This window comes from Liolophura sinensis, chromosome 1 (assembly GCF_032854445.1).
Source record: "Liolophura sinensis isolate JHLJ2023 chromosome 1, CUHK_Ljap_v2, whole genome shotgun sequence".
Taxonomy (NCBI): Eukaryota; Metazoa; Mollusca; class Polyplacophora; order Chitonida; family Chitonidae; genus Liolophura; species Liolophura sinensis.
Window position 1 is genome coordinate 75,799,365 of NC_088295.1, and position 68,120 is coordinate 75,867,484.

Sequence of the window (68,120 nt, forward strand, 5' to 3'; positions counted from 1 at the left end):
CGAGAAACATTCTGCATCATGATCGTAATCATTTGTGTCAGGAAAATATGTTGTTGTTTTTTCTTTTTTTTTTTTTTTTTGGACAGGAAATCATTTTTACGAGGGAATTTTTGTTTTTACGTTCATAGTAAGCTTATTTGCTCACGGATAAATATTTCTGTTTCTGTTAAATTAAAGTAAAACTACATTTCCGTCTCTTTGACCTGTTGAGGTTAGTTAACAGGATGGGGGACTTTTAGCAAGATACCTGAGAGATATTATGAAATTCCGAAGAGATCATTTCTTTTATATCTCTCATGTCCCCTTTTCGCCGCGGTATATGTATGTCAGAGTTGCAAAATCCATAGGCTTGTTTATTAGTGCAATCAGTGCTGAACAAGGTTTATACAGGAGACGCAGACGTGCTGTATCTATGATTACCGATATAAAATAACGTGGCTGATATTGATGAAAACAATTCTCAGCTTCGGTGTATATATGGTGAATAAGGAGTCTTCCTCCAGCCTGTTATGGCGGAGTTTTTGGTAAGACTTTCGGCGACGCAAGAACACGGCTTTTTGAATTAGCCAGCGATGATCCCTGATGGTGGCTAGTTTTGACCTTTGGTACTCTTAGGTATGTGGTACGGGTGAAATTAGGCGGGATACTAGACCCCAACCGCAGCAGAATTGTATTTTACCTCACTGTCCACAACCTTTTTATTTCATTTATACCGAGTCCACCATGTGTATATGTTTGCAATCAATCGGATAACCTTAGGGAAACCACCGCCCTTAGTCATTTGGCTAAAAAATCTTCTAACGTAAAACATCATCCGAACGAGCGCAAGCTGGGATCTATATAACGAGACCTCAAGAGTCAATGATATGCCAGTAACGTGTGGATTGACGTGGGCTTCCCCCGGGCCCTGCTTAGTTTGAGAGGAAAAGTTTCCTGAAGGAACTACTTCCATCGTTTAAGTGAAAATATTGTTGAGCTCAGAGTAAAACCACCAATCAAATAAATAAAAAAACACTAAATCGTGGATCAAGGGCTAGTGGTCTAGGCAGAAGTTAGTATATGTAGTCTCAACGTTTACAGATCCATAAGTTGTGCGTAAAAAGGCAATACTTCCATGTTATGAGGCTATAAAGTTAATATTAGATCTATATAAGTTCGTTTTCTTCCTGTCACCCTCCAACAATGCTCGTCGGTGAGAGTATTTATTTATTTTGTTCGTTTTAGATGTCATACATTACATGTTTACATTACATATTTACATTACATATTTACACTACATGACGACAGTTATAGGTTATGTGAGTTATATTAACTTTGCACGTCTTTGTCTTTACTTTCATGAAATATATACATGGAAGTGTTTTCTCTTTCATAATGAGTAAATTGAACTCATAAATGTACAAGATAATGCACACAAAAAATATAAAGGTCTAGACTGATTATAGGTTATTTTGGCCGACGAGGTTTAAATTTACGCTGTATACTTTGCGGTCAGTCAGTCAAGTTCTACAGTCTCTATCATATTTGGTCAATTTGTGTCTTAATTCCACGAAAAGCGTAGGTAAAACATTTATCACCGTTGTAATTGCTTGCACTGAACATGATCAGCTTCTCCGTTTTTTGTGCGTATACAGATATAACCATGCGTCATAATGAAGTTAAGTACAACGTTAAACCCCGAGTATATATACATACATAACAGTTATATAGAAACTACACTTGTATACATCCCTATAGTAATGGGTTATGGTAATGCTTACAATGATTGGTTACGTCGACAGCTGGATGCTGAAAAAGCAACTAATGACCCGTATCACTGACAAGTGATTACAGAAAGGTAAATATGACATTTCGTGGCTGGACGAAAATCCATACGCATGCCCATACGACGCTTACTGAGCTGTAGTGTTTTTTGTTTTTTGTTGTTGTTTTTTTGTTAAATGTTATATACAGGCCTAATTGGCAAATGGCGAGAACAAATAACAAATGGTAATGCAATTGATCTCATTGTATGATGGCCGCTAGCACATTCTGCGTGTCCCGCAGACACGTGATTAGTTTGTAGATAGTAATAGCCATCATGATGACGTGATTGACATGATTGACGTTGCCGCCCGGATCCGATCGGTCAGTATTCTTCATGTCCGTCTTTCGGACACTACACCCTCTATTCAAGAATTCCGGACACTTTTCTCACCAGCAAGTGTAGTTATCAGAAGACGAGGTGAAAGGTTACTCCGGAAGGTGTAGGAAAGTAAATAACAATGGGTGATATTCCGACAACCACGCATGAAAGTAACCAGGAACTATAGTAAAGTTAAAAAAGAGAGCACTTTACATGGCGTACATAAGCTGTGAATGTCAAAAATGTGTAGTTTTGCGTTAAATTCAAGGCCATTTAAACAACATCGTCATCGCCGTGTCAGCACGAGTAAGTTTGTAGGCAAAAGTTTAAAACGGCAAATGCCTCTACCTCCCTGGTCTGGAATATGATTACATCTTTTTTCGACCAGTTAGCTGTTATTTTACATTTGGGATTTTTTTTTCCCAAATGTTGATGACTGGGTCATATGTAAATGCATTTAAATACGATGTACAGAATTCCCACCGACGTCTTTGTTCCGTACAAGCTGACCCGAGGCATAATAGCATGCAGTGACATCATGACATCTTGAACCAAGTCACTCTAAAGAGGTTTCATACAGAGTCTGTGTCAACAGACGTATTTCAGATTCAGTTTTTGTAAGGTTTATTTGTATCCTAATGGGATCGTAGGAGCATCCGTGGCTCGGTTAGCGCGCTAGCGCAGTGTAATAACCCAGGAGTCTCTTACCAATCTTAAACAAGCCTTAGGTGAGTGGGGCTCATGGTAATGAGGCAAAAAGTAATGTCAGACAACACAAAAACTTTGTGGCAGCCTTTGTTTCCATTTATACTCCATATGCATGCATTTGCACAACGTGAAAAGTATACACAACGTGATTCTAACGGACATCTGAAGCAATTTTACTGACTTACTTTACTAACTTGGATAGTTGCTGCTTTGTCCGGGCATTGATCTTGTTAGCTAAGTAAACATAATGCATCACTGTCTTTTCTTATTCACTTACGTAGCTCTTTTTGACAGGTTATATATACGAAGGGCGATTTCACAACTTCCCCACGTCTTGTTTGCAGAGTAAATACAGTTTCAGTATCTAAATCTCACAGACTATCAAACTGCACGTTATCACTGGTCTAATCATGACCAATAGTTTAATCAGATAGTTCCCCCCAATGATCCCATTCACATCAAAGTTTCACGGGAAAATAGCTCGTACTCAAATCCTGTCCTCTCTGTTTTTTGGTCTACACTAAATCCCCAATTCATCCAGTTCTGAAAATAATCTCCAAACCGGCATGGATACACTTTTTCTAATAAAATCCTGCCGTTGAAACTTGTGCAGCGACACTTTCAAACGGACGTCAGCCATGTTTGTTATTCGAACTTTATTTTTATTAACTCTCACTTACCGAAAGTTCGAATGGCAATTCTGGCGGACGTCTGCTTGATTTCTTGGATGTTCTATATCCAACTTCTGGTAATCTTCGTCTCTCTTGATCAGCTTTATAATTAAGAGAATAACAAATAAACTTAAATCAAAAGTATCATCTCTTTATTTGCAACATTATCATACATAAAAACTGCAGAGGTATGTATAGCCATTCTGAAGACGGGAATCGGTTATAATAGACTATTATAACAGTAGACTGCAAATACGAATAAACACACAACGCTATTGCTAACTGTATTTGTTTGCAAACCTACCATGCCAACAGCATGTTTTATCAAATCACAAAAATCCATTAAATACACTCCACACACAAGGTAACTAACAAACTCAAACTAGGCCTACATGAATCATACAACTGAATCAATAAGGCTTAAGCAGAATATTATGAGGCTTGTGGCAAATCTGGGTTTTGTCAAAGACATCATCCTTATATTCATTGCATAAGATGTTCAGTTTTCCTTAATAATGTATACTAGAACATCTGTCAAACTGTAGTAAATACATATATATAATTGATACATTTGTTACAAACTTCATGCCAAGTGAATGTACCAACCTTGCTGACAGATGATAATACTGACCAGGAAGCATGAGGAAATTATATTGATCTGACTGATTGGTGTTTAATGCCAGACTCAAGAATATTTCACTTATACGACGCCGGCCAGCATTATGGTAGGAGGAAACCGGGCAGACCCCGAGGGAAACTCACAACCATCAGTAGGTCAATGCAAGACCTTCTCACGTATGGCCGGACAGGAAGCTAGCATGAGATTGATGACACCATTGGTGAGAGACTTCTGGGTCATTACCCCGCGCTTGTAGGGTAACCACCTCGAGGTCCCTAAAATTATATTTAACAGCAGAACTCCTTTATAAGCAGTGTTAAATTATGCATGTTAAAAACATCAATAGAACGAAACACTTGCTGCCTTTGAATTAACACAATACATTCGCACTTATTAAGGTATAACTCATTGCCTAACAAAATAAACAGTTAGTAAAACAACGGTAAAGGGATCTAAGGTAACATAATATATACAATGATGCTTGGGACAAGAGTCTTTGCTAACCAGGTAGGTATATATACATGCTATCGGAGTCACGATTTTCTCCCATTGTCACAAGCCTAATACAGTGAAGTAATACAGATAACGGTTTGTCCAGTAATCATCACCGTCATTAGATTTCTACGCCCAAATGGCATTAAATGTTGTCCACAAAACCAAGTGAGCCGCAAAGAGACAAGTAGGCACTGTAGCCATGCCTCTGCGTGCAGCCTATATATATATATATATATACATTCCCTGTGTGTAAAAGTTCCTACTTACATGGGTATTCAGACACCAACCTTGATATTAGCTCCGACTTTTTCCATTGTTTTTATTTTCTATATTTGTAACTTTGTGATCACACACGTAATGTAAACATTGTCCTAAAGGCAATTAAGCAGTTACACAAGAAACACAAACACATAAAGACACCATTAGATATATACTGTACAAAGTTACCCGCCCAAGTTTTCCCACGGAAAGAAATAAACAACACAGAGTAAAATATAAAATAATATATTAATTTTTTACAGCTATGAATATTTGAACCTCGCTAAGGTTTTGCTAAACAGGGCTTCTCCAATAACGATTGACATCAGGGTGGCGATTGTGGTCAGAACAGGGCTGCCTGCAAACAAAAAGAAACACGGCCGTTATTCCAAGCAAAACTACAAGAATATAAGAACTCATTACAGTTAAAGACGCTATACCGTGGATTTTTGGCAAAAAGTCGATAAATACAGCTGAAATTGTGCAGGGCCGAAGTTTAAGAACTGGGACAAGTTCATCTATATAATAAATAGGTTATTGTGAAGTGTTTTGTACATTATGGAGTAATGTACATTACTCGACGCTTGCGGCGTCGCGGTTCATTACGGATTTCAACACAACATGGACACGTCAAATACCACTCCCTAATGTCAAAAAACACCTCAAAATAACCTAATAATATTACGACGGCCAGCATTATGGTAGGAGGAAAGCAGACAGAGCCCGGTGGAAACCGACCATGCATTCACAGGTTGCTGCCAGACCTTCCCACGTACGGCCGAAGAGGAAGCCTGCATAAGCTTCACCAACTGAACTTACAGCGACCACATTGGTGCGAGGCTCCTGGGTCATTGCGTCGCGCTGGCGAGCTGACCACCGTCTGTATAACGCCTATATAGATAGCTGACTCATGACTCATTTAATATAAAACGTTGATGTGGTTAAAACACTTCTTCCTTTCCAAAGAACAATGTTTACCGCATGCAAACTTTAGTCGGTAATGTTTAGTTTATTACTTTTATCGGTAAATCCGACTGAATGATATCAACACGGCGCAGATCAAAGGTTTTCTGCACCCAGCCGTGTGATAACAGCTCTAATATATATATAGTGTGAAATATGACTGGACCGTGAAGGAAATCCGATTTTTCACATTTATTTACACATATTTACACATTTACAATATTTTTATTCGCTCATATCATTTTCAAAGTTGACTACATGCTCCGATGACATTAAAATGTCACATAGGCCTATGCCGCCCCACCCTTTCCTCCAGAGTAGTAATGGTAGCATTTTAATCCACTGACGGTTATTTGATTACTTTCGTAAGACTGATTAGTAAGATTCAGAGAAAAGTATCGGGAAAAATGAAGCTCACTTATGATGAGATCACCTGGACTGGACAGCATCCGAAAGATTAAGAAAAAGATCAGCCACACATTTCTAATGAAGTCAATTTTCATGCTAGCTTTCAATGTGCACATTTTTTTCTTTTTGGTGAAAAGAAATGAGAGTTATCTCCCTTGAATCGTAGACCCTCCAACTAATATGAAAGAGTAGATTTTTTTTTTTTTTTTTTTTTTTTTTTTTTTTGATTGGTGTTTTACGCCGTACTCAAGAATATTTCACTTATACGACGGCGGCCAGCATTATGGTGGGTGGAAACCGGGCAGAGCCCGGCGGAAACCCACGACCATCCGCAGGTTGCTGGCAGACCTTCCCACGTACGGCCGGAGAGGAAGCCAGCATGAGCTGTTCTTGAACTCACAGCGACCGCATTGGTGAGAGGCTTCTGGGTCACTACGCTGCGCTAGCGCGCTAACCGACTGAGCCACGGAGGCCCCTGAAAGAGTAGAAAAATCCTGCCATAATACAGAAAGCTTAATTATATTGCTGCACAAAAGCCTATATATAACAATATACTAGTGATATTAAATACGGGAATAACATTTTGTTTACATACGAATACACCGTCCATTTCTTGTAGGGCTTTCACGGCAATACAGCCCATCTGTTCTCTGACGGTGTTATTATCAACATTAATTGGTCAAGCCATCAGGTATTTCACGAAAAGTGCAGAAACATTAACAAAAATAGGATCCTGTGACGTAGGAGCAGCTTTCGTCACTGCAATGCGTGCTTTCTGACATTATTTAGAAAATTTACATTGATAAAAAAAAAAGTTCTTGGTAAATAGTATGTGGTATACTGTTATACTTACCTTTAACAGTATAAGAATTTCCAGTTACCCCTGAAGCTGAAGAAAAATGAACAGCAAAATTATTACAGATTACATTCTGCAATTCAACACGGCCGTGCACTTCTGCGCAATATATTGTTCGCCAAAAAAAGAGGTAGAAATTCTTCATGTGCTTAATTTAAGTAAATACCCAATATTGGCTTAGCATTAAAACACCTTTGTAGAATGTATAATTACTTACAGGACAGCGTTTAAAACTGTAAAAAGGTTTTGTGAGCGCGAACGTGAGGGAAATTGCAGCGCGTATGAATAGAATCAGAAATACGAAAATGATGCAACAGGTTAACTGATACCCATTTATATACATGTAGAAAAAATGTCAGGATATAAATAATAAATAGAATACAGAATATTTATTACAGCATGTTTGTCAGGTACCAGCAAAAAGCAGTGGTTTACTCAGAACATTTCAGTTTTTTTAAATCAGTGCCAAACATCCTTGAATGCGGCGTTCACCTCCAATCAAATCAATAAATTTGGAAGTTTTATTTAGATCGACACTCTATGACAGCCTACCTGAGGTCGAGCTTGATGCTATTTTTAATTCCGCCGAGACAGTTTGTTGAATGACCTCATCAAACACCACACATCGGTATACCCCAGCGTACTTCCCACCTTCCCTGTCTTTGTTCAGATTCGTCAGATCAACCACCAGCTGACTCCTAGAAGCCTCTGACGTCACGGTGTATACGTCACTGTCAATGATGCTGGTCTCGCTGTCGCCATGGTACCACGTGAAAGTTATGTCGGATCCCGGATCAGCTGATACTCTAACTTGGAATGAGGCCCAGTGTCTGTCATCTGAAATGGTCTGATCAGTTGGTGATTCCCACAATCGTTGTGCCCACTGAAAGAGACGATTAAGTTCTTACTTTAGTATTCCATTTTATTTTAGTATATTCATTTTCTTACCCTGAAACATATGTTCAACTGTTTTCACTGCGACTTCATGGGTAGTGTCCGTCTGACAATGCTAATTATTGCGTGTACATGTAAGTCTGTGAAAACCATGATCATTTCCGGTTATGACTGCTGTCGTATTGCTTAATATTACAAGAAAAAAAAGTACTACTGTAACGAACAAAGGTAAAAATCAATGTACAACGTCATATACTTCGCCGAATACATGTACCGGTACGTATTCATTGGATACATTTGGTGCATTGTGAAATACACTAACCTGTAGTGTATACTAAGGTATTCGTCGCTGTAAACATATCCGCAGTAGGTTCATAAATTATACTGTATGACTTACAGTGTATTATATAACTTACAGTGTACATTGAGGTATCCTTCGCCGTAAACAAATCCGTACTGATTGGATACATTACACTGATATGTGATAATGTCGTTCAGTTTGGAGGCTTTATTTATCGTCAAAACATCCCCGTTCTCATTCAGGGAGTAGGTGGGTTTCACTGTAAACATATAACATTTACGTGTAAAACAAACAGATATGCAAAATACAAGGAGTGATTAAAATATTGCAGGTCAACTATTTAAAACTGTATCAGACAAAGTGTATGTTACAATGCACATGTATTTCGACATTCATAAAATACTTCATGTGATTCTCTGTTGTCCAGGCTTAAAACTGTTCTTACAACATGTATCTTTCCAAATACTGACGTTATCTTATGGCTTGTAAAGGGTTTCTCACACACATTTGAATTTCATTCCTGCTTTACCTAGACACATGTAATCATACATAGTAAAACACGCGTTCTCACACATGGTAAAACACACGTCCCATTAGATGGTTAACACGTTCTCATACATGGTAAAACATACGTTCTCATACACGGTAAAACGCATGTCCTCACATATGACAAAACACACGCTTTCATAGACGGTAAAAGGCATGTTCTCATACATGATAAAATATACTTTCTCGTACATGGTAAAACATACGCCCTCACACATGGTAAAACATACCCCTCATACATGGTAAAGTATACTTTCTTACGCATGGTAAACCACGTGTAAAACATACTTTCTCCTACATGGTAAAACACCATACGCGTTAAAACACGTGATCCCATACACGGTAAAACACACATTCCACACATGATAAAATATACGTTCTCATCCATGGTAAAACATACATTTTCATACACGGTTAAACATACGTTCTCATACATGGTAACACATTCGAATAAATACATGAATACTCAAATTTGGATTTCAGTATCAGCTCCAACATTGATACAGCAGTCCTAACCCATTATTCCTCAAGAATACTAACGGAATAAATTTATAACTTCGAGAGAAGGAAAAACATTATAGAGGATTTAGTCAGATGGCCTGAGCCCATACGTTCTAGGGGTTCTCCGTTGATGAACCATTCCGTGTTGACGGCAGCATCTTCAGGGAGGGGGTTTGTCACGCATGGCAGTTCCGCATCTTGGTCTTGGTACACTGACGTAGGTTTAGGGCCATTCAACCAGGTAGGTCTAACTGAAAATAGGGGAAGGAATTGGTAGCTTAAGTACCGTAACGTAACGGGCATCTCGCATGCGTGTTAAAGTAAAATAAGGCGAATAATGAGGTAGAACAATAAAATACTTTGGAACATACCCCAAGTATATATTACCCCCAACGAAGAGATGGATGAAATAATCTTGCTGTAGAAAAATCAACTAAACTATAACTTACACAGGTACGCTCTGAGTTAAATACTAGTTTAAAAACCTTCATTACAATTGCTTACAGGCCGATATTTGTTGTGAATTTCATTCGTATTCACTCACTGAATAGCACGTATGTTATTTTATATCGTATGAGTAAAACGCACGTGTCTTGTTCAGCATTATGGAAGCCATTGTGACGCCATCAACCAAGCACTGGTACTCTCCTTCTTCTTTTGTTGTGAACTTTGGAAGAAACAACCGTCGTCCGCGTAGCTGAGATATGAAGGTTGTGTTCTCAGTGGTGTTACCGTCAAATAACCAGGACACTGTCGGTGCTGGGCTGGAAGGGCGGAGGTATTACGATTTGAGATATTTCTTTATTTATTTGATTGGCGTTTCACACAGTACAGAAGAATACTTAACTTCTACGCATTGTCAGCAGTGTGATGGTAGGACACAACTAACCGCAGGTTGCGGTATTGCATACTTGCGTACACAAACAAAGACGCATGTACAGTTTTAAATTTGTATTTCCAACAGATTCACAAAGCATTACCATTTCTTCTCGCAAACCTGGCACAATCCGATCTTCTAAATCTACCTTCACTGATCAGAGAGCTCTATCAATCAAGTCACGTGACTGAAGTGATAGGAAGTATAAAGACACACAAATGTGTAAAGAACAAACAAATTATGATCAAGCATACAATGAACAAGATAGTCATAAACAGCCTGTAATATAACAGCCGGCAGGCCTTCCCAAGAACTATCCGAGAGCAAGCCACCATGAGCTGGACTTAAACTCACAGAGATCTCATCGGTGAGAGGCTCCTAGGTCATTGTGCTGCGCTAGTACGCTAACCACCAGGCCAGGAAAGACCCCGTAGTAGGATCTGAGATATCTCAGAAAAAACGAAGTGGAGAGTGCAACTAAAAATATTAAGCCACTGTACAGGAATCTGAGTAATACAAAAATATGTTTGAGAAATACACATGCATGTAAAGACGGTAAAACAAATTTGGCTGTTTGCGTTGCCTCACCCACCTCCGCTTTCCCCGTCTGATTAACACGCATATGTATCACCTTAACTGTTCAACTTCAGAGCCCCTTCCCCATCCCATGTGTGCCTCCCTGACCGTTTTCTGTCTGATCTACCTTTTCTGTCCCTTTGCATGGTGACTCTCTCAATACTTACTCTCCTGTTACCAAGCACTCAAGAGTAACGGAATCCCCCAAATCGGCAAACATCGGAGACGGGGAAGAGTACACCAGTTCGCTTGGTTTGGAGGTATACTCTGTGGGATCTGCAAGGTTAGAAAAGAAATAATTCAGTGGCACTTCCTCATAAGGCCGGATATGAACCTGGGTAATACAGGGTTTCCCGTGAAAATGATAGAAAATGATTTGGGACTGATGTCTGCCTGAAAAACTAACAGTAATCCCACAACGCATGGCACGCATTTCGTTGTTCAAATAGTCCCTAAGGCTTAGATATATGGTCAGATGAAATCAAAGCGCAACTGATAGACATATAACGACAACTTATAAACTGGCATGGTACACGATTTGGAAATTGTGTATTTAATTCATTCGCCAAGGAAATTCTTTGGCTATGGAATCTGGATAAGGCCATCATCGTATCAGGGTACCATTGTTCCATGGTCGTCGATGGCACGAAGCGATTGTGCCATCGCTTCGCATCATCGTGCGCATCGGCCTTAAGCGAAGCGATACTAGTTTCGCGCCCAATGTGTACACGCTTAAGGATAAAGGCTCACGATACGTTATAGCCATTTAAGTCACGACGAAACAGATATTTATATTTGGAATGAAAATAAGAAAAAAACGTTTATGAGTCAAAATTTAAAAGGACACAGGAGTGGTGTCCATTTCCAATACAAAATTGCAAAATTTTATCAGTAGCAAAAGTTGCAAAAGTATCAGTAGCGGGAACAGAAAATAAATGACACAATGGCTTTAAGCTTGTATGCACCACCAGAGCGCTCTTTTACGCATTCTGTCTAAAATGGTCATCAGTTTAAATTTTACCCTTGGAAATTTTTAATCTGATGTGTCCGAAATGTAGTCCACATAAATATATGTACACATCAACATCATTATCTGGTCCGCTTGTCGCATGATCAAACCACAGGTGACGCAAGCGTTGAACACTGCTAAATCATGAGTTGTTATATACTTACCACTGACAGGATTAACTTGTACTTGGATGCGTTTAACAGTTTCTACCCGACCTATCAAATGGTTAGCTTTGTTGCAGGTGAACACCCGAGAATCAACTGGAAGAACCCAGACGAAGTGAAGATCACCTACAAAACAAAAATATTTGCACTATCAATATGACAACAGGTTATTTTGTATTAGATGGCAAAGAGTAAATACAGGTTTGTGTTTCTGTCTGGCATACGCTATTCATTTATTTATTTATTTATTTATTTATTTATTTGATTGGTGTTTTATGCCGTACTCAATAATATTTCACTTATACATCGGCGGCCTGCGTTAAGGTGGGTGGAAACCGGGCAGAGCCCGGGGGAAACCCAAGACCATCCGCAGGTTGCTAACAGACCTTCCCACGTACGGCCGGAGAGGGTGTCAGCATGAGCTGGGCTTGAATTCACAGCGACCGCATTGGTGAGAGTCTCCTGGGTCATTACGCTGCGCTAGCGCACCAACCAAATGAATGGTATATACTAGTGATATAATATTGATATCTACAATAATAATAACCTCCCCAGTGTAACACATTAAATTCGTGTCCAATCACGATTAGGTTTCATGTTTTTTATAAACATTTATTAAGCTGGAATAACTAGGTAGAGTATAAACATTAATTTCTCTGCCAAAGCTGGCCTAGCGTATTTATATTTGGAAGCTATGTAGCAAGGCTACAAAGGCTCGCCTGCAGGTGACACATAAATTTAACGCCTGCCTTTATACACAAAAGGTCATAAATTTTACGATAATTGCAGGGCATCAACAATCCAACATCCTGCTCGTGTGTATTGTGCCTTGTAAGCTTGCAAAACCCTGAGCTTACAACTTGTCGAACTACCATTCATACATTTAAATCAGCATTAATCTCACTACATATGAAGCTAAGTGTTAAATTTTGTAATTTATAGTTTTTTGAACAATGTCCCCCATGTCCTTGTGCTTTATATATATGCAAAACCTGAACTCGATGCATGCAGTGTTTTTCAGATAGCACCCAAAACATTTATCTTAACATTGCTTTGACTGCCGACCCCTATGCTCGGGGTATGACATAGGTTACGCCTATAGTTTGTACAGGCGAGCTGAAAACCGCCACATTAACTTTACAAGCTACAGATGACAAAATTAGTGCTGCTGGACAAATGGCGGCGTTGTGTTGTCAATCATGGGATGCAAAGCTTCCTATCCTACATAGATAAAGTTTACCATCGACCCCCTGGTAAAACCTGGTCGCCATGTTGTTCTCTAGATCCACCCCTTCTGACCACTCAGTGCTGGCCTCGGGCACACTGTCCACGCTCACATTACATCTCAGTCTTAAGTACTGTCCCTCTCTTATGAAAAGCGACTCCTCGATCACAGACGAGACTTCCAAGAGCTCTGCAATTGAGTTTGGTCTTTATTAGGTTACCGTCTTGACAGGATTGTGCTCAAGGGGAGCATATGTTTGTGAAATAGCCGACAGATTTAGTTCATTGCTACAAGCACTTTTTTCCACATTCCACTGTAATGTAAATCCAGTAAGTGCGTTTGTTCGTCCGGCGCAGGGTTTCACCACGATGTGGCTGCAATATTGCAGTGGCGTTAAGGCAATATTCATTCATTCATTCGTCCAACTCAGGGATATCCGTGGAAAGATTTCTATCCACACATTTATCTCAGGCAATAAACCATAAACCAACAAAACGCCAAAAATCGCAACACAAAGTAGATTACATATATAGTAGATAATATTTGTACGTTATAATAAGCATGAGTACTGGCATCATTCCAGCATTAGCAAATTCATTTCTTTAACGGATAATATGCGTATTTGAGTTTGGGCATAACATGAACTACATGCATTTAGAAATGGTAGTTACTGGGCGTTCCGACGGAGATATGATCGGACAGGGATTTCCCCCAGTCATTGATGGCCACACATTGGTAGTCTCCATCTACTCGCGGGTCAGGCGGCAGCAGTAGTGTGTTCCTGTCCACCACAAGATGGGGGCACATCATGTGCTCACCGTTCTGGCGAATAACGTACCTGTGGGCATGGGCAAAGAGAAATAACGTACATTTATTAAACAAAACACTAAATCTTGACAACCAGATGTATATTGAACAGTTGCTCCACTCACTAGACACAGTGTATATACATGTATGTATACTAACAGTCAGACAGGAAGACAGTTTGCGAGCGTTTAAAGGTATGTATACACAATCATGTAACTATGGCCAAGACTGTTGAAGCACTTCAAGTTTACTACATCTATGCATTTATTTATTGATTTGATTGTTGTTTAACACCATAGTCAAGGATTTCAAAACTTATATGACGGCGGTTAGTTTTATGAGCGGAGGGAAACTGTGCGCCGGGGATAAACCACCAATACACTGGCAGGTTACAGACAATCTTTCTCACGTGTGATGTACAGATATGCACATCATATTGGTGGAAAACATGAGGTTTTCCACTAAAATTAGACAGCGCAAACTGTCAAGAGAGCGTCGTCAACTGACTGCTGTCGAAAAGTCGTCAAACGCTTGCTCTCAACATGTCGTCAACCGCTTGCTGTCAACAAGTCGTCAACCACTTGTTGTCCTACAGATAAGGTAAGCGTCTGTATCATTCAGTCACGGCCTGCTATTCCATCTTGATCGCCCTTGCAGAAATGAAACAGTCCTGAGTACGCCGGAAAAGACAAGTAAGTATTTGAGAGCTTTAAAAATATGTCTGTCAAACCTGACGCGATATGTCCTCCCGTTTTTAAATGTACGAGAGGATAACATTCAGACAATATATTGATCATGTCATAGTGACATGAACGGCTGACGTACTGGTGTGCCGCACGTCAACTACCCATCATGTCTGGCACATATGTATCAAATATCGGAATCGCTTATCGTCTGTTCTGCAAATCTTATTGATTTTTACTGCATGACTAATTCCTAATTACTCTTCTAAACCAGTCTGTCCGTTCGAAGTTCGTGTATCTGTGTCTTTCCTTCCTACAGGAATACAGTCGGCTTACAAACACTATGATTACGGACATGAGTAACAGGATACAGGCAAGGTTTATGGAATGCCAAGCCTTTTATCTAGGTTCGGCGTAGCCAAAACTCCTAGAGACACGGCTCATGGCGTGTGACCCCTTTATCTGGGTTCTGGACAGCAAAAACTCCTACAGATAAGGTTCATGATGAGTGACCCCTTATCTACGTTCTGGATAGTCAAAACTCCAGCACACGAGCGATTTTCTCACCTATGTTCTGGGTATCCTAAACTGTAGACAAGGTTCATGGCATCTTGCCTGGCTTTGGATTGTCAAACAAATTTCGTGGCGTATAACCCCGTTACTTAGGCTCTGGGTGACCTAAACTCCTACAAATATGGTTCATAAAGCATGATTCCTCAACTAGGTTCTGAGTAGCTAAAGTTCCAAAAGGCAAGGTTCGTATCCTTTCACCATCCTAACAATATTCTGTACACCTAAACTCCAGGCAGATAAGGGTCATGACGTGCATCTCCCTTACCTAGGTTCTGGGTATCCCAAACTTCTACAGACATCGTTCATGACGTGTGTCCCTCTTACCTAGATTCTGTGTAAACCAAACTTCTACAGACATCGTTCGTGACGTGTGTCCCTCTTACCTAGATTCTGTGTCAACCAAACTTCTATAGACAAGGCTCATGACGTGTGCCCCCCCCCCCCCCCCTACCTAGGATCAGAATAATCCAAACTTCTACAAGTTGCATTACATGTGTCTCCCTTGTCTACGTTCTGGGTAACCCAAACTTCTACAGACATCGTTCATGACGTGTGTCCCCCCTTGTCTAGGTTCTGGGTATCCCAAACTTCTACAGACATCGTTCATGACGTGTGTCCCTCTTACCTAGATTCTGTGTAAACCAAACTTCTACAGACATCGTTCATGACGTGTGTCCCCCTTGTCTACGTTCTGGGTAACCCAAACTTCTACAGGCAACGTTCATGACGTGTGTCCCCCCTACCTAGGATCAGAATAATCCAAACTTCTACAAGTTGCATTACATGTGCCTCCCTTGGCTACGTTCTGGGTATCCCAAACTTCAACAGACATCGTTCATGACGTGTGTCCCCCTTGTCTAGCTTCTGGGTAAACCAAATTTCAACAGACATCGTTCATGACGTGTGTCCCCCTTGTCTAGCTTCTGGGTAACCCAAACTTCTACAGACATCGTTCATGACGTGTGTCCCCCTTGTCTAGCTTCAGGGTAACCCAAACTTCTACAGGCAACGTTCATGGACGTGTGTCCCCCCCTACCTAGGATCAGAATAATCCAAACTTCTACAAGTTGCATTACATGTGCCTCCCTTGTCTACGCTCTGGGTAACCCAAACTTCTACAGACATCGTTCATGACGTGTATCCCCCTTGTCTAGCTTCTGGGTAAACCAAACTTCAACAGACATCGTTCATGACGTGTGTCCCCCTTGTCTAGGTTCTGGATAACCCAAACTTCTACAGACATCGTTCATGGCATGTGTCCCCCTTGTCTAGCTTCAGGGTAACCCAAACTTCAACAGACATCGTTCATGACGTGTGTCCCCCTTGTCTAGCTTCATGGTAACCCAAACTTCAACAGACATCGTTCATGACGTGTGTCCCCCTTGTCTAGCTTCAGGGTAACCCAAACTTCTACAGGCAACGTTCATGACGTGTGTCCCCCCTACCTAGGATCAGAATAATCCAAACTTCTACAAGTTGCATTACATGTGCCTCCCTTGTCTACGTTCTGAGTATCCCAAACTTCTACAGATATCGTTCATGACATGTGCCCACACCACCACCACTCCACCCCGCCCCACCCACCCACCCACATACCACCACCCCCACCTAGGTTCTGTGTAACCCAAACTTCTACAGACAAAGTTCATGACATGTGTCCCCCTTACCTAGGATCAGAATAATCCAAACTTCTACAGATATCGTTCATGACATGTGCACACCCCCCCCCCAACCCCCCCCCCCCCAACCCCCCCCCCCTAGGTTCTGTGTCACACAAATTTCTACAGACATCGTTCATGACACGTGTCCCCCCTTCCTAGAATTAGAATAATCCAAACTTCTATAGACATCGTTCATGAGGTGTATCCCCCTTGTCTAGCTTCTGGGTAACCCAAACTTCTACAGACATCGTTCATGACGAGTGTCCCCCCTACCTAGGATCAGAATAATCCAAACTTCTACAGACATCGTTCATGACGAATGTCCCCCTTACCTAGGTTCTGGGTATCCCAAACTTCTACAGACAAGGTTCATGAAATGTGACACCACTATTGCGGACGGTTTCTCGTCTAACGATTCCGACTTGAAGCTGTTGATCATCACAGGTCTTCTTGAGTTATCTGAAATCGAATGAATGAATGATTGTGGCTTAACGAAATGAAGGGATGAGAAAATTGTTACTAAAACTGCTTCATATTGCCTGGTATTCTCTCTGGTTACGTACAGAAACTGTATTTCTTAAATATTTTAACTAGATCGAAGTATGTAATAATTTCGCTTGATTTTATGGCCACATAACTATATTTCATTCTGTTACCATTATTTCAGCATTTATTTGAATAATTACAATAAACCCCTAACTGTGGTATATTGAAAAGAGGCCGGATTTATCCAGTTAGACGTGTCACCATTTACTGTCGCCTCTACTCTGGTTTTGTACGTTGTAGCAGTTTGTACTTGTTCTCTGGCCAGATCAGTTTTTCTAAATTAAACACATTTCTACAAAAATACAGTTACCTGCTGTAGGAGCTTCAGGGTCACTTGAGGGCATGGGCTGAGTGTTCTCTGTCTCCCCACAGTCTTCATTGTTCAAGTTCACTAAGATACAGGAAATCAGGTCAGTACTATTCCTACATCAGAACAGAACACTGACTTTTCCCATACCATAAAGGGTAATCATGTTGTAAGAATAAATATACGTTTCTGTCTCAAAAGAAACCCGCATATCGCCATTCTATCATACCTCTTCACACTTGTGGTTACACAATAAAGAACACATAGCACACGTTATCTTATAGCAGGAATAAAAGTATAACGGAACAACGTCTGCAAGGCTTGGTTCTCTATTCCAAAGCATCTGATACACGCCCTTCATACAGATCTAACTGTTGGAAACACATTTGAGCATTATTCCAAGTGTTTCAGAAATTAGCTTTTCTTGTCTTATCAACTTATAGAATAGGTCGCAACTAGATAACTGTTCGATATGATTAGCCTCTGTCATACAGCGTTTCGAAAACTGAAAGTAGCCAATAGAAGGCATAAAGCCTGGATAAAATCATCTAATAATACCAGTACCAATGGCATTTGTTAGATTAATCTTAATTTTAATAAGTTTAAATTATCAAAACTTATTCGGGAAGACGTCGGCGTCAATCTGCATGGCATTCAACCATTTAATAGCTCAGCTGACAACAAGTACTTTCAGTAAATTCAACTGCTTTTATTGCATGCTGCTCTGTAAGACCTATATTCTTATCATGTGGAGTTTGTCGAAAAGGAGGAACTTACACAGGAGTACAGAGGGTGACAGTATCTGATAAGCGACTAATATATTAAATGGTCAGTATCAATCAGTGACTAATTTACCTGCCAAAAACACTACCATAACTTTGCTGTGTTATTCAGGATTGTAATTTACCGTTTTTGCTGTACGATACCAATGATGGAGGATATGTCTTCGCATACTTTAACAAAGGAAGGCCGTTGTAACGCAGACCAAATATACACCCGTCAAACCCGGCAAAAGCTGACGACGCACCTGAAATAAAGTTCCAGGTAGAAATGCCTCATTTTCATTTTTCTATCATATATCTGAGGGAATAATTGCAATCACTGAAAGAAATATCCTCGCTGGTCGAGTGATGTAAAGTGCTTACGCTGGAGACAACTAACAGGTAGACAATGAGACAGCTAGACCGATTCCAGTTCCCAACTGTTTTAACCTTCCTACAAGAGTTTCTATGGTCATGACAGTCGTATAAGTTATATACAATTTAACGGGTCATAAATCAAAAACAAATTTCACAAATATAATCAGTTATAATCAGTTACAATTGGGAAAGCTACAAGTACCTTGGTGATAACAGATCAGGATTTACATTTCAGGGAATAAAAATAGACATAATTCTGGTTTAGGGAGAGTTCACAGATGTATACTCACTTTTGCTAGCTAAATAAAGCTTATCTGGAATGTACTCAGATTCTGCTGACTCAGCTGTCTGTACATCGTCATCAAACTCTACCTGTAAGGTCAACAACGTCAAGCACGTTATAAATAGGCTGTCTTCTGGAACTATACAAATGCTTGGATGAACTGAATATGACTTCAGTAATCGTCTCGCATAAAAGTGAGTGAGTGAGTTTAAGGTCGTACTTAACAATTTTTCAGACGTATGACGACGAAGGAATCCTTAGAGTGCATGTAATGTGCCTCCTTCTTGCAGGACGGATTTCAACCGCTCTTTTATCTAGTGCTGCTTCACTGAGACGACTTACCGAAGGTAAGTAAGCCGCCCCGCCCGAGGTATTATACTGATACGTGTCAACCAGTTGTTGCACTATCCCCTTCATGAAGAACGCCAAGCGAGGAAGTTACTTCCTCTTTTAAAGTTTTAGGTGTGACTCGACCCAGGATTTACCCTGGATCTGCCGTTCCCGAAGCGGACGCTCTACCAACTGTGCTATCGGGGCCGGTTTCTTGGATAAAAGGGCGGTGGATATCCGTCCTGCAACAAGGAGGCACATTACACGCACTCTAAGGACTCCTTCGTCGTCATATGAGTGAAAAAAGTTATGACGTTAAACACCAAGCAGTCACTCACTCAATACCTGGGCAATACCTGTGGACTACAGAATTAAATACACTCATATCAAATACCAAATCTTAGATCTATGCGCCCCAACAAACATTCGTATACCAGCCGTCAATCAATAAGGACGTTCAGGGTGAATAACAGCAAGGCCAACTATGAAGGAATTTAGGCAGAATATCCAAGGAATTCAGGAAAAATCCCCAAGAGGCTGCAGGTAACTCAATTTCAAACTTGTCATTCATCTGCCTTCAAATGATTATCATTCATTCATTCAAATGATTGTCGGTGGATTTAGTGAAATCTTTAAAACAAATTATGAAAACGGGTGAAGTTGACTAGCTAGTAGTAGGCCCATGCTGATTAAACTATAACAGTATAGTAATATTTCCACATGTATTGACGAACAAATGTGAACTCACATCCCACGTGCTGCGTCTACCTCTGGCGCTTCCGGTCACACGTACCGTCACCCGGTGTGGAGTACCGTCGGCTAACCCATCCACAGAGGTGAACAGCCCCCACTGACTATTGCCGGAGTCGTAGGATATGTCAACACCACCTGCCACACAAAACAGCATTCACTCACAGACTGGTTTGATTGATTGATTGATTGATAGACTGATTCACTGAACTGTGTTTAACGATTTACTGGCTAAACCTGTTTGATGGTTGCACATTTTGCTCATAAAATGACCTGTCCAATCGTTATATTCATTAATGAATGCTCAGTGGTGTTCTGATGAGTCAGACGGAATTCTTTACAGACACCACAGAATCAAGAGCCTGTAAGAAACGTGGGGAACTCCACTTATCTAAGTACCCGAGAAAGTAATCAAGACTAACCAAATATGAACCCTCACTGGCTCAGGGTTTGAACCACTAGTGCTCTTGAGAGAAAGCTCCTTAAAAACTGAAGAGACGTTGTAATCTTCAGGAAACCTGAACCAATGACCCAACAGATGCCTGGACTGACAACAGCTGCTGACAACATTAAACTGCACTACTCAGAAATAAACTGATAACTTCACTGCATGAAGGTCGACTAGAAAACTGGGTGACCCAATACTGGTGTCACTCCACGTTTCGCTAAGCCCTTGCTTTGGAGTGAAAGCTTATCTTTCAAATTCTGATCTATGTGAGATACACTATACTCACCTCTTAAATTGAGCTCGATGGTAAGTATAGCCTTTCCCTGCGGGTTGGACATGTAGGCCAACACTCCCTGACGCTTGGTGGACTTGAAGTGCAACTGAAGGAACTCGAAGGGCGATTGACGAATTCTTTGCACTTCTAACTTCATCCAAGAGCCAACGTTGAAACGGACGCCAATGGCTAATGGTGCAGGAAGAACATGCAAAAGTGTAACAGCAAGTCAAAAGTTTACAACACCGGAATGCAGGAGACACATAACAGTTGTATAAAATTTCAAATATTAACTACACGACAGACAAAAATGATCAAATTTTCATTATTACAAGTTTTTTCATTATTACAAGCCGGACCTTCGAAGTTAGCACCATTAACACACATATACAATGACGTGTTCCCGTTGTGTGCAATGGTGCATCTGTTAAACATAACCGCACAAACACAGTGAAGACTTACTGTGCATTATCTAACTATTTTCACGTTAAACCACAAGCATTCATTCATTCCACGCTTATACAATAAATGTGTTACGGTGTATCTACATGCCGACACCACACATATACAGTGATGTATCATGGTACAACAGTATATCCATACCGCACTTGCACAATAATAGCTTACCGCTGTGTTACTGTGTTTCTACTCACCGTTGCCGCACTAACACACTGATGTGTTCAGGTGTTTGCTTACCGTTGCCGCGCTAACATGCTGATATCTTATGGTATATCTGCTTACCGTTGCCGCCCTAATACAATGGCGAGTTATGTGTATCTGCTCACCGTTGCCGCACTAACATACTGATGTATCTGCTAGTTTTTGCCTAACTAACATACTGTGTTACGGTGTATTTGTTTACTGTTGCCGCACTAACACACTGACGTGTTACCGTGTATCTGCCTACCGTTGCCGCACTAATACATTGACGTGTTACCGTGTATCTGCTTACCGTTGCCGCACTAACTCATTGACGTGGTACCGTGTATCTGCTTACCGTTGCCGCACTAACACATTTAAGAGTTACCGTGTATCTGCTTACCGTTGCCGCACTAACACACTGACGTGTTACCGTGTATCTGCTTACCGTTTGCCGCACTAACACACTGGCGTGTTACCGTGTATCTGCTTACCGTTGCCGCACTAACACATTGACGAGTTACCGTGTATCTGCCTACCGTTGCCGCACTAATACATTGACGTGTTACCGTGTATCTGCTTACCGTTGCCGCACTAACTTATTGACGTGGTACCGTGTATCTGCTTACCGTTGCCGCACTAACACATTTACGAGTTACCGTGTATCTACTTACCGTTGCCGCACTAACACACTGACGTGTTACCGTGTATCTGCTTACCGTTGCCGCACTAACACACTGACGTGTTACCGTGTATCTGATTACCGTTGCCGCACTAACACATTGACGAGTTACCGTGTATCTGCTTACCGTTGCCGCACTAACACAATGACGTGTTACCGTGTATCTGCTTACCGTTGCCGCACTAAGACATTGACGTGTTACCGTGTATCTGCTTACCTTTGCCGCACTAACACACTGACGTGATAGCGTGTATCTGCTTACCGTTGCCGCAGTAGCATCCGTTGAAAGCTGATTCGGCGCAGTCACACATATATGTAGCGTAGTACTCTTTGCAGGTCCCGGCGTTCTGGCAAAGGGACATGTGACCACATTGACCCACGCAACCTGAAAACGACATAATCAGTCACGACTTCAACCCCGAACCTGGTCAGACCCACCTTTAAAGTTGGCAATTTCGGAATCTCACTGATTTGACACTAACAGTGAAGAGCAAGGTATAGCTTGGTTTTGTGCCCTGTTTGGTGTGTTTGCCGTAGTATTTTAGTGAGGCAGCACAATAAATACGATATTGTGATCGATCTCTTTTCTACAAGGCGACACTGCCGTGATATAATCGAAATATTGTTGATATAATCGAAGTATTTTAATGAGGCAGCACAATAAATACGACATTGTGATCGATCTCTTTTTTACAAGGCGACACTGTCGTGATATAATCGAAATAATCGAAAGTCCAAGTTGAACTTCCTGAAAAAAAACCAAGCAAACAAACATGGCGAATAACGTCAATTTGTTAGGCTAAAATAAACATGATGATGCCATCATTAGCTACACACTGAACAATGGCGCTGACACTGTAGTATATTTATCCCAAATTTTCTTTTCAAATTTAAACAAAAATGACAACGTTTTGTAGTTACGACAATATTTAAAGAAATGTACAACAACAGCATCACTGGTAACACTTATCATATCCCTGAATCTTTAATGTTTGATATAAACTTCACTTGAATGTAAACCTTTGACAACACCTACCTGTAACTACACCGAAGGGTTTGTCCTGTTCCACGATGTTTACCAGGTCGATATGCTTGCCCTTTACAACAAGGCCGCGGAAACATCCCACAAACCCGAATGTGCCGTTACTATTTCCGCCTTGAGAGAAAGGTAAAAATGACAAATTTGATTCTAAAATGTGATTTAATCACACAAATGATTCGCCTTAGAAAGAAAAAAGAAAAAATCCATTCCTTCTTGGTAATAGTAATTAATGAAACCTAAAGGATTCCAAGGGGTTTACTTATGATTTTCATCTTTCCACTGGTTGAAAATTTAACAGTATACACGTAGATTTTTCAAGACTATTTCACTTATCCCATTGACGCCAGATATATTGAAATGTTTATAGCCAGGCAATTTTCCTCGAAGACAGTTATATTTTCTCAGGTAGAGGTTATCAAATGGATGAACGTCCCCGAGTCTTTACCAATCATGAATGGACGTCCAGTAGAGAGGTACATATGAAATCTCCACTTCTTGGACTGCCACAGAGTAGTGGAGCGGCCGTCCACAGACAACAGCACGTGCATGTGAGTCATCTCCAGGTATACCCTGTGCCATTCATCGTCGTTAAGTCGGCGTTGGACTTTTTCAGTATGGTTAATCACTCCACCGGTAAACTTCATCTTCACGGAAATGCGGAACTCATCTGAAATATTTGATTTATTTGATTTATTTGATTGTTGATTTACGCCGTTCTCTTATACGACTGCGACTAGCATTACGGTGGGATAAAATCGAAGAAACCCCGAAGAAACCCATGACCATAAGCAGGTTGCTGGCAGACCTTCCCAAGTAAGGTCGGAGAGGAAACCAGCATCGGCTGGACTTTAACACACAGCGACCGCATTGGTGGGAGGCTCCTTGGTCATACATCTGAAATAATACCGTTCGCTAAACGACGTTTACGTCGCACAAATGTCGATGTAAAGTTAAAATGTACACAAATTTAGGTAAAACAAGGATGTAGATCAGTAACGTTACATCAACAGTTTATCCCGTATTATGATGTATGATTTACCGTTTGCCCTGTTTTCGTTCAAATAATCGAAGTTGGTGGATCGATAAGACAATCACGCTGTGTGAGCCCGACTTCCTTTTTTATACTAAGACACAAGTCTTTGTCCTTCGATACTTTTTATGTAACCCTTACTGTATGTATTACTTCATACCCCACTTATACATGGTGTTGTAACTACTGTGTTCCTTTTCAGTGGGAATCTGTTAAGATCATGTTCATCTCTGGTTATTGTAGTTACCGGATAACTCAAATCAGCCCTACCTTCCATTACGATGGATAGATAATCACCACTGCCGACAGCATACATCAGCTGAGCTTTCTGAATGGTCGTCTTGAACTCAAAGCTGATGTCCAGAGGTGCACTACTTAAATACCTGGATACATTGATGAATGCACCAAGCTTCTGGATAGTAACCGTCTTTTCTAGCACAGCTGAAAACATACAGACATAAGAGATAGCTCCTTCCCAGTGAACTCAGCGAAATGAATAACGCCTATATCAGGAAGGGGGGGGGGGGGGTTCTGAACTTTCAGATAGCATTAGGGCTTCACTATAACAAAAACGAAAATATCATCAAAACCTTAAAGTGAAAACAGCACCTGACTAATGTTTTTTGTCCACTGAAAGACTACCATTAAAAGTATCTTAAACCGACATTAGATTTTTTTTCAACCCAGTAAAAATTTAGTTAAACTTAGTCTTGTCACAGCTTCAGCGCATCTCCATTATCGACAGCAAGGTGACGTCTCGTTTACTCTAGCTCTCTGATGTCGAAGGTATCACCCGTACTACAATAGGGTAAGCAATAGCCTAGGGCAGATTACAGTTGCGGACTTCGTCGATGAAGGGCCAAGTGATAAATAGCATTCTTGGAAATTGGACGTACTGGAAATATATTTCTTCCAGTGGTTGAACTGTTCATACAGGAGGACTACTATATCGTTTATGCAGTTTACGAGTTCCCCGCAGATGCACGGCCGGGGTATTCCTAGATCAGGTCGTACCCTCTGCAGAGGTTGTGCGATTACACGTAATTCTGACCCCTGTTAAATATTTACAAAATTACAACAGAATCGTTGTACAACTGGATTCATGCTCAATTCTGACACAAATGGAAATAAATTTAGGCATTCGACTGTCGCTGGATTTTATGCTTCAGTTTTGTTGTGGTGGGTTCTAAGATGAGAGCAGTGATGACCCAGTTATCGCGGACGTCAGAGAAAGCACCCCGGCTTAAACATGGCGTTTCACTGTGTTTTATAAAAAAAACAGAAAAAAACATCCCTTGTATGCAAGAAAGACAAAAGGCAAAATTTCAATTCTTCAGTTCTAAGGAATTCAGAGAAAAACATGGTGTCATGAGATTTAATTAATTTGAAGCATTGTCCCATGAGATGCCGTCTTCTCATTCCCATAAACCTGATCGGCATCCCTAGTGATTTTTTCACTGACTGATATTTGTTATTTAGCAACTGCATGCTGACTAATTGCTAACATGAATGACAAAAAATGTATTTGTATAATTTGAACAACGTGTCTGTTCGTGAAATTGACCTTCCGCTACACGTAAATAAATCGTTGTAAACGATCTCAAAATGATGTTTTATGCAGTAGTTCTGTGTTGTAGTATGTCACTCCATGGAGTGAACAGGTAAAGACTACGTCATAGATTAGGCCGCGCAATCTGATAGCAGCGTGTTTGATTGGAGTAAATTCTAAAGATGGGTGCCTCGATTCACACCAGCCATTTGAGCAGTACTGTCATTTTGTTCTGCATGTGAAATCTTCTTAAAATAATAAAGTATGATACTTTTTAGAAAGCTTGAGTATCCTGCTTTCGAATGAAATATGTTTTAGTCAGGTGCTGTCTTGTCCTTTGATTGTTGACAATACAAATTAATATATTTCATCCCAAAATAATGTATCCAAAACGATAGCTATCAATAATAAATCGAGTGATTCTAACTCAATACTAAATTGGCCATCACAGGTTTCCTTCGCTACCTCATTGATAAAGGTAGAACAGCGACACAGGTACAACAGCGTCACGAGAAGAAGTTAGAACAGTAACTTACCATCACCACTACATTCCACGTCCCCGACAAGGTACGAGGCAAATTTGGTGTCCTGTGAGGTTCCGGTGTCTCCAAACCGGACTTGCGTGACAGGGAGGTGGGTTTTGTTGGTTAAGTAACCGTCATCAGAGACTTCATAAGCTTCCTGTGCGTCACAATTACATGGCAATCCACCCAGGCAACCTCCATCAACAGCACCACAGGAACAGGTCCTTGATCCCGGGTCCGCCTCACCCCAGTAATAGTGAGGGGTCCCCTCCCTGCCCACCCACCAGCCGAATGGCACAGAGGAGCCCTCTGATGATAGAAAACAACCCACGGTTCAGGCCACAAGGCAATACGGGCTTGGATGACAACGTAAAATGTTATAGGTAAACCAGATAGAGGTTCCGATTGCGTAATAGAACTCAAACGCAGAACAGGTTACACGGAAAAAAACACATGCTATTGACGCCTGTGTATATGCCTGTGTTACAATGTTGCAGCTTTGAAGCCACTCCATGATTCTCTTCAATTTTAGTTCTTATGTGTATTTTTTCAAAGTCTTCCACTTGAAATTAAGCGACACAACGATTTTTTTTTGCACTGTGTGTGACAACCAAAGATAACAACACATGAGCATAGGGACAACTGTTATTGTTTATTCCCATCTAACTACTGGATGTGTCACGAGCCCTCTAAAGCGCTATTTGAATTTTTTAAAAAAATGAATATGCATGAATATTCAGAAATCAGATTAATGAATATAATTAATGAAATCAAAATCATGATAATTTGCGTGACAGTTATCGCATGGGTTTAAAATGTTTAAGGGTTTAACACCTTCGTCTTGGTGTTTGCTGTGTAACCCGATACCGCTGAACCTTTGTGTTTTGCGTTAAAGTCCATTCTACCCCTAATAATGAAGAATATGAGGCAAAAGCGGCGTATCCCATGTATCTTTTTGCTGCTGTTCTCTTTCCCTCCCTCCAGAGAGGGTTTGCATTTTAGACCAAGCAACGGCAAGCTTATTCCACTGCAGATGACCTAGATATTTCAAAGATAAGTATGTATGAAGTCGTGTCTCATTGTTGGGGTGACGTAGGAATGTAAAATTGCACTGTACATGTATTATTAGGTCATATCGCTGCGATTGGAACGTCATAAAACAAATGTTTCTTTTTCCACGTCATGGCGTCTTGGTTAAACTATCAAAAATGTAAAAACAGGAGCGATATCTATAAACTGTGCGAAATAACACTTTTATCACTGAAGGAAATTCCAATAGTTCGCCTCTGAATAAATCACAAAAGCAAATGTAACAAGTAAACAAACTCAAATTCTTTTATTTGTAGACATAAACAGTATGAAATTAGTAACAATTTTTTCAACCGGACCCTTATCATTAAGATGATGATAAATATAACTTACCGGGTGAGGCCATCAGCCGGGCCTGATTACAGGTGTATTTGACGTACTGTCTACAGGTCTTGGCGCGGTCTATAACACCCACAGCAACGTCCAGGTCCGTTTCTGGACCGTAGGTTATATTGTATTGGTATGACCCAGGTTTCTGGAATCCATCCACGGGGATCGCCGCCATAGCAGCGTTGCTGGTAAGGAGAGTCTTAATGACGCCGGTGCCCTTGTCTGAAGAGATAAGTTATCCTATGTTTGTCTTGATTTAATGCATTAAATTAAAACAAGGCTCGCTGAACTTGCATTACATTAACGAACCGATCTGGCATGGTGCTGGCCACGAATACACCATAAACCCATGTGAACTATGTGATGAACGTTCTAATGTTACTTGGAAAAACTATGACCAGATTAATATATCTAAAAGTATAGATAACGAGAACAAATAGGCAGACTTGTACTTGTACAAAGCGCAATATATTTATCGGAACTTCCAAAAAACATCTTCTGACAAGTGTAAATGAGTTATACCGGTAATGAATTTACATTGTTAATGGAAAACGTCGAGAAATTTTATATTAGATTCCTAGAACTTTTTCTCAAGTTTGAGTAAGGCATGTAGGATCTAGTAGGTAGCAATTCATTGTTACAACAAAAGGCGATGTTACAAATAAGAAAACACCTTGCTGGCATGACGGCCCATTTCACGTCCACACTGCGACTAGCGAACTACTCTTTTGTGACCGGCCCGGATAGCACAGTTGGTAGAGCGTCCGCTTCGGGACCGGTAGATCCAGGATCAATCCTTGGTCGAGTCACACCTAAGACTTTAAAAGAGGAAGTTGTAACTTCCTCGCTTGGCGTTCAGCATGAAGGGGATAGTGCAACGACTGGTTGACCCGTATCAGTATAATGGCTCGGGCGGGGCGGCTTACTTGCCTTCGGTAAGTTGTCTCAGTGATGCAGCACTAAATAAAAGAGCGGTGGAAATCCGTCCTGCAACAAGGAGGCACATTACACGTGCATGCACCCTAATGATTCCTTCGTCGTCATATGACTGAAAAATTGTTGAGTACGACGTTAAACCCCAAGCACTCACTCGCACTCACTCACTCTTTTGTGCATGGTTATGATACTCGTTAAAACGAAAGTATCGGTGAACTTAAAACCTTGACTACATTATCTTTTCACTGTCTTTAGAACTCTACATTCTTGCACTTTTCCCTTAATGTAAAAACATTCCTTGGTCCTCTCAGCTCCATTACCTTTAGTACAAAGAACCTTAGCAGGTCGCAATGGTCCGGCTCCATCTACGTCAATATGAGCTGTGATTCGACCAGCGTGATCTGGGATGTCCACGTCACTGCACGAAGACGGATACATAGCTGGAAAAGACAAGTCGCCAGACAATTTGTTTTATGACGTATACCGGAGGAATATGTATGAGTATTTGCTGATTGATGGATTTATCAATTTAGACGGCGCAGTTGTCATAGCCTGTGTGTAACATGTGTCCATTCGCACTGTCAAGCTACACGTCAATAATGCCATGATCTTTCAAGAGAACTTTTACGCTGGTTAGTTGACAGATTAAAATGAACATCAGTCCAGCAATGGTGCTTCCAGTTTACTTGATATTTTCGAATGCTTTAAGGCAGTACGATGGTGTAATTCATAGGAGGCTAGCAACGCTGTATACCCGTCAACTTGAACAAAGCTGTACATCCATCATCGGACCTCTCCTTTATTTAGCCTGAGGGATTTTTCATTCCAAGGGTTGAGTGAAGTATTCGTGACTACGGCGTAAAGACACCAAACATAAATAAGTAAATATTCCATGGGTTGAAAATTCCCATATTTATTTTCCACGAAGAAACCTTTATCGTAGGATGAAAAATACATGTACCTTGGTTGGAGGGTGAAGCAAACTTACGTGTGACACAGGAAGGTCCTTTATAGCCTGTCCCCTGGCAGTCACAAGAGAAATCCTCCCTGTATCGGATACACTTTCCACCGTGTGCACACCGTTTGCGAGGCATGTAACACCTGATAGGTCATAACATCCCATGGTTAACTTAGGCAAACACCAACGTCGGAGAAAATCTCCATATAATTTTAATTATAATATTTTAATTAATATTATTTGGACATAAAAAAACCATGCCAGGCCAAGGATCACGTCTTAGACTTAAATCAGACTTAGTCTTAACAAAATTATTACTCACCTGAAGGATTTTTATCTTAATACCAAGAAATATCTTAGATCATCATGACAATAATGAAAAACTACCACTAAAGTTCAAATCTAAGGCAGTTCCACGTTTAAGATAGTTTTGTTATTCTGTACCAGTTGTGTTTTACCGGTTCGTCCTGAAACTAGCTAAACAAGCGCTCATTCACGGACCTTTATACGTATATTGTAGGCTTACTGATTTATCGTTTGAACGATTGACCTTCTGCTCACCTGTCAATCAGGTCACAGCGACCTGTTGTAATGTTCTCTAAATTCTCCTCAGGAAGACCGGAGACTTTGACCCGGTTACGATTGACCCGCAGCTCTCGCATACATCCCTTGTATCCAGTACGTCCAGGGAACCCAGCTAAAGAGATTATGGAACACGACAGTAGCACTAGAGTCCTTCATATACTCAACCAGCATGCATTGAATGTATTCTGTCAGTATATATACAGACCTGCTGATGGTCGAGGGTTTCCCCTTGGGCTCTGCCCGGTTTCCCTTAAATCATCAAGCTGACCGCCGTCGTATATCTGAAAAATTCTTGAGTGCTTCGTAAAACACCAATCAAATAAACAAATAAGTATACATCGATGACTTGATTCCCCACAACTCGACTGCGGCTAAAGTCAGAAGGTTACTCATTTTTCTGGCAAAGAGCGGCAGTTTACTCCACGCGTTTCTTTACACATGTAAACATGACCGCCATCAGAAAAGTGAAAATATTTTGAGAACGACACTGAACAACAACAATAAATTCTCGAAAAAAGCGAGAAAATTATTGCTTTTACTTAGTTTAGCTTTCTTTTGCTAAAATCTGTGGGGAGAACAGGTGTATTTTGTTACTCTCAGTGAGAAATGTAATCAGACACTCGGAAATGGTAGACCAAACGTAAGATAATAAACATGGCAGTTCTAAAAGAATGCATTTTACTTCTTTAACAGAAAGATAACACCGGTTGAATACCGCCTGATCAAGTGCTTCCCCCTCCCCTTCCCTTCCCCGTCCCCTCCCCACCCCATCGAATCTTTTTTCTATGAAATCCAATATTAAGCCCTTTATCACTTACCCAGAACGTAGGCCTGAATATCGGAACCCCTGGGGGCCTTCATGTCGGCGTCTGACTTCTGGAAGTCATCAACTATAACGCTGAGTCCGTCATTACTGATCCGGACCTCCAGTTTATGGTACTCCCCATCACCCAGATCAAAACCTGTGCCAAAACACAATCGGGTATTATCAAACAAGACAATTCTGGTACGTCACAACAATCTATATGCTAAGGAAGCCTTTGATTCGTTTAGAAAATAAATCATTGAAAGATAAGCAATACAGCGAATGTACGTGGGTTTTCTATATATAAATACATGCTTGCTCCACACAGGCATATACACCACAAAAATGTCCCAAATTATCCTGTTGCCTCTCAGATAATGAAAGACCACCAAGTGCTCAGGCACAGAATATCCACTTTCTTGCATTTTGAGGACATCACGACGACATCCCCTTCTAGCTGACTAGCCTCAAAGCAAAATTACTATTTGTGCTGCCTCACTGAATCGCCATGCTAAAGGTACCAGAGACTGTGACCCAGGCATGAAGCCTATATCACAGTCAAAATACACTGACATCATGCCGACTAGTGCCCAACGCCAAGACAAAAAGTAATATAAGACAGAAAACATTTCGACTCTTACACTGATTCGGATTCGAACTCGAGTTCCTATTTGTGGGTATTTATCTAGATTCGGCACAGAGCTCACAGTAAGCCGAATAAGCGTTATCTGTATAAGCGAAGAGCATTATCTATAGACTTGTACAAAGCTTACCTAAGGGATAGGTATTGTCGAAACCAAATCCAAAGCTAAATGTTCGGAAGACAATGGTGCTGTTTTCTTTAAATTCAACCTGAAACCAAAATAATTCTTTAACATATGCCTTAAACTCTATCTTATTTATGAGATGTATCAATGTTTGTTCGTGAAGTACCGGTATCATTTTCACTGGATTCTGCTGCTAAGTTCCTATGTAGGCCTGCATGCTTTTTTCTAAAGGTTTACATGATATACAAATTTTCTTTTCAGAAGAAACACTTTGAGACATGACCTTCAATTCTTTTTCCATTTTTCAGGTACATGCATATAATAGAACAGTAATTGCATTTGTAAACGAGTCTAAAATACATGTAAATTGCTATACAGACTACAAATAATGGGCTTTAATCAGCAATATAACTGATCTCAGGTTTTTCTTTCTTATATTGTCATTTTTTGTTCAACTTCAGCTCATACTGGTTTCCTAGTTGATGATTGTGGGCTTCCTCCCGGCTCTGCCCAATTTCCTCCCATCATATTGCTAGCCGCCGTCGTATAAGTGAATTATTTTTGAGTGCGGCGTAAGACACCATTCAAATGAAGAAAAATATGTAAACCTTCATTTCTGCGACTTGCGTTGTAATTGTTATTAGATAGAACATGACACGCAAGCTTTAATTCTTCCGCGTGTGACGCATTATATATCTTTTGATATATATATATATATATATATATATATATATATATATATATATATATATATATAGTTTTTATTGATCTGGTCAATGAATTGAAACAAACGGTATTTACCGATACATTTGTGGCTCCCAAATCCATCAACACCAACGAGGCGTTGAAGTCAAAGGTCCTGAATTCAAATGAGATTGACCTCAACTTGGCCTCAGGAACATCTTCAGAGCGAATCTTTAGGTAAGAATCCATCCCATAAAATGACAAATACGAGACGATAAGCTGAAAGCAGAAATATATGATGTCATGAATTTTAATGTCACTGGAAAAACAAGGGCTCCAATTGCGATCAGATGCAAGATAATCTTCCAGTCAATTTCACACGCTTCAAACCTCGATTTTTCAAGGTGTACAAAAAAATAAACTATTTCATATGATAGAGAGAGAAAAGGCATTATACCCGCCTTGAAAGCTTGTCAGATTTTTGATAGGTCGAATTATAATACCGGAATGAACGTTTGTCAAGTCAAACCGAGAAGCTTTTATTTCAATTTCATAACATTTATTGTTGACAGCTGTAGTTTTCCACTTAAATTAATGTTATGATGGACCATGCCTTTTGAGGATTGTGTTTGAACGCATTTCCTTACCCATTGTTATTATTCGGTATGATTTCTTCAGATGAGAGACGCAGATGTCTTTTAGAACACATGAATGATTAATATACATTATGTAAACTATAACGCAATACTCAATTCCACAGCTGAGAAAGAGGTGGCTGGCTGAGACTGCCCGGCCCTCGGGGTCGTGAGTTCGAATCCAGTCGCGCTTTCGCTATTTAGGCAGAGGCTATAAGTCAGGATATTTGTAGGGTATTTGGGGAAGCTAAGGTCGGTGGTTTACTCATATAAGTGAAACATTCTCAAGCATGGCGTTTATCATACACACCAACCAAATAAATAAATAAATCATTTCCTGGACAAAAAGTGTGTCCATTTACCGGACATTCCGAAGGAAACTTCGACGATACATCAGATTTCTGATCAGAGTTTCTGATTTCCTCAAACACATTGACACCGTTAAAGACAAAATCCTCGATGCATCCTTTGAAATACGTCTTTGACTCGATTCCTATTGTTTTGTCCGCATATCCACCGATGTAAACCTTAACAAAGATATTGATACAAGTGTATAAAGTTGAGTGATTAGACGAGATAAGTATAAAAGATAAAAGTAATTGATTTCATCAGGTTTTCAGTACAGATGCACTTAATCACTTCAATGTACATGATAATCTTTCCGGCAATTTTCAATACTGTTTCCTATTAAAATTTACATGAGAGATATGGTTGATCAGTTACCTGCTGAATGTTACAGTTTACACGATTAAAAGGGGAGTCCGGTATATGTAAGAGCCACGGACTTCCATCCACAAAGTACCTACCACGTCTCCTAAAGGCATGGCCGTTGGATTGGGAGAGAAAGTTTTCAGTTTGTTCACATCGTACATCGACCCATTGTCGTTAATACTCATCGATATGTCCCTCCATTCCTCGTCCTCGTGTAATCCTACCCCACTCCCAGAAGACAACGTACGTACTGTCCCTGAGGTCGGTGAACCTGTTACAATGTAGGTCACTTATTGAAAATAATGCATCTGAATTCATGCAAATTTATTGAGGTGTATGTCTCCATTTGACAGATGTTTGTTTCAGTGTGACATGGTAAGACATTGGTAGGCCTAACGTTTAAGTCGGCCTATGACTTCGGTATTAGTACAATTTGTCTGGGTGGCAATAAATTAACCATTATTTCACTAAAATGGCCTTCCCAAGAAAAAACACAGTCTTTCTGTCATTTTCTTCGCAGCAAACCTAACCGAGCTGCACCTTCTGTATTCAGTTGTCAACTGAAGTTGTAATTGTAGCTGTAATTAAATATCTGAAAGACGCTTGAAGTCGCCCTTTTTCAGAACTCACCATTATCGGTGATAGTTAATATGATCCAAATCAAAGCATCAAAATGTTGCCAAACTACTGTAATTTTTTTCGTCGTCACAAATTAGCGATGAGAGCTTGGATCTCTTTTATTTATTTGTTTATTTATGCATTTATTTGACAGGTGTTTTACGCCGTACTTAAGAATATTTCACCTATACGACGACGGCCAGCATTTTGGTGAGAGCTATGCCTTGTGGTTGACTATTACAGCGTAGGTGATACGATAGATATACATATATGTTACTGTATGTGAAAGCGCTCATGCCGTATACATCAACAACTGTTAAACGCCAATCAAATACACAAATAAATAATATTTTACAAACAGAGCTAGGACATCTCTCCCATCCACTTCCCCAGAAAACATACCATAGTTTGTTCTTTTATAGATGGAATCGTCGTGGATTTCCAGAGTAACTGCATCGCCGGGAGCTCGGTACGAATAGAACAAAACACCTTCATTAATTTCCGGCCAAACTCGGAAACTCAAGTTGAAAGAAACTGGGTCCGGACTTGAATTGGGAACAGCGTAGGTTAGATAGTCGGAGCCGTCAAAATAAAACGTAAACGATTCTGGAAATAAATAGAAAAAAGCGTTTATACAATTAAAATAAAGAGGCAATGCAGTATTCACAGTGTAAAATAGTTATTGGTATGTAAGCTCAACTGACTGACTCTACCATCGAATTAACTGTTTTGCTAAAGGGCGAACGGATGAGTGGATGGGTGAGTGGGTGGATGGATGACTGATTGGCTGGATGGCTGTCTTACTGTCTTGTTGACTCATTGGAAGGGCGAATAAATGAGTGGATGGAATACTGACTGGCTGCCTGTAGGTTACACATGCGCAATTCAGGCAAATGGGTCCAAGATTTGCCTCCGAACTGACGAGTGAAGGAACGCTGGCTGGGTAACTGATTGGGTAAAGAGAAAAGCGCAAGCTGCATTTGATGGTATGGCACTGTACCACTCGAAAGTTAGGGCATATATAGTTTTGAGGTTGAAGTTGACAAATTTACTACAAAAATAGTAAGGAAAATCAATGCGCTCGTGTAACCTTTATCGGGCAACAATGTAGAATAGGTGAGTCAGTCACTTCAAAATGAGTAGCGTTTCTAATATAAAACTCTGTTACAGTTCCGTCTCATATGATACAGGGATTATGAATGACAAAATAAAGAAATGAAGGTTAGGCCTGATCACGGTGAAAATAATTTATGAAATGATTTGCGTAAGTAAAGTGAATCAGCAAAGGGTAATTAGGTATAACTCGGGCTACCTCTATCACTAATTTACCTGATGAGAATACAAAAAGTACCGGTGTCATCAAAACCAGGGAAGAGTAAAATCAAAAGTGACGAGCTTAGAGCTCACACAGAAGTAATAGTCTTGCCATTACATATTGATAGCATATTTCAAAGGGTCAAAATTGGAATAAAATCTATTTATCATAACTATATGTTTTATATGCAAGAATCACGTTTTCATCCTAAATACAAAGGATATATGTTAATGCGTGAAGAAAAAGAGTTCTATGGAACTATAAATCCATCCGATAAAGTATCTCTTCTATCTGAGATCAATACATGGCAGATCATTCTATAACATTTGCCGTGTTCTTTTTATCTTTCCTAATATCCTCTGTTTTTGTATGCATTTTGTATGCTCACTCCACCAATTTAAGCCGCCGAAGATTGGCAGTTTTCCAGCTACTTATTTTATGGTCCGTTTTATAACGTAAGCTGAAAACTAGCCGATGAGTGCTTATCTCCACTGAGTTTAACGACTGCCCGTTACAAATTAAATCCTCCAGTTTAGTTAAAATTAATAGGAAAACCATTCAGATATTAACCTGGCATTTGGAAGGTAAACAAAACCGTTATCGCATCGGTTTCCATAAGCTGATGGATTAACACAATCGTTTCGCCCACCGACCTTCTGTAAACTAATCTGACATCATTAAATTTACATGAAGATGAACATTTGTGTTTGGAGGTTATAGGTAAGTTACAGTTGGTATGGCTCAACTGGGAAATGGGAAAATTCACTGACCATATACATGCGACATACTGGCGCTTACAATATTAGTACATGTAGGCTTACAACGTATTCCAAGCTCGAGGAATTCAAGTGCAGTCGTGGCTGTATTGGCATCTTGACAAAACAGCGTTATCTCCAGCAACCATGCGCGAGACAACTATAACGGCGTCACGTAAGACTGGGATAACAGGAAATTATCCCGTAATATTCCCATCATAAACACTGGCATTAGATGAGTCATCAAGTGCATCAAAGCTCGACTTGAGATGGTCGGGTTAAATCTGAAAAGTACCCATTAGAGTTATTTGATGCTAGCTGAAGCAACGTTGACGCTTTGAATATCAACAATTACATTTTCTCTCTGGAAAATGAATAGGTTTTGCCAATAGATGACATTACTGAATGGCCATAATGAGAGTCTTGAAACCGTGGCGTGTGCTTACAGGTTGTGTTACGTCGGTAATTGGGCGCTGCCCAAACAGAAAACAAGAGTTTAAAGAGAGGCGTTAAGGCTTGCAGTCAGTGGCAATGATAAATAGCGTTTAAAACGGGATGGAATGCTCGCGCGTGTACATGTATGTATACATCTTAGCACATGTCTAGGTCTGTGTTGAGACTACCTATAGTCAATTAACAAGTGGAACATAATTACATCACCGGTACTCCACAATGCCACTTGTTCTGTGGATTTAAAGAAGAACCTTATGTCCTCTAACTTCTTCAAGATTAAATATGCAAAGTTTTAAACTTCAATCATTCTGTCCTTCTTCAAGTGGCTCTGTTTCAAAATCATTAAGGGCTACTTCTTATCTACAGCCTGTCCGGTTAATTTCTGATTATGATACAGGCAAATACATACATAATATACAGATGTTACATAAATGCCAACTGTTGATTTTTGAAACGCGTTGCTTCGTCGGATGTCGGTCATTTTCTTAATGCTAGACATCGCAAAGAATTACAACAAAGTACAGTACAAATAATTACACATGCATCACTGCCATTGGGTGGGTAGTTAAATTGTCGCACAAAAACCGGTGTGTTGATTTACCAGCCTTTCTAGATTACCTACCACTGAGTACGGAGCTCTTGGAAGACCTTCGGTGTTTGTAACAAGCCAACATGCCGCTATTTATAGAGACTCATTATCTCAAGCTAAACCCTTAATGTCTTCGCCCGTCAGTTCTCTTGAGCTGAGCGAAGTGCCCGAAACACAATAAACTTGATTGCAATGGTCATGAGGAGAAACGAGTAAACTGAGCTCCGACAGGCAAGTCACGTAACTTCAACGTCGACATCAAAGAAGACCGTTCCACTTTCACCGTTTACTGGATCATGCCAAATGTTTTTCAGACGTTCCCAAGAATGTGGTAAACTGAGAGTTTGCGGGTCATGGATACCAGAAATGTGAAAGTTTGCTGGTAATATTAGCCCTAGTTGGATTTATGTCGAAGTTATGAGTGGATACTGACGAATTATCCACTGTTACAACAGGTGGTCGTTTCTCCTGAGCAGAAAGCTTCTTCATCACCACCTGATGTATCTGTATGAAACATCGCAAATCATTAAAGAGCTAGTGCTGATCGTGTTATTTCAACACTCAGCAGGCAATATGGCGTATTTATTTATTTATTTACGCCGTACTCAAGAATATTTCACTTATACAACGGCGGCCAGCATTATGGTGGGAGGAAACCGGGCAGATCCCGGGGAGAAACTATCGGTAGGTTGCTGTAACTACTTCCCACGTACGACCGGAGAGGAAATCAGCATGAAATATGGCGTATAAACGACGTATATTAACAACATAGCTGGTATTTATGGACATTCCATCGATCATTGCTAATCTGAAGTAGAAGAAATTCTAACAGAAACTCTTCAGGCGTAACATTTTGTTACAGTATACATGTGCTTCATCACTTGCATTTAAATTCCGTCGCATTTAATTCATTTCCGTTATACAGTGTGTGTAATATAACACGCTCGGCTCACAAAAGAGGGCCAGTATTAAATAATTTCATATATAAGGTGAAGTGCAAGCCATATCAAATATATGACTTATGACACATCAAGTATGAAATAAATTATTTATATTTCAATAACGGAGAAAGTCACGGTTATGCTCTCGTGTTGCACAGTGAAAGAGTAAAGAGAAGGCAGGGTGGTAGGGACAAAGTGATTGCATTACAGCACTACCGTGGAACTAACTAGCTTCGTCTCCTCCCAGTAACGCTATACGAGAAACCCTCATGCTGATCATACTATCTCAGGAGAGGCATTAGAACTAATTGGCTATATCTAGGGCAACAGACTCGGAATACTAATGCTGATGTCCGTCAAACAGAAATCGGCCCGCCAATCCGATAATGAAGTGAGAGGCTATTAATCATAAATTGTAGTCCATTGTCCAGTGTCACGTTTGCAGTGTGTCTTTGATAGCTTCAACAGCGCTCACAGCAGCCACGTCGAAAAAATTATCGCAATTCAGCGCATCCAAGGCGCCGAAAAACAACACTATGGTCAGTCCGCCAAATCCTGCTCTTCATGTTGGAGCATTATTTTAATACTCGCAGAGGTAAGCGTTACTTGGGTTCTCTGATCAGAGCTGGTCGGTGGAGTAATTCATATCTCAAGTTATCAACTTAAAAACGAGAGATCTGAAAGCTTGTAGTTTGGAGCTCAGGATTAGTACAGCGCATATAAATAAACATTAATATTAATGTTGACCCAAGTGAATTGTCTTTGAATACTAGTGCTTCGTACCGTAATGCTCCTAAAGCTCAGCAAATCTAAGAGTTACTTCCAACATTCGTAAATCGTTCGCAAATCATTAAGAGGCGTTCCAAGTTGATATTCGAAAGACCCATTTCCAGAACAATAAGGTCTATTAAAGCATAGACAAAACACCGGAGGTCAGTGTGGTTCTTGTCGTGTAATCCTGTCTCTGATAGTAGGCCGCACATCATTGTTTCATGTCAGTAGATATTTGTTACAAAGCAACTGAAAATACCCTCCCAAAAGCCGACAGGCGAATACAGGCCGTAAACAAATTGCTTACAGCTGAATATGCATATTATCACAGCTTTTTGGGAGTTGTGTGTTGTATGTAAAACAGTATAGACTGCACAGTAGACAGTGTGCAAGCGCAGTAAGCTGCTATAGTATGAAGTACGGGGAATTAAAACTCGGCCATGTGTAGATTCTCTGGGTAGCCATCGATTTTGGGGGCCGAAGTGGTTGCCAAGGGCCTGCGAATAGCGCGTTGTTCTTGGCAAAAGATCAAATTAAAACAACTGCCTTTGGCCACGAGTCTCATTTGGTGGCAATCTCTGATCCTGGGGTCATCACTAGTAGGGATCTCGTGCCACAAAGACTCTACAGGCTGATATAACGAGACCAAATCGCACGAGGGACCTAGGCAGTCCATCATCCCATCCACTCATGCGTTCATCGAGCGTATCACAAATGTACCTTAGGTATTTGGAGTGTTAATCATGTAAATGCCCCGCGTGGGAGTACGCAGTTGCAATCTCCAAACTGGTAAATACATGATGCAATACTTCATTACTTTGCCTTGGATAATGTCTCACTTGCGGTGTAATATAAGGTTAACTGTCTATATTACTGACAGGATCCATGCGGTTTGATCAGATTTATCCTTACTGTTCGCTGAGTCACTGTTAGTTCTGCAAATACAACGGTTATTAAACACTAATGGTGTATGTGAGTATTCCCGCGATAACAAGCATTATCATCTTCATCAGAGCAATTCGGGATGAGTCGTAACAACATATTAGTGTTTAACCTCACAAGAATCATTACGTCCATTTGTGGTTTACCAGTTGCATACGAATATCGGACATGACGCTTACTTTTAGATTCAAGGCAGTTTCACTAAAATTGTTTGTTTGTTTGATTAGTTTTAACGTCGTATTAAAAAATATTTCATAAGTACATACGATGATGGTCAATTTCATGAGTAGAGGAAAGCCAATACAGGTTTCACTTAGTTACAATGGTATGAAGCGATGACGTCATAAAACGATGACACGATAGTACGAAGCGTAGATCATCTTGTCATCGCTCCCTCTCATTGTGTCATTGGTCTGCAGCATCGTGTCATCGCTTTGTAGCACAGTGCCATTGCTTCATGCTATCCGCGTCTCTCATGAAATGCTTTACATTTGGTATTCAAGTGCTTAACCATATGACAGCATTCATGTTTAATGGTGGATGACACCGAGTACCTGACGACTCGCCTAACCCTAAAGCTACAGTCGAGCCAGATTAAGCCACATCCGAACAAGCGATTTCATTGGTCACGTTCTTGGAAACTTCCGGCTGAAATCAATTAGCCCCCCCCCCCGCAACCTGCGAGAGCGGGCTTTCAATAATAGAATAACAGCTTTAAAGAGTCTCCTGTTAACGTCGCTGTCCATAATATTGGTAAATGCTACATATGACCCGGGAAGTAAACGAAAAACTCAACAAAAGAGTACAAAAAAGATACAAAAATAAATAAATTTAAAAAACAGCAATTAAGAAAACCTGTGAATTGCACTTTTTTAGAAATCCCGTTTCAATATTAAATGATTCTGTTTATTGCCGAAGCCCATTATGACGTCAAACGGCCTGTCATTACCAGAGAATGAAGCGGATTTCGGGAAAGAAAAACTAGAACGTTTCACACACTCTAGCTCAAAGCAAATGATCCGAACATCTGTACTGTTTTGATGTGCTGTTTACCATGGCTGTCACCTCAAAAAGAGCGGTCAAAAGTGAAAAAAATAAAAACGATTTTTCGAAGACAATAGATGGTGTTAACATTTCAGCACAGCTGTGAGTTGTCTGTTGTGTGAATTAAAAGTTCGGCTTAGATAAGCATGCATAAAATGATTGAACATGAGTTTGTTAAATCAGATGATCATAGCAAAACGGTCTCTTCTTCATATATTTCCAATAAATATATTTTTACCATGTAATTGTCTTTCAAATTTTGACAGGATATGCTTTTATTAATACTTGTATCACGGAAAATTAAGTATTAAATTAAGTAAACATACCGGTACATGTATTCTTTGTTACCTTTGGCTACATTTTAGACTTATATTGTCCACAAACATCAAATGTTAGTTACACTGCGTAGGCATGGACAGTGCACACTTTTACTCTGGAGACACCCTCTGTATATCTGTATTCTGTAAAAACGAAGTAAACACTTATATAGTGTAGCCATTGTATCAAAGAAAAACTCTTCAATATGACGATCAACAACAAAATATTTGAAGAGAAATCTTGAACAACCCTTAGGTAACTGGGGTCACGGTGATGAGGCAGGAGGTGAGGTCACAAAACGAAGAAACTCTTTCTCAACCTTTTTATGTAATAATACTTTATACAAATGCATTCTTTTTATCCAAAGTAAACACAACATGATTCTAACCAACACGTATAACAATATTATTGTTGAATGATAACTAAATAGTTCCGTACGAGGACGCCAGCAGTGAGGCCAAGCCGAAACAAGCCTGCGCGTTGCTCAGGTTCAAAGGTCAAACTTGCCTGATGGTGGCAGTGATGTAAAACGAGGGTAGAGAGCGATACGGTTCATGCGCTCTAAGAGTAGATGCGCGTGAAACACAATAACATCGATATGGCGCGGAGTTGAGCGAGGTGGATGTATGAGGGAGTTACGGGGAATGGTGTCACTATATGTCCGCAAACCCCGTCGCACTAAGTGCAAAGATCTGGGAGCATTGTCACTAAACTAGACAAGCACCAGTTAGCAGTGACATTATGTACGCGGTGAAAACCATCCAAATGTATACAAGTATAGCTGTAATTAACAACATCGCCATCGAGGTTTAAATTCATGAATGTTTCAGCTAGCGCGAGGACATAAAAGCTGCTGGCATTTGAACAATACATTTGTAGCACCAAGTGAGAAAATGACGTTAGTTTTACTCTAATTGTCATTACATGGGCCTCTCTCACACACAGTTTATGTTCATTGTGACTTAGCCCTGCGGTTGAACCCTTCAACATATAACTTCACCGGCGCTAATGCCAGGAATGCTGTTAAATTGAACGGCAAATGGTATTAGTTGTCGAATGTAGACTGATTGTGCAACGATACAGAGCTAACACTTATTTCCCCCAGACGGTTAACTGCCGTTTAGGGACAACTATAATGATGGAAACTTCAATTTACATGTACAGTCTAGGCCCCAGTGTCAACCAAGCATTGGGGAAACCATCAATAATTGTCTATGAGAAACTTTTATGGGCTATGCACAGTGACTGACAAGCTTTTGAAGTGAGAGATAGTGCCTTGAGTAATAGCCCGGTCAGTTGACGGGCAGATTATAAGTGCCTTGGGTAATAGGCCGGTAAGTTGACGGGCAGTTTGTAAGAGCCTTGAATAATAGGCCGGTAGGATGACGGGCAGTTTGTAAGTGCCTTGAGTAATAGGCTGGTAAGTTGATGGGCAGTTTGTAAGTGCCTTGAGTTATAGGCTGGTAGGTTGACGGACAGTTTGTAACTTACACTTTCCCACCTTCTTGAAAAAAAGATTCGTCAAAACAACCAATGCAATTTTGTATGCAATGTTTGCCATGACCCTATTTGCGGCGACCCAAAAAATGCAAGCACATAAAATGCGACCTAATTAATTTGGGTTGCTTCAACAAACAATGGTTACTTTGACCCTATTCTGGCGACCATTAAAATGTAACCATAATGGTTCTGGTCGTATTGACCAATCTTTTAATGGATACTTTGACCCTAGTCATTTCGACCCTTTAATGTTTGGTCACACCATTATTTGTACCAAAATTGTTTGGTCGAATTGACCAGATCCTTCTAACAGTTCGATTCCCAACGGTTTCATGAAGCGTACTTATTGCTACGTTTCCCTTAGCTAAGTGCACTTCATGTCTCTACAACATGCGTTGTCATGGCAGTTAGCTAAGTGAGCTTCGTGAAAGTGGTCCCTGGTCCTATAAACAGATATCAACTAGTTAAGCCTAAACGAGTACCTAAGTATACGGAGAGCTCTGAATCAGCTAATATCCACATCATAACCACAATGATATAAATATGGTATACTTCCCCATAAACTGTACTAAGCGACCTTGGTCCTAAATACCTCGTCAATTGCTCGCATGCCTTCCGGCAGTGGCGTACAAAGACTTTAGTATGGTAATAAGGAACAAGCGGATGCAATATACGTGAACTTCCCTTTTGGAAGTATATGATGACTTTGACAAGCTAATCTGTAACCTAACATCTTTCTCAACCTGGAATCTTTCATCTCTGTACTTCAACAGTGTAGTTTATTGCTAGATCCTTATATGTGGATCCTTACAGTGCTGTTTATTTCATTTCACGAACGATTAAAGAACAATCAAATAAGTAAATACAGAAATATCCTGTTTTACGTTAATATTTTTAGTTATTTCAGAGTACACTGCTCTCATTCAAGTCCAGGTTTATAAGCACATCTGGGGCCTCCATGTCTTAGTGGTTAGCTCCTGCACAATGACCCAGGAGCCTCCCATTTATGTGAGTTCAAGCCAGCTCATGCTATACAGGTCGGCAATCTGTAGATGGTCGTGGATTTCCCCCGGACTCTGCCCGGTTTCCTCCCACCATAATGGTGGCCACCGTCGCATAAGAGAAATACGACGCAAAACACTAATTAAATAAATAAATGAATATAACCACATCTTCTCCCATGTTACCAGCACAAGCTATGGATAGCTGTATGTATAGCTATGCGATGATGTCGATCACATGCTCCAGACCCTTAGAGGTCTGACTTAGCTATCTAAGTTTACGCTCACCGCTGATACACAATTCAGGTGAGTACTTGTGGTACGAGACAACAGTGATGCTGCTACCACAGATGGTATTACTTCATAGTACTCCGGGGATAAGGTGTGTCTAAACAATTCTAACGGATCGCTAAATCGGTCCACAAGGAGATCGAGAAATCGGAGATGATCAGTTGCGAAACGCCCTCGGTTTTAGAGTAATTGAGGCTAGCCCTCGCCTGTTGTCCTAATCACTGCACATGCGCATAACGATTCACACGTGAGGTGAAGTAGTCAACAATTCTCAACAACGCCCAGGTCGTCTTCTACACGATATGTTAGCGTTTGTGAAAAACACACCCTCTAAACACCCTTAATCAGGTGTATGCCAGACAATTTATAGGAATACTTTGTCTAAGAAAAAAACAATGTCTCACACAGTATACACAGACATTTTCTTCTGACTGAATCTGAAAAAGTACAGCGCTACATAGTAAAATAAAATGGAACTATACATCCGGATTTTGATGGAATACAAGGAAATTATTTCTGATCAAATTCACCCCTCGCTGCTCGACGGAGATCTGTAATTATCGTAGTAATTTCCCAGAGAATGAGCACAATGACAGGAAATATTTGTGGATAATTTTCGAGAAAGAAATCTTGATGGGTTAAAGGAAGTGGCTGCTGGTTTTCCGTATCATTTTTGCATTGAATGTCACTTGATAGGTTTTCCCCAAAGAAAGTTAGCCACGGTCACAACGAGTTCATGGCTGGAGTTCTAGCTACACAGTTTATTTAAAATCGTGGCCGATGTCAGAATGAGATTCAATGGCCTACTGCTTACAGATGTACAAAATGACAGTACACAAATACCTCAGGAATTTTTTACGTCAACTTTCGAAAAATGCTTCTTTCAGCACTAAAAAGAATTTCCTTCTTATTTGTACGCATTATATCAGTTTCCTTACACATTGTGGTTCTGATGGGCAATGTTTCAATGTTCAACCCGATAATACTTGCGCTTACCTTCTTCATCAACATTTTTTTCAGAGCTGGACATTTTCGACCGATCAGAATTATATTCTAATGGTCATGTGTATGCAATTTGTAAGCAATCAACGCATATATTTACCTATATATGGCAATGAAGCCTGACAACGCTCTGTGAATGATGGCTATGACTGAGTAACCGTTTAGCTAAATTCCTGCTCGATTCCGCTTCTTAGGCGGCTGTCCAGTTACAATGTTTGCCAAGGAGTACCGGATAGAGGAAATGGAATAATTTAATTTACTGAAGATCACGCGCTGGCGCGCGGATTGGTCCCGTGAAGACACTGGCACCGAACGATGCCCTTCACAAAGGAGTCTTTGGGGAGATCGTCGATAAGGCAAACAACATCTTTATTGGAGAGAATCGGGATGACCAGCTGAGGCGTATAATCGGGTTTAGGCTCCGCACAACACGACCCAAAGTACTACAGGCCCAACCCAGATTAAGGATTCTCAGAGGAGCAGCACGGATTGCCATCAACACGTCTTTATATAAACACCCATGCACCCCACCACAAACTGAAATCAGTTGTAGTCAGAGATAAAATGGACAAAATAATCGATGTTGTGGAACAGGTACAGTCCACGTTATTGCTCATCCGAGAAAAAGCATACACTGCCACAAACAGATCACAAGTACACTACCAAACCGAAAATAAGCTCCTTACCCACCACAAACCGAAAATCAACACCAGCCAGACACAATATGATCGTTTTCCTAGCAACAGAGAAGAAACAAATGCGTTTCATATAAAACAGGCCCAGCCCAACTTATTTCTCCTTTCTCATACTAACACAAATCTAAATTACAAGCCCAATTAAGCAACCTTACAAGAGCTTGGGTACTATTATAGCCGTCCCCTGTAACAAAGTGTGCTCGATGTTTACTTGTGGCCTTGTAATCTCGTTCGCCATTAACACCGAGTTAATGCTTGCCTCTGAAATTGCTGTCAGAAATGTGAGTCTTTACAGCGCACTGATAACAGCATATATTCTCCGTTAAAATCAATTCATATTCTCCGTTGACCTACAGAATACTAAAGGACAAGAGAACCGTATGTCTTTGATACAGTTATGGCTAAAGGCCGTATCTTGTCATACTTATCGAAATGGTACGGGTATACAGAATGCATCGCGTGTAAACCAGTATACGAACGCATGTGAATGTGGTTAGCACTTCAGCCCTTCTATAAACATGCCGATTAACATTGGCTTGGGGTCTGACCTTTCAACCACAGCAACTCCAGGATGGCCATCTGGCCGAACATCTCGGTTATTGTTTCATATAACAAGCCAGACATCAAAGGTTCGTACAGCATAATTTTACTAGATTTTGACCGTTGTGCTCAGCCATGCCTCTGGGAAGTAGACCCGTCTGGTGACCCTAGACAGTAAAAGAACGCCCCAACAGCTTGAATAAGGTCAAATTGAGAAATTCCCACGGCATTCAATGTATACACTGTACATGCATGTACATTACACCGCCACAGGTTCAGTATAGGACCTTTGAATGTCAAAGCATCTATGTGTATTAGAGGTTATAGCCAGACAGATTTCATCTCCACGGGCTAAATGTCGTCACTGTGGCTAGACGTCGTCTCTTCCGATAAACGGCGTTACTGTTGCTTCATCACTGTAGATTGACGTTGTCACTGTAGCTAGACTTCACCACTGTGACCAGACGTCGTCAATATGACTAGACGTCGTCACTCCCGATAGACGGCGTTACTGTGGATGGACGCTGTCGGTAGAGGTCTATCACCGTGGGTAGTCATCATCACTGTGAATAGACGTCGTCACTGTGAATAAACGTCATCACTGGACATAGATGTCATCACTGTGGATAGATATCACCATTGTGGATATACATCGTCATTGTAGACCGACGTCGTCAATGTCGATAAACGTCATCACTATAAGCAGACGTTGTCACTGTGACCAGACATCACCAATGTCACTAAACCTGACGTTACTGTGGATAGACGCTGTAGGTACACGTCGTTGCTGTGGGTAGACGTCGTCACTGTGGATAGATGTCATCACTGTGGATAGACGTCGTCACTGTGGATAGAGGTCGTCATTGCAGATGGACGTCATCACGTCGCCCAGACGTCGTCACTGTGACTAAACGTTGTCACTGTGGATAGACGTCATCACTGTGAATAGGTATCGTCACGGTGGAGAGATGTCATCATTGCAGATATACGTCGTCACAGTTGATAGACGTCGTTATTTTGGATAGACGTCATCACTGTAAGCAGACGTCGTCACCTATAGACATCGTCACTGTGATTAGGCGTCATTACTATGTACAGACGCTGTAAATAGACGTCGTCACTGTAGATAGACATCGTCAGTGTGAGAAAAACGTCATTGGGGCCTCCGTGGCTCAGTCGGTTAGCGCGCTAGCGCAGCGTAATGACCCAGGAGCCTCTCACCAATGCGGTCGCTGTGAGTTCAAGTCCAGCTCATGCTGGCTTCCTCTCCGGCCGTAAGTGGGAAGGTCTGCCAGCAACCTGCGGATGGTCGTGGGTTTCCCCCGGGTTCTGCCCGGTTTCCACCCACCATAATGCTGGCCGCCGTCGTATAAGTGAAATATTCTTGAGTACGGCGTAAAACACCAATCAAAAAAAAGAAAACGTCTTTACTATGGATAGATGTCTTCAGTGTCGATGGACGTCATCACGGTGGACAGACGTCACCACTGCAGGTTGACGTCGTCACTGTAGCTAAACGTCGTAACTTACGATAGACATCATCACTCTGACTAGAGGTCGTCAATGAGGATAGACATCGTTACTGCTGATTATTATATCATTATTGTCCATAGTTGTCATGGCTCTGTGTAGACTTCGACGCAGTGGCCTACATTCTTCTGAAGCGTCGTTAATTTACAGGTGATATTTTACTGTTGAAAAATCCCGTCGGTTATGACAGTTGCACTTTTGGTGTTGGGGACACTCTCGCAGAATTTATATTTTGAACAGAGCTCTCTTAGCCTGGTCTCATGAAAGAGGAACTCGAGTACAGCTGAAGCCAAGGAGCTTTTATGATTGAGTAATGATGAAAGGTGACAAGTTCAATACGCACACATCCTTCATTAGCCATAGCCACAAAAGCCAGCCAGGGTGTTAAAACAACATAAAAGTGCCCCTTGAAGCAACGAATGGAGGCTGTTGGATGATGCATTTTGTTGAAATCAATAAAGATTTGTAACTGCGATAGGCATCAATTGGGATATGAACGAGCCTGTCGAAATTAGAAAACTTTGATAACCACTGACATGGACATGCGTTTGGGACAGCTTTTTTATATAAGACAGATTACCACGGCATAGGAAAACCATCTGAACAGAGAACATTCACCACAGATAGGAAAACAAGGACTACATCTCCACACTGTGGGCAAATAAGACTTGTTCGCCTGGTCTTGCGGGACAACGATGACAATAAACAACCAAAGCAAAAAGTAAAAAGAAATGCCCTAAAATGGAATTTCTGGAGACGGAAGGAAGTATTCTTTTGAGCTATTTTTTATCGAATGCTTCTTATTTCCGACCACTCTATCCTCCTTCAATAAATTCTGTTGCTTTGTTTGATTTTTATAGCATTCAGTATATATGCAGATGGCGTCGTCAACTGAGGTACTATTTTCAGGAGAACTGTGGATGCTGGTTTTATGTGAGTTCTCTCATACATTCCACTTTACAGGCGTTAATGAACTTAGGAACGGAGGTAGCTGGGCTGTGATATGCGACATACATCCTGTCAACAGGAGTTAAGGTAAATCAGAGAGAAGACGTCAAAAGCTTTCGCTTGAATCTGAACAGCTGCGTCCCTTATATATACCGCTGATTTCACAATAACTACCTGGAAATGTATTCAGCGAAAAATAGGGCAGAATTTTCCATAACAAGCAAAGCTCTGCAAAGACTGTAATAAACATGTCTTCTATTATACTTCACCTTGAACCATACACGCTGTGAAATGTCCTATAAATACATACATATTTATACACATTTAAAAATGGAGCGTCTTACAAAGCTGATAATGCACTGGCGCCTTAGGCCCCATAGGGATTGGTTAATACCAAAGTATGATGCCCAGGTCTGTCGTCAGAGGGAAGCTTTCTGGGTCAACCAATAGAATTTGGGCGGAAGGGAACTGATATGATTTACACGTAACTGGCGTGTTCTATGTCTATTCTTACAGTTGGACAAATGAACGTGTATGTCTTACTGCCGTGAAACACTCCATCATGAGTACGTCATAGAAAGGCGGGTAAGAGCATTAGAAGGCTTATTTTCATCAATCCTTGTTTATGGCAGCCAATATCCGGAGTTCCTGTCTTCTGCAGTGACATTATATAGCTGCAAGTGCCAGTGTTGAAACGAAGTCACACGGAAACTGTAAGACGAAGCGTTGAGGCTGCCCAGAAACAGTTGGCATGATCGGCTACAAAGCAAGGCCTTGGCATAACCTCATCATATGCTCCCTCATGGTCGGGGATTAGGGAGAGTTATGACCTTGCCGGAACAACTTAACACAAGCTGTAAGAAGTTATAGGTCTGCTAAGTGAAGCGGTCAGATTCTGAACAATAAAATATCCAATTTTCTCTGACATTGTGACGTATAACGACAAGTTGGAGCTAAAATTTGGCTTATTCACATCGGCCTAAAGCCTGGAATCTCGAACAAATGGTTCATCAGTCATTATATATACATACGCATATATCTGTCTGTGTGTACGTGCGGTCGGCACTCTAGCAATTCAGTTCACCCAGTTATCTATATCTGCCGTCAGAAAATATCGATTGCTTCCCTACTATTCCTCCGACTGGGACAAATCCCATTAATCCTTCAAACGACCATCAATTCAATTCCAATGGCGCACTTCTACATTCCATTTCCGCATGAATTCACTCAACAAATCAACTATTATCGGCAAAAGAGAGTTGAAACAGTTCCTAGATTTCGGACGACGAACACTTGATGTCCGAGTGTCATGAACTTCCTTATTTTGTACGACTAAACTACATGAGCTGAAATTTCACTTAAGTAAGAGCTACAAAAGCAGAGCTATGTACCACGTGGGTTTATTATATGTGTTTGCTTTACTACACAGTATGTTTGTTAAGCACATTGCGAGTAGCAAGGGATCCCTCATGGTCCTTTTATCCCCTATGTCCCCTAATTTGAATGTTGTCGTATATATAGGTTAAATATGTTTTGAACACGCGGTAAACAAATAAACACAATGAATACATAAATTTTGCATGAAAAAAATTGCTACATGTACATTTCTGCTTGCTCAATATGGAAATCAATCAAGATGTTTTGCTCACAAAATTTATATAGCTAGCTTACAGCTTGTTTGAAAAGCGACAAAGCCTTCACTAGTTCCTGTCATGCAAAAATCTTCCATAAGTCACCAAAACAAAAGTGCTGACAAGCTGCACTGAGTCGGCCTATTTGTGTGCAGCCACCGATCACAATCCTAGTCCACGTACTTTAGAAAAAGGTACGTTAAGGGCCAGTGTCTAGTTTAATAACAACATCTGATCACATATACCGTTAACAGATATATCAATAACTGTATGATGCAGCCGTTTTGGTTTCACCAGATTATTGCGCCCGTAACTTGAAGCATTGCTTTTCCAGATCGTTTTAGACTTGCTTCTAACTTCAGTTATTTTTTTAGGTGGAGATTGACCGTTGCATAAGGTAAGACATGTGTATGGCTGACAGAATTAGAAGTGAACATATAAATTCACCTCTCTAATGTGTTGAAAGAGTAATGAACATTTGTTTATATGACACACATGTGCGCTAAAAATCTTATATGATGGCAGTGATGACGAATAATGTTGTGTGTCAAATTCATGCTGAAGACATGCTTTCGGTGGATGTCCCAAGCAAGTGTTTTGTTTTTTCTCCAAAGTCTCGAACTAGGACACTTGGTTGCAGACATCTTGACCTTGAAAACAGGAAAGACACACCTTGGGACAGACGACAGCTGGCGGCTTCCTTTGACCCCCGCTCTCATGCCCATATGGACTACTCTGCTTCAGCTCAAGTGTCTTGGCGCCAATTATTGCTGCTATAGTTCCAGAGTCAAAGAGCGAACTACAAAAAACCAACTTTCATCATGTTTTGTATTACCCCTCAGGGAGCGGTCAGTGCAAGCTGATATGAATGAACTACATTCTAGATCGCAGTTCCTGACGCTCCGTGTTGGGCTCCCAGGTGTTTTTAATACTGTTCAGTTTCTCTGGGCGTTTTGTTCCCCAAACGCTGGTGGTTTGTATCCCAGCTCATCGCCTCAACCATTCAGCAGGGAACTTCTCCCGCCTAAAGTTTGCTATGCAGTTTTACGGGCAAACTGGTAAAGTACTTCCCAGCTTGGACCCGTTGAGTTGTCACTGCGCGGTAAGGAGTACACTGTTACATTGGACCCTGCATCGCAGATCTTTCAAAGGTATGCATTCCCCCGGGCTCTGGCTGGTTTTCTCCAACCTCATCGCCTCAACCATTCAGCAGGGAGCTTCTCCCGCCTAAAGTTTGCTATGAAGTTTTACGGGCAAACTGGTAAAGTACTTCCCAGCTTGGACCCGTTGAGTTGTCACTGCGCGGTAAGGAGTACACTGTTACATTGGACCCTGCATCGCAGATCTTTCAAAGGTATGCATTCCACCGGGCTCTGGCCGGTTTCCTCCAACCATAATGCTGGCCGCCGTCGTATAAGTGAAATATTCCTGAGTACGACATAAAACATCAATCAGATAAATAAATAAAATAAACCATGCCGTTCAGCTTTAGTCCTTCGATGAATCGTCAGTTTTTCAATTAAATATTTGGACCTACCGTGACAAATCTATCGCAGGTATAATTCGGTGATTACTGTAGCTTTTGTACAATCAATGTTCGAATGAGATCCTTCTATGATGAGGGGCAATCTGAACCCTAATAATCTACTGCCTGAGACTTTGCAAAACATTCAACGAAACGTTCAATTTTCCAATTCTTCCATGCAAAATATTATGAAGCTAATATTGAGCTCACATTGTACTTGACAGGTCTGGTCTGTTCAGGAACGATATACTCAATGTCATAAATGAGACGAGAAACATTAAATTACAATATACCATAATGCTGTTATAAATGGTCACGGTGTATGGTGAAACAATTAACTTAATCGTCAGCTAATGGCAGGGATGGTAGCGGGAGGTGTTAGCCATAAAGATGATAGCCATGTGTCGAGTGTAGGAGCTACGATGAACCAGCTGCTTGGTTTATACACTGGCATCCCAAACACGTGGCGATAAGAGGTACGTCTAAAACTTGCTAATAGCGGAGCGACCTGAGCAGCCTACAGATCTTCGTGTCACACATATTGCAGGGATTACGACCACATCTTTGTCCTGATTTCTCGGGGATCAAAGGCTAGCGGCCCCATGGGAATGTCCCGTGATTCTGATCCCCACACAGTAGTAAGGGCTGCTATCGTCTTCAGATTCCAGCTGTCCGCCGCACTCAATAGGGATCATACGACGTCATTGTCGTGCACTATACGAATTCTCCATGCAAAACTTCTATACATCTATGCTCTTTGGTCCTGTGGACAAATTGCTGTTGACATTTGTACCCTAGGTAACTAAGTTCCCCAAACACCGCATCACTTGGATAGTTTATTCGGAGTTGCCTTTCATGCAATGCAGTTAAGTTGTCTAGTCCACTGCAATTACCGGAGTATATCGCCAAAAGACGCGAAGTCATCGCCTAAAATTACTCCCGTTATGAAATTTCCGAAAGGACATTTTCACCGAGATCAAATCAACTATTATCCAATGACAGAAGCTTGTGTAGAAGCAGACGATTAACCTGTCAGATTTGTGGAAGTGGAGTTTGTAAGACGAGATTGAACAGTTGTAACCATGGTAACGGGATTCATACGCACACACAGCGCTGTCTATTCAGTTCTTGAGATGAACTGTTTATAGTAGACTGAAATTAAAACGGCGCTAGTTCTCAATTTCATCCAATCAGAGATTATGCCAGACACGGTTCGCGATAGCCTGTTGACCCCAGGAAGCCCGCTGTCGGATGCTGTGGGCCTGGTTCTATACACATCCACCCGCCTGCCCGCGGACTGCCCACGGTTAAAACTGTTTGCTCGACATCGGAGTGCACGTGCTCAAAGAATCAATGTATGAACCTGGTGGGAAAACAGTCCCTGCTGGACGATTCGGTTCACACTGAAACAAATCTAATCAGCCAAGAGCCATCCGCCGTTTACCTTCGGTAGAAAGCGCATAGACATCAGCTCTGCCCACCGACAAACTGTGTCTAAATTTGGCGGTGAATTATATAGAGGGGACCGGAGTTTTTTCTGCCCTCTGAAGTGCCTTCCCGCCAAATCAAATCAGCGTTATAGTTCGCCATGGGGCCGGGTTATTTTTGTACACCGGTATAAGCACTTGCTTAGCTCTAATATCCACGATGCAACACATGCACCCCGTACTGCCACTTCTGCACACAAAAAAAAAAAAAAAAAAAAAGGCAGGAGCTTACATGTGTACACGGCCCGGGAAATATCCCTCATATAAACATAGCCTTGATTAACTAAGATACTCTCACAACACATCTCCTAGTTAAGTTACCCCAGCTGCTTGAGAAATACAATGAAGCAGAAAAGTTTCTCAGTTCGAAATAATAATTGTACAAGAGCTTGTAAAATAGTAAATAACCTGTCCTATATACATTAAATTACGCTATATGCGTTATTAAATATCAGTATCATCTAGGATACTTTACCTTTAGCTGGCGTTATTCCCAAAACAGTGCAAATGATGACCGTTAATAAAGCTGGCTTCATGTAATCCATGGTCAAATGTTTATCGCGTCACTAGTTTGAAAGCTTTTGGTAAACACCAACAACACCTGTATTTTCAGCCGGGGATGAAAAGCAGGGTGTACATATGCCAGTGCTAGGTGCAGCCGATTCGTACAAGAAAGCCAGCGCAGCCAGCGCCAATCCCAACCTCTAATTTTCCCGGGTACGGCGACACGATCAGAGCATTCTACCGTCCGCTGTATCTCTAGCGATGAGGACCAGTCCGGGAGTTACTGTAGCGAGGCCAACGTCTATTGTTTTCCCCCCATTCGACTGCGCTCAAGTTAGCATTCCACAGCCCGCTTGAAGCACATCCTCAAGCTGTAGCCTTAGTAAGGCACCCCCCACCGACTGTAACCACTGCCAGCCTCCCTAGCCCTTCTACCAGCAGTCCAGTTACTACACAGGCCCTTTTGTTGTGTATGTGCTGAGGCCACTTCAGCTCCACAGCCGCTGACCCCTTCACTTCGCTGTGTTATTGAACTGCCGCTGGGGGATATCCCTTGTGGGGCGAATCACGTCAGATCGAAGGGTCCTGCATTCTTTGAAGGCGGTAGTCAGGATGAACTCCAAAAATATCCAAAGGCTTGTCTAGCTACTGCTGCATTATAAACGCTTCACCTCTAAACATGTTCATCACATTTTACATTTAGTGTTTCAGTTTCGGTTGCGTCAGCTTGTTTCTTATGTGCACGCCAAGCATTAAACAAGATGACAAAATGAACTTTGCCTCAATTTTTTTTCTCACAATTTTGCAGTGTTATCTGCAATGGGTGATGGCCCTTTCATTAAATATTACGGATTGTCACCCGTTGATGAAAACTTACAGGGGCACGATAGGGTGCAACAATTTTTGGTAGGACATAATCCCTCCACCCACTAAGGCATCCCTCTCAAAACATACAGGAATTTCCGGGGATTACTTACGCCAGATATGCGAATCTTTACTGACTCTGAGCATAGGAGACAAAAATGCTCTAATTCATCTTGTATTATCATTATCCCACAATTTTTGATACATCTGAATTGCATATAACGGTATATATACGTGTCAAAAGATTTAAAATATACCATAAGCCTGATGGATACGGATAGATTACTTACATGTTCCCTTTCAGCTTCTGTCCAATTTTTCTACCCAAATATTAAGACATAAAGCCGCAAGAAGACCCTGTAGCCAATTAATTGCTTCCGATGGGGTAATAAGCTGATAATGTAATACACGAGTGGCATCCCTTAGGTGGGCTTAACTGACCGAGGCCACGTTCGATTCGTCGATTCGGCTCACATCGGGTAAATCCGTGCCCAAGGCCCCCGGAACGAACTGAAAGAGCATTACTTTAAGGTAATGAACCAGGTGGAAGTAACTGATTGTTTTATTATACCAAAACCCGATTCATGTACATGGCTGGTGTTCTTGATATCTTTCTCCGTGGAATGATTTCCAAGATATTTGCTATTTAATATTTCGAAAAACAAAGGCACAGCCATATTATATGCATTTCCAATGACAAGACAATCGCCAATCAATTATATAGTTCTTCTCAGGATCAATCACTGGAAAATAATGACTTCAGGATCAACCACTGTAATATCGTGACTTCGTGATCAACCACTGGAAAATAATGACTTCGGGATTAACCACTGGAAAATAATACATGATCTCCTTTCTCACTTGGACTCTCACTACAATGACAGTCATTCCTTCCCATAATTCAGTATTACAAGCTAGAATAATACCACGTACAGATATGTCTAAGGGTGAAGGTCGAATTATTATTCATTACTGAATTTTCAACCATAATTCATTGTGAAGTGACAAATTACTTCCTTAGTCGGCAAATTTGATATGAAGGTACATGCATATTCTCTGTAGTCTGTATTTGTTCCACGGAAAACTGTTCAAATGAGTAAAGTTACAAATTGGAATTTTCGTGCTTTCTAAGCGAATTTAACATAGACACGTGTAACATGGCGAGTTACACATTCATCGCGTGACTGCTGAATCATTCTTATGCTGACGTGCCATTTTTCGCTGTGAAATTACATATATGTTTTTTCTCCGATCAGATTTCCATTGTCCCAGTCGAGGTAAAATATTATCCTTTCCGGTTGATGTTTTGTTTATTTAGTGAAAGAACAGTCTGTATCCGACAATGTTAGTAGCGCGTTTGTGTTTGACTCGTTTATCTAGCAATGTTAGTAGCGCGCTTGTGTTTGACTCGTGTATCCGGCAATGTTAGTAGCGCGTTTGCGTTTGACTCTTGTATCTGGCAATGTTAGTAGCGCGTTTGTGTTTGACTCGTGTATCTGGCAATATTAGTAGAACGTTTGTGTTTGACTCGTGTATCTGGCAATGTTTGTAGCGTGGTTGTGTTTGACTCGTGTATCTGGCAATGTTAGTAGCGCGTTGGTGTTTGACCCATGTATTCTGTAATGTTAGTATCGCATTTGTGTTTGACTCGTGTATCTGGCAAAATTAGCAGCGCGTTTGTGTTTGACTCGTGTATCTGGCAGTGTTAGTAGCGCGTTTGTGTTTGACCAGTGTATCTGAAAATGTTAGTAGCGCGTTGGTGTTTGACTCGTGTATCTGGAAATGTTATTAGCGCGTTTGTATTTGACCCGTGTATCTGATAATGGTAGTAGCACGTTTTTTTTTTTGTTGTTTTTTTTTTTTTGGGGTGGGGGAGGGGGGGAGGGCTCGTGTATCTGGGAATGTTTGTAGCGCGTTTGTGTTTGACCCGTGCCTCTGACAATATTAGTAGCGCGTTGGTGTTTGACCAGTGTATCTGACAATGGTAGTAGCACGTTTTTTTTTGTTGTTGTTTTTTTTGGGGGGGGGGGACTCGTGTATCTCGGAATGTTTGTAGCACGTTTGTGTTTGACCCGTGTCTCTGACATTGTTAGTAGCGCGTAGGTCTTTGAATCGTGTATCTGGCAATTTTAGTAGGGCGTTTGTGTTTGACTCGTTTATCTGGCAATGTTAGTAGCGCGTTTGTGTTTGACTCGTGTATCTGGCAATGTTAGTAGCGCGTTTGTGTTTGACCTGTGAGTCTGGCAATGTTACTAGCGCGTTTGTGTTTGACTCGTGTATCTGGCAATGTTATTAGCGCGTTGGTCTTTGACTCGTGTATCTGGCAATGTTAGTAGGGCGCCTGTGTTTGACTCGTGTATCTGGCAAAATTAGCAGCGCGTTTGTGTTTGACTCGTGTATCTGGCAGTGTTAGTAGCGCGTTTGTGTTTGACCAGTGTATCTGAAAATGTTAGTAGCGCGTTGGTGTTTGACTCGTGTATCTGGCAATGTTATTAGCGCGTTTGTATTTGACCCGTGTATCTGATAATGGTAGTAGCACGTTTTTTTTTTTTTTTGTTGTTTTTTTTGGGGGGGGGAGTGGGGGGCTCGTGTATCTGGGAATGTTTGTAGCGCGCTTGTGTTTGACCCGTGTCTCTGACAATGTTAGTAGCGCGTTGATCTTTGACTCGTTTATCTGGCAATGTTAGTAGCGCGCTTGTGTTTGACTCGTTTATGTGGCAATATTAGTAGCCCGTTTGTGTTTGACTCGTGTATCTGGTAGTGTTAGTAGCGCGTTTGTGTTTGACTCGTGTATCTGGCAATGTTAGCAGCGCATTTGTGTTTGACTCGTGTATCTGGCAATGTTAGTAGCGCGTTTGTGTTTGACTTGTGTATCTGGCAATGTTAGTAGTGCCTATGTGTTTGACTCGGGTACCATATAATAGGAATATATTCTCGTATAAACTATAATAACTTCGTAGAATATAAGTGCTCATTTGTTAATTGAAACTAACTGTCTGAGGGTGTATAGGTGGGATCCGAAGTAAACTACCCGTCTCCAAGTACATGCGCATGACAAACCATTTTCAGTTATTTATTTATTTGTTTATTTAATGATTTATTTATTTATTTATTTATTTGGTGTTTTAGGCCTTACTCCGGAATATTTCACTTATACTACAGTGACCAGCATTATGGTGGGAGGAAATCGGACAGAACCATCCGCAGGTTCCTGGCAGATCTTCCCACGTTTGGCAGGAGAGGAAGCCAACATGAGCTGGATTTGAACTCACAGCGTCATTGCTCCGCCCTGGCGTGGTAATCCCCTCGGCCACGAAGGCCCCCATCCTCAATTAAGTAGTCAACGTAGCGAGAACAGGGTTTGAGCCTGCGACCTCATTGACTAGGCGTCAATCCTCTGCGATGAAAGCAACGCTTACCTAACTCATTTCCCGCATACATTAACTTAAGTAGGTGTGGGAGGTGAGGAGTGGATCGAGAGAGACAGCTGTCGTTCAGTCAGACTAAAGAATGTCCCAATGTGAAATATTTTTCTTTGACTCCAAAACATGTAATCATTGTCAACTGACAAATCCACCATGATTGAAACCCCTGACATCATAAATTAAGTACCATAGCGAAATTTTATATTTTGACTGCACAGGAGCGAATCTGGCTAATCAGCCTGGCAAAAGGATTACAATTATCTCCCTTTATTTAACAGAAGAATTCCTGACCAGTTACCTCCCCGAAAAGTAAGCGTTCAAAATACGGAGTGATTTTTGCCCTTAATATATTACCATATTTAAATCTACATTATGTGAAACAAATATGATAATGTTGCCAGTTGCTTTACCATTATAAGATAACGATTTTAAAAAAATATAGTACCGGTACGGAATACAATTTATTCAGTACAAAAATCCTCCATGGGAACGATAAATAACACATACTAAGCATGACTATGTTCCGTACCAAATACAATCTATGATTTCAGACTCCATAGAAATTGCGCCAGGAGACGTATTTAGGGATAAATCTGACCAGTGACTTAATGTTTACGCCAGATTTACGTCAGCCATGGGAAATATTTATTAGGCTAAATTAATAACTTATGGATAGGCCTACCACATAATGATGATCTACTCAAGATTTCATGTTAATTTTCACAGTTAAAGGCACTAGATTTTACATTTTATTTTGTTACATAGATAATACAGACATAACATGTGCTATACCGAGTGAAACAGAAAAGGTATGTGCCCACGACGGAATAAACACTGGTGTGGTATTAGTGTACCACTGTGGTTTAAGGTACATATGTACAGTGTGGTCTTAGACACAAACCAGATACAATGCAAAGTTGACGATACCAACGCGCATGAAATGCCATTTAACAGCATTATTGCACACGCATACGCTTTGTATGAAATCTGTAACATTGAAAATGTAAGTTAAAAATGCACAAACTTGTCGTCACTTTAGTACTTAACACTTGTGTTAAAATAATTGTTATATCAGACCATTTGTTTTATAGAATATTTGTTTCATTAAAATATTTGATGTATCCAAACGATATTTCTTCTAGAATATTTGCTGTATTAAAACGTTCGTTGAATTAAAACATTCCGTAATATTAGAATATTTTTCGTATTAAAGCATTTCTTGTATTGGACTTTTTATATTGTAGGAAATCTTGTATTACATTGCATGACGTATTCGATGTTTCAAAACAGTTGTTGTATCAGTGTATTTGATGTATTAATGTAATGATGTATTAATGCATTTGATGTATTAACATATTTGATGAATTAACGTATTTGATGTATTAGAATATTTGTTGTACAAGAATATTTCACGTAATAAATTTTTTGCTACATGTATATCAGAACAGCAATTGCCGCCACAGAAAATTTCTTGCACGACACGTTTGGTTTTGAATGTTGATTGAAAACCAACAGAACGAACTACCAAAGATTTCTGAGCTCAAATCTGTCTCCTTTCTATGTGCCTTTCATCATTTTGCATATTTCTCGCCGATACCGGATCGACAAATTTTATTGGAACGGAACGAAATAAGCCATAAAGTCACATACATTCGATCACGCATCCACTTCTTTAGTACCACTTTGGTCTGATGAAGACTTGGGCACGAAGACTGTCACCGCCAAGCTGTCATACACACAAACATACCCACTGTTGTCCACATCCGTTTCCGGTTGCCCATTAAACAATTTACTTCTGCAGTATTCCAAAACATCTGAAAGTGACAAAGAATAAAAACGGATTGTGTGTGAAACATAGAACTTGCTACCCGCACAATAAGTTTTAATTCATAAGTAGAATCGTTCACATGGCATCTGGAATGACAGTTGTATAATTTCTTACTTATACGACGGTGCTCATTTTTTTTGTTGTTGGAAGCGGGGGGGGGGGGGGGGGGATGGGGAACTTTCCCGCGTAGATGCAGCTATGCACATGATATTGGTGGAAGACAACTGATCTTCAACGAATGTTACACTGTGCAAATGGCTACACGAGTGAGTGTCGTGGACCGCATATTGTCACCATGCAAGGTCGCACCTTGAAGCCTCATAGTTTTGCCTCCATCTCTTCTACCTCCATGATAATACCGACATAATACTGGCCTATACATGTGCATATATAATACATACATGAACGTACATTGAATATGGACCATTAACAATGGTTCTTGTGGACTTGTATAGCTATTTTTACAGCAAATCGTTTTACTGACATTCAATCAATAAATATTGAGGTGATTGTTACATGCACAATACGATATCGTGTAATACATATACCCAGGGTGTGATATGATGCCCTACCTTTTAGTCGATGAATTGCATCAATGATAATACACAGATAGTAACATTGGACACACCCGTACATTTATACCTTCCCTGTATTAGTAAATATATCGTATATACAGTTGCTAACTAAACAGGCATCTACAGAAATTGTGAACCAATGCGTCATAATCTCTGGGCTTATATTTGATTCATAATTCTTCCAAAGAAAGTTTCTCAAATACGTGAACATATAGTCTCATTATCACCATTACGCAGTGTGTGGACTGCATGTAATGATCGTGAGATGACTGGTTCATTAAGCGGTGAGTAGGCAAAGGATGACGAAAGTGACTTGTTCATTAGGCTGTGAGTAGGCTAAGGATCACGATATGACTGCTTCATTACGCGGTGAGTAGATCGATCAAGAATCGCAAAATGATTGCTCCTTTACGTGGGGAGTAGGCTAAGGATCGAGATGAGACTGGTTATTGACGTGGTGAGTACATTGGATGCGTACTAAACTCCGAGAGACAAGTATGTGCACCAAGGGCAATGTACACTACAGTTCGTCTTGTACACTGCTGGTCACTTATGCATACCAGTCTTATATGTATATAGTGCTGCCACACTGGAACGCCATTTCGAAAACACCACATATGTTTATGCCATCATCATGTATTTACTCCAAAGAAAGCTCAGAGTGGCATGAGAAGGATTACATGATGATTCATATACATGGTGGATAACAATCTTGTAAGTTGACATCCACTTGTCTTTTGCAAAATTCCTCAGCAGTTGGTTGCGCTAAGTCTGAACGGTTCACTTGCTTTCATTACACTTGGCCTAGTATATAAACACATATAATTTCATCATGTGGGCTCCCAGTGTTTAGTAATCAAATACAAAAAGTAACTTCGTCACCAGTGCTGTGCCTTACCGACCTAATCAGTAAATCCAGCATGGAATCTTCCATTAAGCATATAAGGGGCCTTTTCATTTACATTTATATTGTTACATGGACAGCTGAACGCTACATGTCGAAAGCAACGATAAGACTTAACATGAATTCTCCATAGCAAGTAGGCAACAGATGTATAATGGAAATTTGTTTTCAATATATTTGTGCACAGACAAATCTGTATTCAATTCAAACACGCAACAGCGTTCAAATTATGGATTGATAAGAAATACAGATACAGAGGTGATAACCACGGAGATCCACAGTCCTTACAAGGGGGGGGGGGTCTGCATAAATGTTGACATTCCAACGCACGAGAGGACTTCATCTATATAGCTCATCTAACAGAACTGAGTGCGTTTTGTAGTAAATGTCGTCAGCTGATTAAACGCAATTATCGATCTTTCTTGTTTAAAACAGCCCTTGCATTTCCAGCACGTATTGTTACTGAAACGGGCATAGCCTAGTGTAAATACTAGTAAGAAATATTATGATGACACTTAATTATTTATTCCTATATATGCAGGATTCCGTGAGCAAAGGGCGTCAGGCACTATTCTCATATCACAGGTAAATATAACTGTTAAATTTAACTTGATATTATATGTTTTCTGAGGAATAGTAGAATATTTATTTATTTATTTATTTATTTATTTATTTATTTATTGGTGTTCTACAACATACTCAAGAATATTTCACTTATTTCAATGGCGGCCAACATTGTGGTGGGAGGAAACCGGGCAGAGCCTGGGGGAAAACCCACGACCATCCGCAGGTTGCTGGCAAAGACCCGCCCACGTACAGTCGGGGAGGAAGACTGTATGAGCTAGACTTGAACTCACAGGAGAACAGATTATGTTACTACAACATAATATTATGTTATGGGCAACAGAATACAAGAAGAATTCTCTTGGAAGAACACAACAAGTTTGTCATACATAATATATTGCAACAATTAACTTAGTATTCTGTAATTTGGATGTTTATATGTATGTATGTGTGTATGGATGTATGTATGCTTGGGGTTTAACGTCGAACTTAAGAATTTTCCAGTCATATGACGACAAGGAGACATTAGGTGTGTGTACATATATTGTTTCGTCTTGTGACAGGCCATGGCCCATGCCGCCAAAGTGCTGCCGCCACTAAAGTATCATGCTGAAGACACCAGACACATCATACTGATACCATGTTTCCTTGCTCTAATCTCTCAATACTCAGAGTCAAACGAGGCAGCAGCAAGCACCATTTTTAAAGTCTTAGAGGAATGGTAGTGGATTTGCAAACTATGCACTCTAACATACTATAGCGTGATAAAGCATATAACGAGCAGTATAGTTGGGCTGTGAAGAAATCTTCATCAGTGGTTACGGATATCAAATATAGCCCTAAGGCTGTATGGATCACACGCTGATAGATAGTCGTCCTAGATTATAAAGTAAATTACAGTTTGATTCATACACGCTATGACACCACCTAAGTTTGATCTCGGGGTCTCCGGATTTCGAAGGTATCTCAGTGATTTGCTTGCAGTGGAAACAAAGTGACGAAAAGTGACACTCGGTGTTCCCAGGCGGCCAGCCATCCAGGTACTGGGCACAGCTCGACGATGCTTTGCTTGTGTTTTTCAACGTGATATGGCCTTAGGCTTCTGTTGTTTGAACTGATTAATCTTAATAATATTAATATGTATGTTGTTGTCTTAAATGAGACCATATTCCCCTGCTTGTCATCACATCTCCACCCAATCCCATCCATTCACAATTGCACTGCTCAAAAACCCAACTTTTCATCAAACTGACAAGAAGTTCAAATCCAGCATTTACAACGTCAGTTCGGCAAACTAACACAAATACTGGTTTCCTGTATAATCCATGTCACCTTTAATGTATCATTAAGGATATAACAGTTTGCATACAATGTTAGACATCAGTACCATCTGTGCTTGGATGGATAGCTTCCATCACCTGAAGAGGCGGTATATAGATCAAAGAGATACATGGTTTGTATATGACGCGATCAGTGTCACTTGTTATAAAGAACACAACCGAATTTTATTCTTCTGTTTATTTGATTGGGATTGGAAGCAGATTACCTGTATAACTACCTACACAAAAGGTAGGCCATGATTCTATATATTTTCTGCGTGCATCACTAATTATCTCCATGTTCACTGGTACAGAAAATGCACATTCTGCAATGCTTACAAATCTATGTAACCAAGAAAGTTTTTCGTGCAATTCGTTCAAGTTCATTAACCATTAGCACTTATAAAAAGAAAGGATAAAAGCTAAAGGCTAAACTTTCAATATAAAGTCAAGTACACGTAATAATCTGAGCATACTTAAGTTGTTTGTAATTACAGGATGGGTAATTTTTGTAATCAATCCGTGCCCTCGAGATGGCCTACTAGACAAGTGTAATCCATTTTCAGAGGATGGTATTAAGGGAGTTACATTAATTAAAGAATGTACAATAGCACATATGAAAGCGATATATCTCTCAGGGGAAGACTTGCCATTTTAAGAGTGTATATGTAGATACTTACGGGCTAAAGCATATGGTATGATAACAAACATAGGAATCGCGAGGAGCTGTATAATGCCTGTCATCTTTGGACTGTTGCATTCAAACCGGATGCAGTATTCGTCTGATATTTCACATCTGGCCCTGTAAACGCCCCTCGCAAATGGCTTTATGTACATCGACTTTTACAAATGGTTAGAAAATGGCTGCACATTTTAAGACGCCCTGTGTCCGCTTAGATTCTGCTACACTGTGAAACAATCACCATATGCTGCGTTCAATACTAAGCCGACAGCTCATACCGTCCCCTCATATACCATGAGCCACTATAAAAAAAAATAAGGCTGGGCAATTAATCCAAAATAAACTATGAAACATTTTTCAGATTGCCAGCTGTGTATATCATCCAAACAAAACATACCTCAGTAATAACAATACACTCCATTTACACACAACACATATGAGCATATTCAAATCGAATTTTATATTGCGGTGATCAAAGCCATTCATTTCATTACTTACCAGTACTCAAAATGTGCGGACTGATCCAAACAATTGGAAAATATCAATATTTTGCTTTTATGTGTTAAATACATGTTACTTTCTTTGTGTTTTATTCTTTCCATTCTGATACATGTAGTCAAAGGTGTGTTTGATTGGTGCACTTAACTTATGCATCGGATGGTTCTATATGTAGGCCTACGTCATCGGTCACTGCAGATTTTTTGACTGTTATAGATTACCACAACACTGTTCCACTATTATGGATTATCCTAGCACTGTTTGACAATTATGGATTATAACAACACTATTTGACTATTGTGCATTATCTGTGCACTATTTGACTATTATGGATTACCTCAGCACTATTTCACTCTTATGGATTATCCCTGCACTATTTGACTATTATGGATTATCCCTGCACTATTTGACCATTATGGGATTACCTGTGCACTATTTCACTCTTATGGATTATCCCTGCACTATTTGACCATTATGGATTATCCCTGCACTATTTGACCATTATGAATTATCCCAGCACTATTTGACTATTATGGATTATCCCTGCACTATTTGACTATTATGGATTACCCCTGCACTATTTGACCATTATGGATTATCCCTGCACTATTTGACTATTATGGATTACCCCTGCACTATTTGACTATTATGGATTATCCCTGCACTATTTGACTATTATGGATTATCCCTGCACTGTTTGACTATTGTAGCGGAATTTAAGGAAGTAGGATTTAAGAAATAAATTTAACGCAGGGAAGTTTCTTAATGAATTTTCACGGAAGTTTTGTTAAGGTCGTTATCTGAGGCCATACTAATTAATTTCCAAAGTTAATATTTTGACAATATAGCGTTCATTTATTCTCGTAGGAAGTTTTAAACTTACGTTTATCTGTTTCATGGACGAGTGATGTTGTTGTTGTTGTTGTATCGGCGTTCCTACATATTTGGGATAATTATAAGTATTTTTCAGCAATGTAATGATGATAATGTAGAAGTTACAAAATTCTATGCCACTGCCTTATCTGGAAAGTATTTACCTTCTATTTTCGTTCTTGTTTCACACATAAAATATGACATGCATTGTCCTCAGTTCAACCTCGAAAGCAGAAGTTTGTGTTGCCGCCATTTTCGTACATTTATGGTCATTAGGGTGTCTGTAGAACCCGCACTTACAGGCTTTTAGAAAGGGGACCAGGATTTTCCCACCACAGTTTGAAAAGGAATTTATCATTTAATACCCTTGTGTGGAAATTGCTTATACTTTTTGAGTAATATGGATAAAAATATGGACTTTTCAGACACTGACATTTACATTTTGGCTTCAAAACAAAGCCATTATTTTGTTCTTGGTTGCGATAGCGATGACGTCATCGTGTCATCTGTTTCCACACTGTCAAAAATGTCTCTTGTGACCAATCAGAGTCTCCTGATTCGGTTCATGGCTCCTCCCACACCATGCGGAAATCGATAAATACGCGGATTTTTAGGCGTCTGCAGATGTCCTTGGAATTTGCCGAGAGTAGTCACCAAATTGCTGATAAGTATTCGCAGTAAGTAGCTATTTTATTAAGAGGGGGAAAATTCTTGTACCGTGAATTGGGAAATAGTCCCAGTATCAGGAAAAGTGATTTGTGATCCAGTTTGAGAATTCAGTCCCAGGAAGCCGGGAATACAGTGTCAAAAATCTGGGAATTTTCCCAGTCCCAAAATTCTGGGACTCATCAGTCTCACGATACCTGAGAATCCAGCTCCAGGCTGAGACAAATGGAACTTGTCTGAGATATCAAAAGTGGACCACAGAGACCATATATCAGAGTAAATCAACTGAACTTTGGTACCATAATTTGAAGCAGGAGTCTCATGAGACTTTTCCCAGTCCCAAAATTCTGGGACCCTCCAGTCTCACGAAACCTGGGAATCCAGCTCAAGTGGAAATTATCTGAGATATCAAAAGTGGACCACAGTTGATTATATACCAGAATAAATCAATTGAACTTTGGCATCATAATTTGAGACATAATTTGAGTCTTGTGAGACTTTGTCTCAAATGACACTCATCTGGGACTCTGTCCCATATGACACTTAACTGAAATTCTGTCCCATATAACACTTAACTGAGACTCTGTACCATATGACACTCAACTGTTTGGTACTTGTGTTAACTGCTGGTTCCTCCCTCGTCATAATAAATATTCATCACCTGATTCACTGAAAATCTGTTGTTGGAGAACTTTCATTTCGTACAGGAATTTCAAGTCTCATTCGTAAGTCATACTGGATAATAGCCCGAGTTCAGGGAATGTTATGAAATCGGATCCAAATAGTAGCGGCGTCCCCGAGTTCAGGGGCAAGAATCCTGATTGGTTTGTTCATTTAACAAGCTTCGCTCGGCACGTTAAATATCAAACAGGATTAAAGTGATTGAATGGTGTCGCACTCATAGGTACCTGCATGCTTGAGAAGACATCATAAGAAACAAAAGCACATAAGACAAATACCAACAACATCTGAACCGCTACACTATTATGGATTACCTGTGCACTATTTCACTCTTATGGATTATCCCTGCACTATTTGACCATTATGGATTACCCCTGCACTATCTGACCATTATGGATTACCCCTGCACTATTTGACTATCATGGATTATCCCAACACTATTTGACCATTATGGATTATCCCAACACTATTTGACCATTATGGATTACCCCTGCACTATCTGACCATTATGGATTACCCCTGCACTATTTGACTATCATGGATTATCCCAACACTATTTGACTATTATGGATTATCCCTACATTATTTGACCATTATGGATTACCCCTGCACTATCTGACCATTATGTATTACCCCTGCACTATTTGACTATCATGGATTATCCCAACACTATTTGACCATTATGGATTATCCCTACACTATTTGACCATTATGGATTACCCCTGCACTATCTGACCATTATGGATTACCCCTGCACTATTTGACTATCATGGATTATCCCAACACTATTTGACTATTATGGATTACCCCTACATTATTTGACCATTATGGATTACCCCTGCACTCTTTGACCATTATGGATTACCCCTGCACTATTT

The 68,120-nt window shown here is 40.5% G+C and overlaps 1 protein-coding gene across 1 annotated transcript; it reads right to left on the reverse strand.

The window, feature by feature from the left end:
- Positions 1 to 3,653: 3,653 nt before the first annotated feature.
- Positions 3,654 to 54,632, reverse strand: LOC135464042 (neurexin-4-like). The gene is made up of 32 exons (XM_064741519.1): positions 54,335 to 54,632; positions 34,984 to 35,187; positions 34,059 to 34,234; positions 33,615 to 33,779; positions 32,735 to 32,896; positions 31,940 to 32,018; positions 31,180 to 31,323; positions 30,338 to 30,473; positions 29,807 to 29,919; positions 29,139 to 29,258; positions 27,886 to 28,104; positions 26,476 to 26,772; positions 24,661 to 24,831; positions 23,806 to 24,027; positions 23,355 to 23,474; positions 22,581 to 22,703; positions 21,010 to 21,186; positions 20,274 to 20,413; positions 19,203 to 19,284; positions 18,681 to 18,800; positions 17,777 to 17,857; positions 17,253 to 17,379; positions 13,868 to 14,034; positions 13,212 to 13,385; positions 11,972 to 12,097; positions 10,966 to 11,074; positions 9,934 to 10,109; positions 9,456 to 9,596; positions 8,414 to 8,557; positions 7,656 to 7,986; positions 7,101 to 7,136; positions 3,654 to 5,234 (listed from the first exon to the last, which is right to left on the reverse strand). The coding sequence occupies exons 1-30, from the start codon at positions 54,402 to 54,404 to the stop codon at positions 7,955 to 7,957; spliced, it is 4,317 nt and encodes a 1,438-aa protein (XP_064597589.1). The 5' UTR covers positions 54,405 to 54,632; the 3' UTR covers positions 3,654 to 5,234; positions 7,101 to 7,136; positions 7,656 to 7,954.
- Between the last annotated feature and the right edge of the window lie 13,488 nt (positions 54,633 to 68,120).

Coding starts and splice junctions, on each gene's coding strand:
- LOC135464042 (XM_064741519.1), bottom strand. CDS start 54,404: ATGGATTACATGAAGCCAGCTTTATTAACGGTCATCATTTGCACTGTT. Junction 34,235..34,983: donor CTATAAAAGAACAAACTATG/GTATGTTTTCTG, acceptor ACATTGTAACAG/GTTCACCGACCTCAGGGACA. Junction 26,773..27,885: donor CCGGCTGATGGCCTCACCCG/GTAAGTTATATT, acceptor TTCTATCATCAG/AGGGCTCCTCTGTGCCATTC.